Below are 72,089 nucleotides of genomic sequence, written 5' to 3' on the forward strand. Positions count from 1 at the left end.
GCCGGACCCCCAGATGGAGCGACAGGTCTCGGGCCCCCAGGCGGAGCGACAGGTCTCGGGCCCTCAGGCGGAGCGGCGGGCGCCGGACCCCCAGATGGAGCGACAGGTCTCGGGCCCTCAGGCGGAGCGGCGGGCGCCGGACCCCCAGGTGGAGCGACAGGTCTCGGGCCCTCAGGCGGAGCGGCGGGCGCCGGACCCCCAGGTGGAGCGACAGGTCTCGGGCCCCCAGGCGGAGCGACAGGTCTCGGGCCCCCAGGCGGAGCGGCGGGCGCCGGACCCCCAGGCGGAGCGACAGGTCTCGGGCCCTCAGGCGGAGTGGCGGGCGCCGGACCCCCAGGTGGAGCGACAGGTCTCGGGCCCCCAGGCGAAGCGGCGGGCACCGAGTCACCAGGCACGACAGTGGGCTCCGAGTCAACTGGCATGACCGCTGGCACTGGGTCAGACATTGGATCGTCTGGCTGGACAGCGGGCATCGGGTCACCAGGCATCAGGTCATTTGGCTCGACAGCGGGCACCGCATCATCTGGCAAGGCAGTGGGCTCCGAGTCAACTGGTATGACCGCGGGCACTGGGTCAGACATTGGATCGTCTGACTGGACAGCGGGCACTGGGTCACCAGGCATCAGGTCATTTGGCTCGCCAGCGGGCACCGCGTCATCTGGCAAGGCAGTGGGCACCGAGTCACCAGGTACGACAGCGGGCTCTGAGTCAATTGGCACGACAGCGGGCACCGGGTCATCAGGTACCGGATTGTCTGGCTCGACCGCGGGTATCGGGTCACCAGGTATGACAGCGGGCACCAGGTCATCAGGTACCGGATTGTCTGGCTCGGCAGCGGGCATCAGGTCACCAGGCCTAATAGGATCGTCAGGCTGGATCAGTTCATCCGGCTGAATGCAGGCATCCGGCTGAGTAGAGGCCTCAGGCTGAGTAGAGGCCTCAGGCTGAGTAAAGGCTTCAGGCTGAGTAAAGGCTTCAGGCTGAGTAGAGGCTTCAGGCTGAGTAGAGGCTTCAGGCTGAGTAGGGGCTTCAGGCTGAGTACAGGCATCAGGCCGAGTAGAGGCTTCAGGCCGAGTAGAGGCTTCAGGCCGAGTAGAGGCTTCAGGCCGAGTAGAGGCATCAGGCCGAGTAGAGGCATCAGGCTGAGTAGAGGCTTCAGGCTGAACCACGGAAGGCAGGTTCACCGGTTTGGATACTGGCAGGATGGTACTGGTTGGAAAGAATTTTCGCTTTTTTCTGGTTTTAACTACTGGAGCACTGCAAGTAAACGCAGGTCTGCAAATGAATGGAGCAGCTGGAGACAGAGAAGAGCTGGAGGATGGAACAGAGGAAGGAACAGTCGCTACAGAGGGCTTTATTACAGGGTTAAAGGCAGGATAGGTGCAGCGAGTGGGAACAGGGTACTGACATGCGGTAGATAGCAGGGCAGGAGGAGCTGTTGGGAATACAGGAGTAGAGCTTTGAGGAAATAGATTAGAAGCAGGACTGGGTCTTTGTAAGCTGACTGAGGCTGGGTGCAACAAGTCTGTCCATGTCTGCAGTATGGGTAGAACAAAGCTGAGCTTACACAAAGCCTGTCTGACCAAAGACTGCACTGCGTTTATACAATCTCTTAGTGTCTGTGGTGAACATGTGGAATAACGCTCCAGAAAGTAACCCACATCATCCTCTAATAACCACACCAGGGACTCTACCTGGTCTGCACTAAATGGTGGCAAAAATTCATCCCTGCATTCGGGGGAACCAGATGAAACCAACTCAGCACAAACCTCAATCAAAGGCTGCACCTCAGAGAACTCTGTGCCCTGATCTACTAGAACATGAGCGAGCCGTATACATTCTAGCAGTTCATCCCGGGGATACTCCTTCAGAGTTTGATAAGCATACTCCCTGTCATCAAACACTAGCAGATATAAATACGCAACCTCATCAAGATCCATCCTTCCCATCAACAAACCAAGATGGCTTCCCTGTGCAGCCACTTCTGGTCAGGATTGGCCTTGGTGTAATGTCAGGGCTCCCAGGTGTGACCAGAGGTGTGTGACTGACGCAGGGAAACGCAGACTTCAGATATGTTATAAACAATATAATTTATTAACACTAACAATACAAACATAAACGCAGTGCAATACTAAACATAATACAGTGCAAACAAACCAAACCAACCACCCACAGATAACAGTACATACAAGCAAGCGTCGTCAGGCAGGCCGGGTCAATATCAATTGGGCAGGTAGGTACAGGGGGGGCAAGCGGAGATTGGTCGGGGTCACAGGCCAGGTTCAGCAGGTAGCAAGCAGCGTAGTACAGAGGGTCAGGCAGAGGGATGGTCAGGGTCACAAGCCAGGGATCAGAACAGGTAGCAAGCAGCGTAGTACAGAGGGTCAGGCAGAGGGATGGTCAGGGTCACAAGCCAGGGATCAGAACAGGTAGCAAGCAGCGTAGTACAGAGGGTCAGGCAGAGGGATGGTCAGACAAGCCAGGGATCAGAGCAGGGTCAGCAGAGAATCAGACAGGAACAGAGAGCAGGAACAGGATACAGGGCCCAAGAGAAACACAACACCAAGGCAGAGTCTGCAAGTCTGGCCATCCCTTAAATACCCCAGCATAATCAGTTCCAGGTGTTAGCTGGCTGCAAAGTTAAGTCTCTGATTGCTGGGAGCACCCGCTGGCCAGCCCTGGTACTGCAGATCAAAAGGCAGGTGAGTCCCACCATTGCTGGCTAGTCCATTCCTGACAGTATGACTTGTTTGTTGTTTTTAAAAAAAAGCTGAACTTTTAGCATCACTTTAACCACCTCCCGCCCGCCATATAGTAATATGACGGACGCAAGGTGGTTCTCTCGTTCTGGGAGGACGTCATATGACATCCTCGCATTCTCACCGATCCCTCAGACACAGCGGATCACCGATCACGGAAAGAGGCGAAGATGTCGGCTCGGTCATGTGATCAGCTATGTCCAATCACAGCTGATCACATGTAAACAGGGAAATGCCGGTTATCGGCATTTCTCTCCTCTGGAGCTGTCATGCTAACAGCTCGAGAGGAGAGGAGAGCCGGTAATCGGCTTTCCGCGGAGGGGACATCTACACTGATCATCAGGGCACTGATGATCAGTGTGCCCTGATGATCAGTGTAGCCCCAGCAGTGCCACCTGTGTCAGTGCTCATCAGTGCCTCGTGCCAGTGCCCATCAGTGCCAGATCAATGTCACATATCAGTGCCTACCTGTGCACATCAATGCCACATATCAGTGCCTACCTGTGCACATAAATGCCACATATCAGTGCCCATCTGAGCTGCCTTTCAGTGTCACCCATCAGTGCCAGTCAGTGCCACCTATCAATGACAATCAGTGCCACCTATCAGTGCTTCCAATCAGTGCCACCTATCAGTGCCAGTCAGTGCTGCATATCAGTGCCGCCTATCAGTGCCTGTCAGTGCCGCCTAGCAGTGCCAGTCAGTGCCGCCTATCAGTGCCGCCTATCAGTGCTATGTATCAGTGCTGCCTTTCAGTACCTGTCAATGCCCATCAGTGCCACCTACCAATGCCTCCTCATCAGTGCCCATCAGTGCCACCTATCAGTGCAGCCTATCAGTGCCCATCACTGCAGCCTCATTAGCACATATCAGTGAAGGAGAAAAATCACTTATTTACAAATTTTATAACAAAAACTAAGAAAAAACTTTTTTTTTTCAAAATTTTCAGTGGTTTTTGGTTTGTTTAAGAAAAAATAAAAAACCCCAGAGGTGATTAAATACCACCAAAATAAAGCTCTGTCTGTCACAAAAAAAATTATAAAAATTTCATATGGGTACAGTGTTGCATGACCGCGCAATTGTCATTCAAAGTGTGACAGCGCTGAAAGCTGGAAATTGGCCTGGGCAGGAAGGGGGTATAAGTGCCCTGTAGGCAAGAGGTTAAGGCTTTTACCTTAATGCATTCTCTGCATTAAGGTAAAAACCTTTAGTAATGAGGATCCCCCCTAGCACCTCCCTTCCCCTATACTTACCTTGATCTAGCGTTGTGCATGTTTGTTTGTTATTTTAAATAAATAATAAAATCACGTTAAAGCTGCATGTGAAGTTACAGAAAAGTACTATGTAGTCCTTTAAATGTGGCATTTAAAAAATAAAGAAAAAAAGGCATGAAGTTTCTCTTTAAATTCAAGCATACATCTATCTTCCTATGCCAAACCAGGCCAGATGTCCTTACACATTAAGATGGTACCTTGCAAGAGGGGGTAGCAAAGCCACCGCTCCTTGCAAGGTACGTTGCCCAAATGTTGAGTGTCAAGAGCCTCTTCCCCACATTCTGTTCTCCGGAAGAGAGCCCCCAGAAATCTTCCTCCCCCCAAGAGGAATGAGTTGTACATTAACACTCACAATTTTACAGAAAAAGTCAAATATAAATAAATACACACACCATGACAACAAAATATAAATGTAAAAAAAACAATGTCCTCTAATGTAAATCCATCATCAACCACAACAAACTTCCACCTAATGATTCCCCATCGTCACAATAACCTGCCACCCGTGTTTGTACCCTTTCAGGGTTTGCACTGAACTCTGCATATTCGCTACCTAAATGGCCAGAATTGGCCTGTTTTCACATGTGAACCTATGGCTACTTATCTTATCCCTTGCTCCGCCAACAATTGTCATTTTCCACTTTCCTGCTCGCAGGCCCCTATAGGAAACACAATCATATACGCTTTTTTTTTTGCAAAAATATGTGCATTTTAACATTTTTTTCTTAAAGTGAAAGTGATGAGATGGCTCACTGGCCAACAATCACTATCACAGAGTGGGTGGTGCGGTTATCACCCTCACCCCTGCTGGCGGGCCCCCCTCATGGTTCCCATGCTCTCTCGCTCTTACAGGGAGCCTAGGACCACAACCGCTGGCTTCAGGATAGAGAGTGGTGACAGTCCCAGGCAAATCCATGACTTGATCTTACCTGTAAGCAAAGAACCTGGAAACGATTTTGTCACTTCCAGTTTCAAATCCACCATTTCCTGGCCGGTACACCCAGGGGACACATCTAACCGAGCAAATCTGTGCTCAATTAGATGTTGTGAAGGGCAGGGGAGACATTGGGGTCTATGAGACCCCTAATGTCTCCATAAAGAGTACCTGTCACCTGCCCAATGCTTTGCTTTACTAACCCTTTGTGACAGCAAGCATGTAAAAATAAATAAAAGAAAAACGTATTTAAAACATTATGGTAAAATGTATTTAAAAAATTGCTGTAACTCCCTTTGCCCGCAAGTATCCACAAAAGCAAACATAGTTCCAGGGTATGCATGCATATGTAAACCACGGTCGCACCACATGTGTGATGAAAATTGTCAGAGTGAGAGCAATAATTCTAGCACAAGAGCTCCTGGGTAACTCTAAAATGATGGCCTGTAAAGGCTTTAACCTCCCTGGTGGTATTCCCGAGTGTAGCTTGGGGTTAACTTTCAGTACCAGAAGCGGTAACCCCGAGCTACACTCGGAATTACCGTGCAGCGTTGCTCAGGGATTCCCTCCAGCACTTACCTTGTCCTGCGTTCCCGCGATGTCCCCCCTGCAGCGTTCCCAGCCATGTCCTCCAGCCGATGCTGGCATCTGTCTTCTGGGTTCCGTTCCCTGTGAGCGTTGGAACGTACGGGGGACGGAACCAGCGGGAAATTCAAAAATTTAAAAATGTGACATTCACTCAATACACTAAAATCACATAGTATAACATTACTGTATCAAACCATTTAACATACATTTTGTCCCTAGTGCTTTGTCCTGTGCCCTGCTTGCATTTTTACTGTTCTTTCTGCCTTGAAACTGAGAAACATCCATGGCATCCAAAAAGTGTCCCTTTCGGTGGAAAGCGCTGGAAAGCGGTTTTAGACCAGCTAGAGAACAGCGATAGTAAATTAGAATCACTTACAGAATTGAGTGATAATGATTTGTGAGGAAATTCGTCATCAGACACTGAAAACGATTTTGCGACTAAGCTCAGTGATGTGCGAACTTGGCGCTCTATTTCAAATTTCAGTGTTTTTGGTTTGATTACATTATTGAATTAACTTTATTATTGTTATATTATTTTTTTTTATGATTATTTATTATATTATAATTTATGATTTCGTGTTTCAAATTTTATCATACCCGGGATGTTTACTAGACTCTTGTTTGGACAGATTTCAATAAGTTATTCCTAAGAATTACAGGCCTACAATAAAAAACAACATATTTCCATGCAAAAAGAAGTACCGCTTTGAGCACAGAAATACTAACATAATCAGACCGCTAGAAAGGTAAAGCATTACCTGTGGGGATTTTTGGGTACTGTTGTTTTTTTTGCAATAACAGAGGGGACGCGATTTTAAGACTTGGCATGTTTGGTATCCATTTAATCAACACAACCTCATATTTTATATTTTACCAAAAATGGGCATCATAGTGTGTGTGTGTGTGTGCATTAAAATGCATTTTATTATATTTTTTCCTGAAAATTTGTGTTTAATAAACAGTTATGCAAATGTCATGTAACATAAAAAACTGCAACTATCATCTTTTTATTCTACAGGTCCTCTGCTTTCAGAATACATATAGTGCTCTGGGGTTTTAAGTAATTTCATTGCCAAAAGTGAAGATTTGTACATGTGTGCACAAAAAAAAAACCTGCTCTAGAGCTAAACTAGTTAAACTAGAAATGCAGAAACTCATTTGAAGAAGAGACATGATCCTGCAGCAACCGACATGTTAAGCAGAGTGCAGTTGCATGACATCCTGGTTACTCTCTTTCACGTCTCCTCTATCCCTTTCCACCCCAGTCCCTCCTTCACTGAAGGAATGAGAAGAAAACACAGCAGTTAGATCTAAAAGGATTTAGCATTTCAGCTTTAAGTTTCAACCCAACTCTATTACAATGGCAGACTTTACACAATTTCACAAAGAGCTCACAAAAGCATTCGAAGCTTCTAAAAATATCCCAAAGGATGAGTTGATGTTTACATATGAGGGAGTGTTGTATCCAACTGCAACATGCAACATTGACACATTTAAAGCTTTGGAAACATTTGAGACCCGTGAGGATGATATTATGATGGCAGCTTATCCCAAGTGTGGTAAGTGATTATGTAATAGTATTAGTTTGAATTAAACGTTTGAGGCATTAACTATTAAATAACAACAAATTTAGCATATGCATATTTTCACCAGAAGGCAACAGAATGGGTTGAATATCAATGTATATATTCACTTTTATAAATTAGAATTTATTAAATAAAATCAACTCCTTTTAAAGTGAACCTAAAAGGGAAAATAACAGGCAGGCTATTTTTCATATATTCAGTGTCTTTACTGCAATAAAATGAACATACCTGCCTCTCTGTAATTCTCTTTACAATGTACACTGAACTGTGCATGTGCAGCGTAGGGTGCATTCTTGGTACTGTGCCTGTATTCACCCTGGCCAATCAAGTCGATGGAAGACCAGGCACCTGGAAGAAGCTGGGGAGAAGATGCTGGCCAAAGACCTTGCAAACATCAGAGGGGAGATTGAGCATTGTGGACTTTAATTAAGCTTTAAAGTATAACTAAAGGGGATTTTGTTTTTTCACTTTACAGTGGAGAAGGATTAGAACACTTAGGTTTTTATTACGGTCTGTGCCCCTCTCTGTTTGCTATGTTTAAAATTATTACAGAGAGTGAAAGAAAAACAAAATCCCAGCACAGGAATAAAGGGGACATCTTCCATTGAGGACACTAATTCTGGTGAAAGCCAGGGATTCCCTCACTTAGGAGGGATTTCCTTTTACTTCTTGTTTTGGATATGGACAATAAGTGAAGGAAAATCTCCCCAAAGGGACACAGGTGGCAATAAAAACTTACTCTATCCAAAATTTAAAAAAATTGCCATTAGTTCTAATTTAAGTTTTGCTTTAACCTGTGTTAAGCTCATCTCTAACCACAACTTTTTTTTCATGTTATGAAGCCAGCTGCCCCTATTTGCAGAGATCATCAGCTAGAAACTGCCTGCAGAAGCCTGAATATGCCAGTGAAGTTCTGGCCCTTACATGTTGCATCCACAAGGACTCCTTCTGACTCCTTCTGAGGAAGTCCTCAGGGATGCAACGCATAAGTGGTGGAGCTTCGCTAACATCATCATGCTTATACTGGCACCCTCTGGCTGACGATCTCTGCAAATAGGGGCAGCTGTCTGCATAACACTGGATAGATAAGTATCACATGTAGGTGGATGGATAGATGGAATTAACCTTTTAATTTCTGCTTGTTTCTGCTTTGTCCTATAAGCTTATTACTGTAGCGCTGTGGATGTGATTATCAAATAAAACGGAGAGCAGTATTTTGGTGTGTTTGTTCTATCTGGTACACGTATGGAGGGAGCTAAAGAGGAAGGTTTCTTTTACCCTATGTGGCACTGGTCCACTTTGATGCCTGAATATTGATGCAGAGGAATTTAACCCTAAGCACTGTTAGACTTCCTATAATGTAAGAGGTCTTCATTTAAGGTGAGCTTTTTGGCTGGCACATGGTGGAGCAGGGAAATATCGGTTATGGGAGCACTGCACACATATTATTATTATAAAGGGTTTCTATAGCGCCAACAGTTTGAGCAATCAGAGGTTCCTGCTAGTTAGAGCTTACAATCTAAAAGGGGAGGTTCAAGTGATACAAAAAGTAATAACTGTGGGGGATGAGCTAATGGAGAAAATAAAAGTACAGTTGTTAGGTGGAGGCAGGATGGGCTTCTCTGAAGTGAAAAGTTTTTATGGATTGCCCAAAGGAGGACAGAGTAGGAGATAGTCGGACAGACTGGGTTAGGGAATTCCATAGGATGGGAGGGGCTCAGGAGAAGCCCTGGAGGTCAGCATGAGAGGATGTGACAAGGAAACTAGAGAGCAGGAGGTCTTGGGAGGAACAAAGAAAGCAATTTGGTTGGTATTTTGAGACTAGGTTAGTGATGTAGCTGGGGGGGCAAGTTGTGGATGGCTTTGTAAGTTGTTAGTATTTTGAATTTAATTAATTAGGTGAGTAGCAGCCAATGCAGGGATTGACAGAGAGGGGTGGCAGACACTGAACTTTTGGTAAGGTGGATGAGCCTGGCAACAGCATTTATGAAGGACTGGAGGAATGATAGCCTATGTAAAGGTAACCCAGTGAGGAGGGAGTTGCAGTAGTCAAGGCGAGAGATAACCTGGAAGTAAATTAGGAGCTTTGTGGTGTCATTGGTTGGGAAGGGGCATATTTTGGAGATGTTGCAGAGGTTGAGATGACAAGCTTTAGAAAGTGATTGAATGTGGGGCTGAAAGGAGAGTTCAGAGTCTAGGATTACACTTAGCACCCTGGCATGTGGGCAGGGGCGGACTGACAACTCATGGGGCCCCCGGGCAATAGGGGATCATGGGGCCCCTGTGTCCTTGCCCACACACAAACCACACCCAAAAAAGCCTATGAAAAAGTACCAGGGGCATCTCATGGGGCCCCCTTCTGACTTTGGGCAGTGCCTGAGTTCCCAAATGGTCAGTCCGCCCCTGCATGTGGGGACAGGTTGATGGTTGTGCTATTGATCCTGACAGGGAAGTCAGGGAAAGGGACATGTTGGAGAGGAAATATTGATAGCACAGTTTTGGGTAGATTAAGTTTGAGGAAGTGGTGCGACATCCAGACTGATGTCGGTCAGTAAGTTAGTGATGCATGAGGAGACTGGTGTGAGCTGAGGGGTAGAGAGATAGATTTGGGTGTCGTCAGCGTAGACATTATATTGAAAGCCATGGGAGGCTGACCCGGGGAGGGGGTGTAGATTGAGAATAGGAGAGATCTAATAACAGAACCTTGGGGGACCCTAATGGAGAAAGGAAGAGGAGAGGAGGAAATAGAATTGTAAGTGGCACTGGAGGTGCGGTGGGATAGGTAGGGTGAGAACCAACAAAGAGCAAATTCATGGAAACCAAAGGAGTAAAGTTTTTTGAGGAGGAGGTGTTCACCCATATCAAAGGCAGCTAAAATGTCCAGAAGTAGGAGTACAGAATATTGTATTTTGGTTTTAGCTGTCAGTGAACAGTTTGTGCATTTTAGGAGAGCAGTTTCTGTTGAGTGTTAAAGGCAAAATCTGGACTGAAGGGGATCAAGAAGGTCATTCTTAATCATGGTCACTCAGTTGGTTGTAGACCAGGTATTCAAGGTGTTTGGAGGAAAAGGGGAGCAAGGAGATGAGGCATAGTCTGTTATGATTGGTGGGGTCAAAGGAAGGACTTTTAAGTATGGGGATGATTAGTGTATGTTTTAGACAGTTGAAGAAGATGCCAGAACAGAGGGAGAGATGAGAGGAAGATGTGAGTTAGGGAGTGTAGGATAGAGCCAGAGAGTGACCGCAGTATTTAAGAGGGACAGGTGGTTAGGTGGGCATTAGAAAAAAGTTTAGCAACCTAGTCTACAGTAGCAGGGTTGAATGTTAAGTGGGGGAAAAATCTTAAGAGTGGAGATTTCATCACGAATTGTATCAATCTTATTTTTTAGGTGATTGGCGATCTTCTGGGCAGTGAGTTAGTGGGTAGAGGTGGTGACGATGAAGTAGAGAGTTAAGGGTAGAGAAGAGTTGATGTTGACAGAATGAGAATGTGTTGAGGGTGATAAATAGGACTGCTTGGCAGTGTGGAGGAAAAAATTGTAATTTTGGAGGACAGTATTATATTGGTTGAAGTCTGTGTGAGACATATGCCACAAACACTCAAGAGAGCGGCTCTGTTTTTTGAAACTTTTGGTGTTTGTTTGTTTGCCAGGGTTGTAAGGGTTGGGGCTTGATTCTCTGTTTAGTGAGAGGGAGAGGACTGGCATTTATTGTAGATAGAAGTGAGTAGATTGGGGTTAGGACAGGGGTGAGATTTTGTTATAGAGGTGGTAAGTAGCAGAGAAGGGAAGAGAAGGCCTAAAGTGGGGAATGTCTCTACAGGTAATTGTTAGGTAATCTTAATAATGCTAGCCATATAGATTGCACTATGCAGACTATATTTACTCCTGGGACTGCCACCGTAGACTGATGGATCTTGTATCTTTAATGTTTCAAAATGTAGCATGAGACTCTATTTGCACTCAGGTGGCCGTGCATCGTAGATATACGTGGGTTCATGTGGCTTTAAGGTCATCTTTCTTTTGTGTGGGTGTGTGTGGTTTTTATCTGAGCATGTTTCACATGCTTAAGTGCCTTTTTATACTTTGTATGTTTGTTATGTTATGGACCAGGGGCGGACTGACCATTTGGAAACTCGGGCACTGCCCGAGGGCGCGGGGTCAGTAGGGGGCCCCATGAGATGCCCCTGGTACCTTTTGCATAGGCTTTTTTGAGTTTGGGCAAGGACACAGGGGCCCCATGATCCCTTATTGCCCGGGGGCCCTATGAGTTGTCAGTCCGCCCCTGTTATGGACCAAACAGGCTGGATTGCTGTGAACTGAGTTTGTTTCTAAGATACTTATCAATAGTCCTTTCTTTGGAATATACTGTATGTGCCTTGACTACTTTGAGTAGCATGCTGTCTTTATGGTGATTTACTTACATTGGGTCTGGATTGCTCCCCATTGGGAAGTTGGTCCATCTATTTTAAGAATACAATATATGTACAAGACTATAAGATGTTTACTGGATGTACCTGAATTTTCCACCCTAGAGGCAGTGGTTTCACCTTGGCTTACTCATTTGCACCTCTATGGGCAACATGCACATGCTATGAATTCCAGTCTGCCCTACTGGCTGATAATACTCTATTAAAGATTAGGAGTAGGTTCCAGTGTACTGATTCTGTCACATATGCTCCTGAGTCCTGAAGAAAGATTCCCAAAAAGCCACATATAAACTGTAATCGGAATCTTTGCATGTTGTGAACCCTTATTTGGAGGCAAATTTTTAATGTTCTGTAATAGATTTTTAATGGTACATGATAAAGTTGTTTTATGGTACTCATTTTCCCTGCTGTATGTCCACACAATGTCCATTACTATATATTCTGTTCATAGTTGTGCATTACCACCCTAGACATTTATTAAATCTTAAAAACATATGCTTACTCACAACTTATATAAAAACAAGCTTATCAAACAACCCCAGTCATTTGCGATGTCACCTGGTCATATACCACACAGTTGGAAGGCTAATGCGTTTCAGGTGTCAAGCACTCACCTCAGAGCAGTTGGACTTGTGGGTGATTACACTTAGTACATGATGTGGCCCGTATGCTATCTTCTGGTTCTTTATTTGTGTTTGGCAAGTTTAATTTCAAGATTTATGGTTCAGTAATAAAAAACAGTTCACCAGTTATAGTAGTTATGGGTGGTCTAAAATATTATTTTATGGTCAATACTATGTATTTTGGAAGGGACTGATTTCCCATAATAACTGGGTCTGTGGACGACTATGACTGCTGTATAATGTGGGCTGGTTGGCCTATTTCAGTTGTTAATGCTTACGTAAATCTTACTTTAAAGTTTGCAGGTCAGCAATATAAATCAGCTTATCTACTATTGGAGTGAAATATGTTTAAAGGGGAAAGGGAATGAGAAATATGACTTCTCCATATTCTCTACAAACTTTATGGGGTGGCAGGGGCAGACTGACCATTAGAGCACTCGGGCGCTGCCCGAGGGCCCTGGGTCAGTAGGGGGCCCCATGAGTTGTCAGTCCACCCCTGTGGGGTGGTATTGGGGTCTTTCCTTCTGCAGTTGTGTTAATATTAATTGCTATTTGCTATATGTTTTTACAGATACATTTCTAGCTTACCCACTTAACTATGAGTCTTTTAACCACCCATGGCTTTTCAACATTTTTCTTATATCTTCTTTCATATCCTCAAGATGGACATGCAAATGTTTTTGTGGTAATGACACACACATGGTATACCTTCCAATGTAGCGTTAAACTATTAGCAATTCTGGGTTATGTACTAAAACTGGAGAGTGCAAAATCTCGTGCATAGAAACCTTGTTTCTCATTTTTTGTTTTTTTTTTGCCAAAGGGTAATGAAGTTAGCAGCTCATTGGTTACCATGCATAGCTGCACCAGATTCTGAGTACACCAGTTTAAGAAATCTACCTCTTTATGTCAAGAACATACTTCAGATGTTACTTTGGTTATGCCTCCTTTAAAGTTTCTGTAAACCAAAAAATGTTACTGCCTCTTTAAAGCAATATATTATGTTTTTTAATATTACTATTTTATTTATTCCTGCTTGTTTTGTTTAATACCTGGTTGATCCTGCCTGTGCTCCTCCTGTTGAGAGTAAACTGACTACGCTAGCATGGCTACTAATTCATGCTACATTTTTGTTTGTTTTATAATTCTTTATTTATATTTTAAAAGCAAAGGTGATACATCTAAGTTTATAGAATCAAAAATGTATGCAAACTGCAAGTTATTCAAAATTAGAGGTGTGAACATATTGGGGTTTATTTACTAAAGCTGGAGAGTCCAAAATCAGACTCACTTCTGCATAGAAACCAATCAGCTTCCAGGTTTCATTGCCAAAGCTTCATTGAACAAGCTGAGGTTAGAAGCTGATTGGTTTCTATGCAGAAGGGAGTCTGATTTTGGACTCTCCAGCTTTAGTAAATAAACCCCATTATGTCTATGCACCAAAATTACCCATTTGTAAAAAATCTATGCTAATAAATACAACAGGAGGACCTATACAACCCTATTGCACAACATACTGCCTAAGTCATGGCAAATGTTGTACCCAAACATGTATCCCTTTTTCTTTTTCTTTACTATTAGATATTACAAAGATATATTACAAAAAAATGGAACAAAAAACAACTATAGACAAATATAGCATAAAAGCCTTGTGATATTTTAAAGGATCTGGGAAGCCAATACTACCTTTTGTCTTTGGAAGGGACAAGATAGATCTACGTATCCTCGCTGACTTACCCGCCCATACAAATTTCAGAAGCCTGGCACGCAGGTCTTTTAAGAAGCCTTTTGGTAATTTGATCAGTAGGACCTGCAATAGTTATATTAAGCAGGGCATAACATTCATTTTGATAATGTTGTTGCAATTCCTTATCCCATCTCAGAAGATGTCATTTCAATGTGTGAACCATTGGAGAAAAATTAAGTTCAAAGACCTTGCATACATTTTTCGTAATATTTGTGCCTAGCTAGCAAATGTGGGAATCAGTCCATTTAAAATTAAGTTGCTTACATATATGTTGTTTAGATGTTACATTTATTCTCGCCCCCATTACTTCCAGTTTCAAACAGTTCACTTTGAAATTTGAAAGTGTGCCATACTTATGCAATTGCACCAAAAGTAGAGGCAATGAGGTCCAGACAGAAGTAAAAAAAAAAAATCAAGTTGTCCACATACAGGTGAAACTCGAAAAATTAGAATATTGGGCAAAAGTTCATTTATTTCAGTAATGCAACTTAAAAGGTGAAACTAATATATGAGGTAGACTCATTACATGCAAAGCAAGATAGTTCAAGCCGTGATTTGTCATAATTGTGATGATTATGGCTTATAGCTCATGAAAACCCCAAATCCACAGTCTCAGAAAATTAGAATATTACATGCAATCAATAAAACAAGGATTGTACATAGAACAATATCGGACCTCTGAAAAGTATAAGCATGCATATGTACTCAGTACTTGGTTTGGGCCGCTTTTGCAGCAATTACTGCCTCAATGCAGCGTGGCACTGCTGAGGTGTTATGGAAGACCAGGATGCTTCAATAATGACCTTCAGCTCTTCTGCATTGTTCGGTATCATGTCTCTCTTCTTTCTCTTAGCAATACCCCATGAATTCTCTCTGGGGTTCAGGTCAGGCGAGTTTGCTGGCCAATCAAGCACAGTAATCCCACGGTCATTGAACCAGGTTTTGGTGCTTTTGGCAGTGTGGGCAGGTGCCAAGTCCTGCTGGAAAACGAAGTCAGCATCCCCATAAAGCTCGTCTGCGGAAGGAAGCATGAAGTGCTCCAAAATCTCCTGGTAGATGGCTGCGTTGACCCTGGACTTAATGAAGCACAGTGGACCAACACCAGCAGATGACATGGCTCCCCCCAAATCAACACAGACTGTGGAAACTTCACACTGGACTTCAAGCATCTTGCAGTGTGTGCCTCTCCATTCTTCCTCCATACTCTGGGTCCTTGGTTTCCAAATGAGATGCAAAAGTTGCTCTCATCAGAAAAGAGGACTTTGGACCACTGAGCAACAGACCAGGTCTGTTTTTCTTTAGCCCAGATAAGACACTTCTGATGTTGTTTGTTGTTCAGGAGTGGCTTGACAAGAGGAATACGACATTTGAAGCCCATGTCCAGGATCCGTCTGTGTGTGGTGGCTCTTGATGCATTCACTCCAGCCTCAGTCCACTCCTTGTGAAAGTCCCCAACACTTTTGAATGGCCTTTTTCTGACAATCCTCTCCAGGCTGCGGCCATTCCTGCTGCTTGTGCACCTTTTTCTTCCACACTTTTCCCTTCCACATAACTTTCTATTAATGTGTTTTAATACAGCACTTTGGGAACATCCAACTGCTTTTGCAATTACCTTTTGAGGCTTTCCCTCCTTATGGAGGGTGTCAATGATGGTTTTCTGCACAACTGTCAGGTCAGCAGTCTGTCCCATGATTGTGATTCTTACTGAACCAGACTGAGAGACCATTTAAAGGCTCAGGAATCCTTTGCAGATGTTATGGCTTAATTAGCTGATTCGAGTGGGGCACTTTGAGCCTAGAATATTGCACCTTTTCACAATATTCTAATTTTCTGAGATTGTGGATTTGGGGTTTTCATGAGCTGTAAATCATCACAATTATGACAAATCATGGCTTGAACTATCTTGCTTTGCATGTAATGAGTCTATCTCATATATTAGTTTCACCTTTTAAATTGCATTACTGAAATAAATGAATTTTTGCACGATATTCAAATTTTTCAAGTTTCACCTGTAGGTGGCTAATTTGTATACCATCCCCTTCATCGAGATACCCTTTGTATCAAGCTGGGCCCTAACTGTACATTGAAAGGGTTCCAAAGTAAGTATACAGATAAAAGGGGACAGAGGGCAACCCCGCCGAGTGCTATTCCATATAGGAAACACCTCCAATAAAGCTTCATCAGCCTTCACCCTCGCCAAGAGAGTAGAGTAACAAGCAAAAATACAGCTACGCATTCCCTTGTCGCCAATGCCTATATGTTCTAAAGTGGCTTTTAAAAATGTCCAATCCACCCTGCCAAACACTTTCTCTGCATCAGCAGACAAAAGTACTGAGGGTACATGACAGCTAGTAGAATGGTGGATTGCATTAATCAAACGTTGTATATTGTCCCTTCACTCCCTCCCTGGTGTAAAGCATACCTGATCCAGTTGGATAAGGATCAATATATGCTGTGTCAGCCTAGAAGCAAGAATCTTCGTAAAGATTTTCAAGTTGATATTCAGCAACGATAGAGAGCTGTAGCTAGCACAGACCACTGAGTCTTTCCCCTCTTTAGGTATAACTGCTATGTGAGCCTGCAGGGTATTACTTGGCAGTGACTGACCATCCCTAAGAGAAATATATGCTCTAAACAAACCAAGGGGCCAACTTGCCTGCAAAAGTCTTATAATAGAGCAAAGTATAGCCATCAACTCCCGCAGCCTTCTTTATCATCATCAAGTCTAATGCTCCTCTAAACTCTACCACTGGGACTGGAGCATCTAAATTCTCAATGACTGATTTAGGTGACGTTGGCATCCCCGAGTCCCGAATATATTGTAGCACCGCAAAATATTTATCCTCCTGTGGCAGGGAGGCAATCTGCACCTCAAGGTTGTATAGGGCTGCATAATAAACCCTAAACACATAAGCATTTTTTTTGGCTGATCTAACAAGGGTGTCCTCCATCATTTTAATATGTGAAATATCATTTCTGATCTTATCAGTTCGTAAAGCATTAGCATTAGCTAGCAATCTACCGGACTTACTCACAAATTCATAAAAAGCTCTTCGACATCTGACAAGTTTTGCTTTAGCTTTCTCATTAGGAAGAGAATTTAATTAATCTCTCAATTGTTGCAATTGGTCCCTTACCCTTTGCGCCTGAGGTTTCCTATGAGTCTTTTCAAGTTTTCGAATTTCTGTTAATAAAGACTCCATTTTTAGTAGTAAGAAATTTCTTACGCTGATTTCCTAGCACCTAGCTTAAAGAAGGTGTCCTGAATGAGACATCTATGTGCCTCCCAAAAGCAGAAAGGAGTACACATCAGCTGTGTCATTGATAGCCAACAATAAGTCAATATCCTGGACTGCTTTTTATAAATTGAATTTTTCAAAAACTTTTTGTTTAAACTCCAGTTCCAATCTCATGGCAAATTTTCACCTATTTTAAGTGAGCAAGAAGTCAGAGCATGATCTGGTAAAGTAAATGATTCAATAGAGGCAGTAGAGAGAAAAGGGAGAGCACTTCCCAATATAAAGAGATAATGTATTCTCATATATGCTTTATGGTGGTTGGAGTAGAAGGTGTAATCCCTATAATAATTATGAAGAGTTCTCCAACTATCTACCAAATGGTAGTCATGAAGAAGTGATTGAAATTTGTGTATTTTCGAATATGACATATGAGAAGCTCCCCTCGATGAGTCCAGCAAAGGATCTAGGGTTAAATTACAATCTCCCCACCAAAAGGAAGCCTTCCCTGTATCAATCTACCATAGCTAATGATGTTTCTAAGCAGGGGACATATTCCTCATTCATCAAGTAAAGACCAGCTAGGGTCCCTTTGTGCTCACAAAGGAACCCTTGTACTATAAGAAGGCACCCTTCTTTGTCACTAATAACTCTTGACTCCCCCCAGGGAGTGTGTTTAGAAATTAAAATAGAAACACCTTTTGATTTAGAATTGTTAGTGGCACTGTGGTACACAATCAGAAATCTATGATCACTCAGTTTAGTGATTTATCCTTTAAAAATGTGTGTCTCTTGGATGAAAACAATATGAGTTTTCATTTTCCATAATTCACTCATGAATCTAGTCCTTTTCATAGGGCTGTGAAGGCCTTTCACGCTATATGAAGTCAAAGAGATTTGGGGCATGGCAAGAAGTGGTCGATACCAAACGAGGAAAGGGAAAGAAATAGAGAAAAAAACAACATCAATAAAGAAAAAAAAGAAAAAAAATCAAAAAGAATCCAGACAGTTTCTCTACCCAGAGCACTGCTGGTAAAAAAGAAAGGAACAAAAAAAAAGTGGATCGCCTTTATATGTCCTCCAATTAGGAGAGTTTCTAGTAGGGGAAAGTGGTCAAATTAGACGAGTACCTGAGATGTGTCTTCTGTAAAGGTGGACTCCTAAAACAAACAAACAAAAAATTATATAGATTACATAGTCCCCCTATACCCACTATATCACAACAGCTTTTATCTGGAAGGGGGAGGAAAAGAAGGGGGGCAAACCCCCAACAACCCATCCATTGCCCCCTAATGCCTATAAATAGACTGATGGGCTACTACGAGGTGCCCCCCTCCTCCCCCATGTGTAAAAAACTACACATACCAACAAAGTAACCTCTAATAAAGGGGAACAGTGTGGGCTTCCCAAATACAACCAGAAAATCAAACTCTATGCCAAGGCATTAGCGGTGTACCGTGCAACCCTACGGGGAAAAAAAAACACAACAAAGCTAAAGAATAGGTACCAAACATTTCTGGTAGTTAATCCTTGCAATTATGCTTAACCTAGTTCCAGACATGTTACAAAATCCAGATGAGCATCTTGAGAAACCCTATAGAAATTGTAAACAGAGATCTCTACTTCAACCCCCATGTTCAATAACCAGGCTGAATCAAGCTCCAATAATATACAAAGTACAGCAATTATTGCTCAAGCGAGTCTGAGTCACAATTCTACAAAGAGACCCTGTAACAAAAAAGAAGAGAAAAAAAAGATATTATACAAAACACTCAAATTGGAGTTGTATGAATTAATATGTGTACACTTTCCCAAAACTCCAAATCCACCTCAAAAGTGAACGGGTGTAAACACCCAAAACAATATCTTCTTAGCTGCTACAGTCCCAACACAGCTGAGGTTTGTGCATCAAAAGCATCATGCAGAGCTAGCCAATTAGGCATCTCAATTGTTTCACAGCCCAGAAACTGGAACAGCAGAGGAAGCTGTATTGGGCTCTGTAAAATTAAACTACAATTATTTCAAGCAATAGTCAATGCCAGGGGATAATCCCAGTGGTTGGGTACTCCCAACATTACTGGCGTCTCTGGGCACATCATAGTAGGATCCATAATGGTGTCCATAACCGAGTGGTGAGCACCCCGCGCAGAGAGATAGCGAGTGCTGTATGGGTGCTGAGGATTACTAACAGCTCTGGATGTCTTTTCCTGCCTTAGCATGTGGTGTGACAGGGGGACAGGAGCTGATACAAGCCGCGCTCTCAAGTGGTATCAATTTTGGAGGCACAAAGCTCAGGATAGGTAGGTCTTCATGCTGCCATGATTAAGCCACACACCCCAAAAATGTTCAATAAAAAGATATAGTCTGGAAAATAATACTCACCTATGCTTACCAACCCGTGTAAGAAAGTTGCCTATACTTACTGTACCTATTTTCAAGCTGCTCCTGTCCAGTCACCTTATCCTGCTCCCCTGTGTCAGCCAGTGTGGCTGCAGGGGAGAGCGCCAACAACAGATGGGCCATTGAAGCATATGGCTGATGTCACTAGAGATGTGCACGATGGAAAAATGAGCTTCTTTTCAGATTCGTTCGTTAAGTTAATAATTTTGCTTATTCATATTTGTTATATTAGAATGATTCATTTTAAGAATTAATTTAGTACATTCAGATTGATTGTGCATATTCGTATATATAATATATTATTTTCAAATCGGTTTGAAACTTGAATTTCGGAAAATGGCTATATTTTATTATATTTTTTCTATTCTGATGTGGTCTATTACATTCTGTTCTATTCTTTTTTCTATTATATTCTGTTCTATTCTATTCTATCTATTCTGTTTTATTCTTTTATAATCTATTCTATTCTATTGTATTATATTCTCTAAAGCAGCCTAAGTAGGAATGATCATCTTATTTCACTTTTTTACCTTGCTGTATTTATTGCAATATGGTTCAATTTCGGATTCAATGTAAATCGTTACTATTGTGACTCAGAAATTCAGTGGACAGATCCCCTGCTGATCTAAATGGAGCCCACCCCATGTGAAAGGGGTCTTATACATATAGTGCAAAGCAACACTAAAGTGTTACTAAAAACCCAGGATTCACTCTCTCTGGTCTCCCACAATACACAGAACATGGAAGTGCAATTATTTGAGTAAATATAAACTGCTAAATACCTTTTCTCATCAGCAGATAGAGCAGTCTTGTGACTTCTATCAGTGTCCAACAGAGCACATGCTAAAGCTTGTAGGAGGAGTTTTCTTTCTGCTCTAGGAGGATGCAGAACCCCTGACCTCTGTCTGGACAGTGCTGATTGGCCCTGATCACATGCACTCTCCCAAGAAAAAAAACTCTCTAGCAATACACACCAAACTGAGCATGTGCAGTGTGACTCCACACAATATGTCATATCAGGAGATAAGAGGGGGACACTGGAATAAGGGGAGGATCAGAGAAGTCAGGATCAAACCGTTTTTTTATACAATGTGGAAGAATAACCCTTTAGTTTCCACAGTGATTGTAACAAGCATGCTTTACTGCATATGCCATGGAAACCCATTGCATAAAGCTCTCTATGCACTGTTGTTGTGCTAATCTGAAGGCCACACGAAGTTTGGAGGTATTTAGCTATTGATTCTACAGACAATTGGTGACTTCTGCATACTGTACGCTTCAGCATGCGCTGACCCAGCTCTGTCATTTTACGTGGCCTACCACTTCGTGACTGAGTTATTGTTGTTCCCAGTTGCTTCCACTTTGTTATAATACAACTAACAGTTGACCGTGGAATATTTAGTAGCAAATAAATTTCACAGATGGGCTTATTGCACAGGTGGCAACCTATCACGGTACAATGCTTGAATTCACTGAGCTCCTGAATGTGACCCATTCTTTCACAAATGTTTGTAGAAGCAGTCTGCATGTCTAGGTACTTGATTTTATACACCTGTGGCCATGGAGGGGATTGGAACACCTGAATCCCATGATTACGTTTGGCAATATAGTACGTATATATGGGTTTTTTTTTAATATGGATGTCATCTGAAATGGTTTGCTAGTTTGGAATAAATGCCCATGACCTATTTTCTCCATCTTTAGTATAATGATTTAAGTTTTTTTTCATTGTCACTTTTTCTTTTTCTCAGGTTCGAACTGGTCTATAATGCTGTTACATAGCATGGTCCACACAGTACACAATAAGCAACCGTGTCCTTTGATCCCAATAATAGAATTCAAATCCCCCAATAAATTTGAGGTATGTACCATACAGAGCTGCTCATGCTGTATAAGAACTGGGAGAAAAGCATGAGTAGTGTTCTTTATAATGAGAAATGTCACAAATGTCCGCACTGCGGATTCAGTGTGGTTTTAAAAAGAGACATGTCCGATTTCTGAGAAGTGTGGTCCATTTCAGGTGCAGATTACAGGCCATTGTCTTCTATGGGAACCGTTTCTAAACCACATATGTGTGAACAAGATAACATCCTGAGCTAATCCTGTCCTGAACTGACTTAAACCTGACATGAACCTTTGAACAGCTACTGTATTAATTAGCTGTGAAACCTGAGCTATGATCCACACCACACATGTGAATCAGCTCTAACCCTAGGTTCACACCTAAGCATTTTCAGCAGAGTTTTGCATTTTACAGCAATGCACTACAGTCCATTTAACATGATTTCCTATGGGACATGTTCACCTGGTTTCACCTGGTGCGCTTTTTGGAAAGGGTCAGGGACTTTTTTAAATGCAAAAAGTTTAGTTTTTGGTTCTATAGACTTCAATGGAAACGCTGCAGAAAAGCATATAGGTCCATTTTGGATGTGTTTTTGCTGCAGTTTTGATGCTTTTTGCGTTTTAAATCTGCCTAGCAACAAGAAAAAAAATGCATCAAAAGCGCGCCAAAAACGCATGTGCAAAAAAGCAAAACGCAGAAAAGGATCAAACACAAACTGCATAGGTGTGAACCTAGCCTAAATGTTTAACAATGATGCAGATTTCACTGTGTAGGAAACATAAAATCTTTGTATAAATCCAACCAGTAGGCCAAATTGAGGTTTAGGAAAGTAAGAACTACACAAAAAGTTTCAAGTAACTTTTGCTTAATAATAATAATCCTTCCTGAAGACATATTTAAAGGGATCCTAAAATGGTTTGAATTTAAAATACAATTCTGGTTTTGAGCCCTTTCCCAGACATTTCTTTATATGTACCTTCCTTCCTGATGTCTTTAGTTCAGTCAAGTAACATATGGGGTCCTTTTCCTCCTAATCTATCTGGAATGTTGCAAATATTTGCACTCATGTAATGAGTATTTTCCTGTAAGCCTAGGGTGGCATTTCTTGATGCCATGGGCTCACAGGAAGTGGATTATAAGTAGCTGGAGGTTGTTAATCACAGATGAGGACCAGCTCTGGACTACAGAAGAGGGTGCAAAGGGAAACACTGGAATTGTTATACAGAAGAAAAAGGGGGAGGGGAGTGATGTATGTAAACAATGTAAATGGGGTTACTTGCATTTTAATATTAATAGGTGTCGATTTTCAGAGCACTGTAGGTTTTCTAAAGAAAAAGCAAAGCGTTAGCAAAATCATTTTTGTCTTTGGTTGAAACCCTGGACAGAGCTATATAGAAGGAGAGGGGAAAAGGCATAAATCACTGCTCTGACTTATTTACAAACGTATGCAAATTTTAGCTTGAGCTACTGAACTATGGAAACAGGGAAAAGGTAAATATGTGCAGTGGAACTGAAAGCATCACCTGCTGGCTTGATACGAAAAGTATCAAACACTAATATACAATATTTCATATTTACTTGACAAAAATAAATAAATACACAACAACAATCGGAACTAACAGGCTGTGCAGGCCTAATATCTGTTAGCTTAATTACACATCTCTGTAATTTTTACAAATTATTTACACAAGCTTCTCTGAACAGCAATCTGCAAAAAAAAAAATCAGTTTTCAGAGGGCAGTGGGAAGGGGTTATTTCGCTTTCTCACCACCTGTTTCAGTGTGCACCGCACATCATTGCAGGCCAGGTCATTCAGCTGAATGGGTTGCGTTCAGCAAGTGGTATTGCCTATGGATGGTAGAAGATCATTTTTGCCATGACATGGTGCAAAGCAGTGCAGCTGCAGCTTGTGTACACCCTGTCAACTGCCTTTGCAGCTTAAGGAGGAGGCATGAAAACACAACCCAACTGCATGTTTTTACCACCTCCCCTCCCTCACAGGCACACACACACTCACGCACACCGCAAATATAAACATAGCTAACAGTCTTGATCTGTCTGCTTCACAAGCTTCAGAGCACTAGCTATTTGTCTCACTTGATGCTTTACTGGCTGTCAGGAAGAGAGTTATAGCTGGGGTGGTCCTAGGAAGGGGTCTTGGAAGGTGGAGAGAACTCTAGGTGACTTACAAACCCAGCTATACAACCTCCTGCTACTATAACTAACTAAATAAATACACACTCACATATATATATATATATACAGTTGTGACCAAAATTATTCAACCCCCAATGCTGTAAAGGGGTTTAGGGACTATAGTGTACATTTGGAATTGTATTCAGAATCAAATCCTACAAGGACGTTGTAACTACCCAAATGCAACTAAAATGACATCAATTGTTTATGTAATACAGTAGTAAATGGTTCTTATGTGGTTTCTTCATTGCCACAATTATTCAACCCCTTAAAGACTACCACTCTGAAGAACAGAGGTTCATACAGGTGCTTTCCATCAGGTATTGAAAACACCTGTGGATGTCACCGAGCAGCAATCAAGCATAATAAGCACCAATTAGGCAGCTTTAAAATGACTGTGATACTCAGCTCCTTCTAGACATTTACTGGTGTGGTTACAAACATGGTGAAGGCAAGAGAATGGTCCAGGAAGACAAGAGAAGAGGTGATTTCTCTTCACAGGAAGGGCAATGGCTATAAGAAGATTGCAAAGATGTTAAACATACCAAGAGACACCTTAGGAAGCATCATTCGCAAATTCAAGGCAAAGGGCACTGTTGAAACGCTACCTGGTCGTGGCAGAAAGAAGATGCTGACTTCGACTGCTGTGCGCTACCTGAAGCGTAGAGTGGAGAGAAGTCCCCGTGTGACTGCTGAGGAACTGAGAAAAGATTTGTCAGATGTGGGTACAGAAGTTTCAGCCCAGACAATAAGACGCACACTGCGTAATGAAGGCCTCCGTGCCAGAACTCCCAGGCGTACCCCCTTGCTGTCTCCAAAGAATAAGAAGAGTCGACTGCAGTATGCCAAAAGCCATGTGGACAAACCACAAAAGTTGTGGGATAGTGTTCTGTGGACTGATGAAACAAAATTAGAACTGTTTGGGCCCATGGATCAACGCTATGTTTGGAGGAGGAAGAACAAGGCCTATGATGAAAAGAACACCTTGCCTACTGTGAAGCATGGTGGAGGGTCAATCATGCTTTGGGGCTGTTTTGCTTCTGCAGGTACAGGGAAGCTTCAGCGTGTGCAAGGTACCATGAATTCTCTTCAGTACCAGGAGATATTGGATGGAAACGTGATGCAGTCCGTCACACACCTGAGGCTTGGGAGACGTTGGACCTTTCAACAGGACAATGATCCCAAGCATACCTCCAAGTCCACTAGAGCATGGTTGCAGAGGAAAGGCTGGAACATTTTGGAGTGGCCATCGCAGTCACCAGACTTAAATCCGATTGAGAACCTCTGGTGGGACTTAAAGAAAGCAGTTGCAGTGCGCAAGCCTAAGAATGTGACTGAACTGGAGGCCTTTGCCCATGAAGAATGGGCGAAGATACCCGTAGATCGCTGCAAGACACTTGTGTCAAGCTATGCTTCACGTTTAAAAGCTGTTATAACTGTAAAAGGATGCTGTACTAAGTACTAAGATTGAATGTCACTTGGGGGTTGAATAAAACTGATAATGCTGTGAGCACAGAAAAGACATTTGTGGTTATTTCATTATAACTGTTATGTTATATTTGTCTGACCTACAAGTGCCTCTTTAATGTAAATGTAAGCAAGATGACTGAATGATCAAAAGCAATGTCAAACTGGCCAAAACACTCAATTTCAGTGGGGGTTGAATAATTTTGGTCACAACTGTATATATATATATATATGTGTGTGTATATATATTATTATTACAGTATTATTATACAGTATTTATATAGCGCCAAAAGGTTTGCTCAGCGCTGTACATTATATATATATATATATATATATATATATATATATATACACACAGTATATACAGTTGTGTTCAAAATAATAGCAGTCAGACATCACTAACCTGATCAATCACTGTTTTTGGTAGAAATGATATTTCTACATGGCAAATAATTTACTAGCAGGTGTGGTAGAGTAATAGAAATCCAACAGACCCAACAGTCATGACATGCATGCTGCTGATTCTGTGTAATTGAATCACTAATTGAAAGGAGCATGTTCAAAATAATAGCAGTGTGGAGTTCTATTAGTGAGGTCATTCATTCTTTGAAAAACAGGTGGCAATTATTGCCCTTATTTAAGGAAGGAAGGCAGCAAATGTTGTACATGATGGTTACAGTGCATTTCTCAGTACCTTGATTAAAAAGTTGATTGGAGAGGAGAAAACATATAAAAAGTGCAGAAAATGATAGGCTGCTCAGCTAAAATGATCGCAAATGCTTTAAAATGGCAACCAAAACCTGAAAGACGTGGAAGAAAGCAAAAAACTACAATTCGAATGGATAGAAGAATAGCCAAAATAGCAAGGACTCAGCCAACAATCAGCTCCAGGAAGATCAAAGAAGGTCTAAAGTTACCTGTGAGTACTGTTACAATTAGAAGACGCCTGTGTGAAGCCAAGCTATCTGCAAGAAGCCCCCGCAAAGTCCCACTGTTGAAAAAAAGACATGTGCTGAAGAGGTTACAATTTGCCAAAGAGCACATTGACTGGCCTAAAGAGAAATGGCGCAACATTTTGTGGACTGATGAAAGTAATATTGTTCTTTTTGGGCCTAGTGGCCGGAGACAGTTTGTCAGACGACCCCCAAACACTGAATTCAAGCCACAGTACACTGTGAAGACAGTGAAGCATGGTTGCGCAAGCATCATGATATGGGGATGTTTCTCATACTACGGTGTTGGGCCTATTTATCGCATACCAGGGATCATGGATCAGTTTGAATACATCAGAATACTTGAAGAGGTCATGCTGCCTTATGCTGAAGAGGAAATGCCCTTGAAATGGGTGTTCCAACAAGACAACGACCCCAAACACACCAGTAAACATGCAACATCTTGGTTCCAGACCAACAAGATTGACGTTATGGAGTGGCCAGCCCAATGCAGTTTCTGAGGCAAAACCAAGAAATAGAGAACTGTGGAATGTAGTCCAGTCATCCTGGGCTGTAATACCTGTTCACAAGTGCCAGAAGTTGGTTGACTCCATGCAACACAGATGTACAGCAGTTCTCAGAAACAGTGCTTATACAACTAAATATTAATTAAGTGATTCAAAGAAAAGCAAAATCTTCAAACATTTTTCAGTTTATATAGTGAATGTTTGAGTTTGTAAAGAAGAATACAAACACTGCTATTTTTTTGAACAGTCTAATATTTACTTTTCTTAAATTTTTTAGAGGAACAACACAAATTTGATATATTTGTCTTCATGTTTTGATTTGGAATAGAATGTGTAGTGTTCCCAATGCATTTGTGTGCATGGAAATAAAAGCTATTAGAAGGATTTTGAGCTTTATTCACTTTTTTCAACACACTGCTATTATTTTGAACACAACTCTATATATGCTGTGAATTAAATGCCCTTTTCTATTTTCTATACAGATACTTAAAGCTGACTCCTCCCCACGAGTTTTAGCAACACACTTCAATTATGACCAAATCCCAAAATCATTCTTTGAGAAGAAAGTAAAGGTAAGTTATAGAAAGTGTCTTATTTCATATGAATCTAATGTAATGGTGGTGCCTGGCTGCCATTTTTTCTGCATGTGACGGCAGATTACTGTAATGCTGGGAAGCGGGGACACTGTTTGCAATGTGTTAAACGACTTTACATCACTTTCGGCTTCTACTTAATGCAATTATTGATTCCTCTTATATAGTGGTGGTTTTAAGATCTCTCATTGTTCTTGTCCTGCATTATTCACTGTTGTTAAGATTGTGATCACGATTAATTTTTTTCTTTAAATTTTAGAGGGTGTCTATGGTGACATTTTGTATGGGTAGCCCTGCATTGTGTCATCATGTTCTGTCATGTCCTTATTAGTTCTAGGACTTTTAAGTTTGGTATTTTGCGACCATATACCAACATGATACAAGAAAGTGGATCCTGAGGAAGCAGTCTATATGTGAAATGTGTTGATCCACTACCATTTGTAGAATGTTCATTATACATTGAACTTGGTGTTTCTGATGGATTTGGTTTTTAACTGTGTTTTAATGTACATATAAAGCTGTATTTTACTTGTATGTATACTGGTATTGCTGGCACATTAAAAATTGCCACATTCCAGTCTTCCTATAGGTTGATTGGAAAATCTTCTCTTATTTATATTGTTAATTTAATATGAAAACTGTACTCTTTGGTAGTAGCACATGTAGAGATAATATAGACCTTGATAAAATATTGGGCCATACTAGTGCCAGTATCAATGGCAATAATAAGAATATGAAATATGCTTTCACTGTCTAACTCCTGGGTGCCCAACGTGCAGCTCAGAGCCTACATGCAACCCTTTGGCACTTTTTGTGCGGCCCTTGGGGCCCCTGCAGCCACTACGGTGTCTCCATTCTATGGTTCCAGAAGTATATTCCTAGTCTCCAACAACTACTATAGCATGTTTGCACTTCCTGTCTATCCCCTGTAGCATACCTACAGTTTCTCATCATGTCCTGTACCCCACCTGCAGTCTCTGACCATCAATTCGGTTATGGCCAAAGCCTTTGACCAAATCCTGTTGTGCGTCTGCTCTCTCTGACACCGACTATTTATATTATGTGCTGCCCTTTGATGATGCCAGGGGCTGCACTTGAGGCATCCTATATCAAAAAGTTTGACAATTACTGGTCTAATTTCCAATATAAACATAGAATCTAAAATATAGTCTAAGGGCAAAAACACATTTCATGTTATAGTCTTAGGTCCAGTTGTTTGGTTTTGACTGATCTTTTCTCTTGTGCATTTTTAATCAACCAAACTCTTTATTAAGAGAAGACATGTAGTCACATTACAAATCCAAGGAAAACAAACACAAAATGGATAACAAAAGAGTATGCGATACACAGATGATAAATCCTTTGCCACAGGCAAGGAAAGGGAGGCTAACATAATAACATCTAGTATAATAGTCATACAGGAAATGATTATTCCTCCTCCTCCTCATCACAGGTGATCGTGGAGTCAATCCATTTATCCCAAACTTTATGGTATTTAGCATGGCATCCTCTATGTACTGTATATATATAACTTTCTTTTATGGTAAGGTGCTGTTTATTGCAGCAACCCACTGTGAAAACATTGGCGGCAACACCTGCAGCCACGTGCGAGGGATCAATAATCTAGCCACAAAGTTTCTTGCAGAAAAAGAGTTTGAAACTTGTCAGTTTCCGAACTAAGGAGAAGACCAAGTAAACACTGCTTGGGGAAGAGGGTGAGGGGAGAACCCATTTTATCATGGAGAAATCGGACCACCTGAGACCAGTAGCTCTGAATTAGAGGACAAGACCATATTAAATGAAAAAAAGTACTATTAGGGTCCCCACACTTAGGACAAAGCGGATTGTGCTGTGGTCTATATTTAGACAACCGAATGGGTGTTAAATAAGTTCTATATATTATATATAGCTGAGTGAGGTTGTCTGACAATTTCAGGGAGACCATCTTGGTTGAGGACATCACCTCCTCCCACATTTCATCATCCAGCTCCCCCACGTCCACCTCCCAGTGAGTTTTAAGTCGATAAGCCAATGTTGATGCAGTAGGTAAAAGTAGGGCATTATAAAATGTAGATGTAAATTTTTTGGACTCCGTACCCAAAATCACCTTCATGAGACAGGTAGAGTCAAGCTGCAAATTGGAGTCACCAAATTGGGCACGCAGTGCATGGCGGAACTGGAGATAATGAAAAAACATAAAATTGGGGAGGCTATATTCCATTTTGAGGTCCTGAAAGGATTTGGCACCAGTGAACACCTGAGAAACATACAAAATTCCCCTATTGATCCATAAGCGGAAGTCAAGAAGTGTTACTAATTCAGGGAGGTCCGGGTTGTCCCACAGGGGGGTATGAGAGTAGATGTGTGGAATTTGTAACTTACTAGAGGCCAGCGACCAAATCTAACGATGATACGGTAATCCTCTTCGGCCACCCATAATTGAGGGATCACGCACACCCTGTAGCCTCCCTAGTGGTCTGATTATGTCAGTATTTCTGTGCTCAATGCGGTACATTTTTTTGCATGGAAATATGTTGTTTTTTTTATAGTAGGCCTGTAATTTTTAGGAATAACTCACTGAAATCTGTCTGAACAAGAGTCTAGTAAACATCCCCAGTATGATAAAATTTGAAACACGAAATCATAAATTATAATTTAATAAATAATCACAAAAAATAATAATATAATAATAATAAATTTAATTCAATAATGTAATCAAACCAAAAACACTGAAATTTGAAATAGAGCGCAGAGTTCGTATATCACTGAGCAAAGTTGCAAAATCATTTTCAGTGTCTGATGACGAATTTCGCTACGAATCATTATCACTCAATTCTGCAAGTAGTTCTGATTTACTATAGCTGTTCTCTAGCCGGTCTAATACCACTTTTGGACGCCATGGACGTTTCTCAGTTTCCAGGCAGAAAGAACAGTAAAAATGCAGGCAGGGCACAGGACAAAGCAAAGCACTACAAAATGTATGTGAAAACAGTAATGTTTTACTATGTGATTTTAGTGAATGTCACTTTTTGACATTTTCATAATTCCCGGCGGTTACGTCCCCCGTACGTCCCAACGTCGCAGCGAACGGAACCCAGAAGACAGATGCCGGCATCGGCCGGAGGAGATGGCAGGGGACACTGCAAGGGGGACATCACGGGAGCGCAGGACAAGGTAAGTGAAGAAGGGATCCCGGAGCAACGCTGCAAGGTATTCCCGAGTGTAGCTCGGGGTTACCGCTTGTGGTGCTGAAACTTTACCCCGAGCTACACTCGGGAATACCGCCAGGGAGGTTAATAACAATTGAAAGGGGTGAGAGGTCTAAGAAAAGGCTGGAGCACACACCAATGCAAGATACCTATCTCTATCCCCTTATCTAGATAGAAAAAATTAGACAATTGGGCCGCCAAATAGTTTTGACTGATCTTTTACCTTTTATCTTAGTCTATATTTCATCTAGATATGCCATGTGGCAACTGCTTGCCTGCTCAATTTCATGCTGTTTTGAGATAACATTGTTGTAATTGTTTCCATGTATTTCAATTAAAGCAATAACAAGCAAGAACACTGGAATGTGTTTAGAGTAGCATATACTGTTCCATTTTCTGCCATTATTGACAGGTAGGCAGATGTCATACTTAAAAAATGATACTATGGTTATGTTTTCTGGCAGATTTTGGTGATATTTCGCAATCCAAAGGATACAGCTGTATCAATGTTTCACTTCTACAATAATAATCCAGAGATCCCCAACTACAACAGCTTTGATGATTTTTTCCCAGATTTCATGAGTGGAAAAGGTAAGAGGTGTGCTAAGAATTCAGAACATACTGCATTCTGTTTTACTATACAACAGGAATAATTTGCCATGAGAACATTTAAGAAAGAATAATAATCTATTTTTTTTTAAATGAACACAGAATACCCATTCTTGCATCATCCCATAAGTACTATTTACTGCTTTTCTGGTAATTCATCTAGAAATAACATACTCCTGTGCTTTTCTTAACCACTTAAATAATACTGACTCAGGGCTAGCTCACACTAGATGCAGTCCAATGCATTTTTTTTGTGTATCAAAAATGCACGCACAGTCTTTTCCATGTATTCCAATGGCCCCAGTTCACACCAATGCAGTCAGTTCCCGATGCAGAAAAAAAAAGTAGAACATGCTGCATTTTTTCTGCACAGAACTATACTGGAACATAGCAAACTGTATCAAAACTGCACCTGAATGGAGTGTGGTGTGAACTGCAAGCAAAACTGTACCCGGAATGTATTCGGAGTGCGTTTTTGTGGCATGAACTGGACCTTAAACAGTTTAAAATATTATGTTGCTAAAATTTAGTAAATGTACATGAGCACATTAAGTGCTTAGTTGCCCAATTAAAAATACATTACATTTAGTAAGCATTATGCCTTTAAGAAATAATACAAATTGAAAGCAACATTTTGTTTGAGTCTGTTTGAGCCTCTCTTTTTTTTTTTTTTTTCTTCATCTCTTCTAACATTCTGCTGAAACTTTGTGATTTGTACAGTACTGCTTGGACTTTGAAGAAGGGGACATACCTCCAAAGCTTGTCCTCAAAATTGTATGTTAGTGCAAATAAAAAAAGTATCACGGACAGTACTCAATTGTTTGAGTCTGTAAAAACATATCTGTTATATCTGATTACAATCCAATCTCACCATCTTCCACCTCCCACTACCCAGACCCTCTTCCACTATTACTCTGGAAACTGGTCTCACTGCCTTCATCCCCCTACCTCCCAACCCCTTCAACTCACTGCTTCCTCTCTCCACAATTTTTTTTTTTCAATAAAGATTTATTGAGAATCGAAAAACATAAACATAAACAAAAACATGTGTTGTATCGATACAACAGTTTGCTAGAAGAATCTAGCCTTATAACGAGAGTAAGTCAGACAAAAAGAAAAAAAGAAAACTTGGCATGGAAGTTGAACACAGAAGAATGAGGGGGCAGACCCCAAACAACAACTTAAAGAACTAAGAAGAGGATGTGAATCTAGAAGGACAAAAATTAAAGAGGTTTTGAGTAACTATGGTCATAAGAACCTATTGTCAATATTGTGCATAGTTTCATGATAGACCAGAACATGGAATCATTGACATTAGAGAACATTTTTGAGAACGGTGGATGTGGAGAAATTACACTGAGGTACGTTGATTGATAATGTGATTCAAGGTTAGGTATGAAAATGTTAAGTTTAGCATGCCGGAAGCACCATTCCTGCAAAAGAAAAGGAAAAGAGAGAGAAAGAAAGAAAAGAAAGAAAAAAAAGAAGGGGGGGGCGGGAGAGAGAGAGGAGGGAAGGGTAGGGAAGGAGGGAAGAGTAGGGAAGGCAGGAGGGGGGGGGGGAGATAAGTGCTAAGAAACATAACTTAAGTTATCGAGGAAGGATGACAGAGGGGGGTAGCATGTGTCTCTCGCCCTCTCCACCGGATGCCAAAGCATCACACCCCCCCCTCCCCCTCCACACCATAGAAGGCCGTAAGGCGAAGGGGAAGGAGCGCAACCAGATAGGATCCCAACGTTCAATCCATTCCTCAGAGAAGAGTAGCCTGGAGAGAATCCACTCCTTAACTATTTATTAATACAGATACTTATATAGCACCATCAATTTACACAGCGTTTTACATAAAGGTGAAACTCACAAAATTAGAATATCGTGCAAAAGTTCATTTATTTCAGTAATGCAACTTAAAAGGTGAAACGAATATATGAGATAGACTCATTACATGCAAAGCAAGATAGTTCAAGCCGTGATTTGTCATAATTGTGATGATTATGGCTTACAGCTCATGAAAACCCCAAATCCACAATCTCAGAAAATTTTAATATTACATGCAATCAATAAAACAAGGATTGTACATAGAACAATATCGGACCTCTGAAAAGTATAAGCATGCATATGTACTCAGTACTTGGTTTGGGCCCCTTTTGCAGCAATTACTGCCTCAATGCGGCGTGGCATGGAAGCTATCAGCCTGTGGCACTGCTGGAAGACCAGGATGCTTTAATAGCGGCCTTCAGCTCTTCTGCATTGTTCGGTCTCATGTCTCTCATCTTTCTCTTGGCAATGCCCCATAGATTCTCTATGGGGTTCAAGTCAGGCGAGTTTTCTGGCCAATCAAGCACAGTAATCCCACGATCATTGAACCAGGTTTTGGTGCTTTTGGCAGTGTGGGCAGGTGCCAAGTCCTGCTGGAAAATGAAGTCAGCCTCCCCATAAAGCTTGTCTGCGGAAGGAAGCATGAAGTGCTCCAAAATCTCCTGGTAGACGGCTGCGTTGACCCTGGACTTAATGAAGCACAGTGGACCAACACCAGCAGATGACATGGCTCCCCAAATCAACACGGATTGTGGAAACTTCACACTGGACTTCAAGCATCTTGCAGTGTGTGCCTCTCCATTCTTCCTCCATACTGGGTCCTTGATTTTTAAATGAGATGCAAAAGTTGATCTCATCAGAAAAGAGGACTTTGGACCACTGAGCAACAGACCAGGTCTGTTTTTCTTTAGCCCAGGTAAGACGCTTCTGACGTTGTTTGTTGTTCAGGAGCGGCTTGACAAGAGGAATACAACATTTGAAGCCCATGTCCAGGATCCAACTGTGTGTGGTAGCTCTTGATACACTGACTCCAGCCTCAGTCCACTCCTTGTGAAAGTCCCCAACACTTTTGAATGGCCTTTTCCTGACAATCCTCTCCAGGCTGCGGTCATCCCTGCTGCTTGTGCACCTTTTTCTTCCACACTTTTCCCTTCCACATAACTTTCTATTAATGTGCTTTGATGCAGCACTTTGGGAACATCCAACTTCTTTTGCAATTACCTTTTGAGGCTTTCCCTCCTTATGGAGGGTGTCAATGATGGTTTTCTGCACAACTGTCAGGTCAGCAGTCTTTCCCATGATTGTGATTCCTACTGAACCAGACTGAGAGACCATTTAAAGGCTCAGGAACCCTTTGCAGGTGTTATGGCTTAATTAGCTGATTAGAGTGGGACACTTTGAGCCTAGAATATTGCACCTTTTCACAATATTCTAATTTTCTGAGATTGTGGATTTGGGGTTTTCATGAGCTGTAAGCCATAATCATCACAATTATGACAAATCACGGCTTGAACTATCTTGCTTTGCATGTATTGAGTCTATCTCATATATTAATTTTACCTTTTAAGTTGCATTGCTGAAATAAATTAACTTTTACACGATATTCTAATTTTTTGAGTTTCACTTGTATGGGCACTGATGAGGCACAACTGATGGGGCAGCATTGATGAGGCTACACTGATAGGCGACACTGATGGGCACCCATAGGCTGCCCTGATGGGCACTGACAGGCTGCACTGATGGGCACTCTTAGCTTGAACTGACAGATGCTGACAGGCTGCACTGATAGGCACTGATGAGGCTGCACTGATCATCAGGGCACTGATGATCAGTGCCCTGATTATCAGTGTAAATGTCCCCTGTGTGAATTGCCGGTTATTGGTTCTCCTCTCCTCACTCAGTGACAGCGTGTGAAGAAAGGACTGACGAGACTGGCAAGTATGTTTACAATGTGATCCGCTGTGATTTGACACAGCGGATCACATGGTAATGGGCCACTGTGATTGGCCCTTTACTGCGATCTGTGATCAGCTATGTCCAAAAGACACGGAGGGCACAGAGCATGCCCAATGCATGTCCCTTCAATAGACGCTCTCCCAAAACTAGCTGACCGCACTGTAGCCATCTTTCAGGTATATTGCAGTTGGCATGTGGTTAAACTGACTAAAGTGACTTTTCTCTCTCTCTTCTCCACAGTCTCCAGTCTTATTGCATCTCTTCTCCACCTCCTGTTGACTGTTTCCCCTCCTTCACAATTCAGTCCTGCTGCCTCTTCCCCCCCCTTCCAATTTAAGTTTCCTGTCTGCCTTCTTTTCCATTACCACTCTCCCTGCCCCTTCTACGCCACACCATACAGTTTTACTTTCTGATTTTTGCAACCCCCCCGCAACACTCCACCCCATGTGCCCTCATATGCACACACCACTATCCAGCCTCACTGCCTCCAATGTCTTCCTCTTAGCTGCAACTTTTTTTCAGGCAGAGGTATCCAATCAAAGCCTTTGTCTTTGCAGATTTGCTCCAATGTCATGAACAACAGAAGAGCTGGAAGTCAAATACTGAACACTAAGAATTTCAGGGATCCTATGCTTGGACAGAGATATAATGGCAGCCTCAAGGACGACCAGTGGGCCTGATGTCCATTTTAGAAATTACAGAAAATCCTTCTTTGTCTCTTTTCTGTGCAGGGTGCTCCCCTAAGGCCTGGTTCACAATGTGTTTTTCAGTGGGACACGTTCACATCTATGCTTTTTTGAGCTGCTGCATTTTTGGAAAGGGCAGGGACTTTTTAAAATGTGAATAGCAGTGTTTTTTCTACAATAGCATTTTAGAGGCATATTTTACTTTGGAGAGTCTAACACTTTTTACCATGGCATAACTGACAAATGTGGGAAATGTGTTATACTCATTTCTACAAAAATGCTGAATCATAAGGATTCTTTTAGATGATGACATACTATTTTATTTGAGTGAGTCCATGTTATTTTAATTGCAGCAGTTACAGTATCTTGTGCTTGTATATTACTACAATTTATCCTTTACCCTTTTCAGTTCGAAAATAAACCACACCCTTGAAGACCATAGCAACCTTTGACCAAGATCATCAATCATTCAAATGGCACAACACATTTTGTGTGGTACCTTCTTTAGCTCACAGTCCTCACTGTCCAGACCATGAAAGGTTGTGTTGCCTATGTTTTTCTTTCCAGGCCAAAAAGTTCCTGGTTCTCTCTTGCATCAACAATTATCCTGTAGAATGTTTTAACCTGTCTCAGCCCAAACTATCTCTACTGTGGGTGAAAAAATACACCATAACAACCAAGGATACTGTGCAGTCCAGCCACCTGCTTCCTAACAACCAAACTCATTAACCGAGCATCTATTTCAATACAGATTCATTAGAGAGGCTAATACATGTATTTAGACATGATTGTACTGTATGTGCATGTTTTGGCGGTGCTGTGCGCCACTCAGTGTAAAAAGGGTTTCCAATCACCCAGGATTCTCATTCAGGAAGGTTTAGAGGTTTTCAGGTTGCTTGCGTCCTTCAGAGACATGGTTTTTTCAGTTTTCTGAGTGGTTAGTAAGGACCAGTTTGGGACCTGGAGTCTGAGGATTTGTCGTGACTTGGGTGGGATGAAATCCCCTGGGTTCTGGTTTTAGGAATCACCAAAACACCAAATTGGCAGATTTGTGCTGGGCTTTTAGAAGAATCATAACTATGGTTCTGGGCTTCACCCTGGCAGACAGAGGAGGTCTATTCCCAGGAGTCAGGAGGAGTCCACCTAGGAGAAAGGTGGAAGCTAGAGCAGCAAGAAGCTGCTAGTCATATGGACCAAGCTTGTTGTTAGAGCAGGAGACAGACAAGGGCTGAAGGGTAAGGCCAGAGCAGCAGTACTGCATGTGTAAGCCAGGAAGCTGAATTGGTATATCTTTGGATGGAAGAAAAATGCTGGAAAACCCCTGTTAGGAAACCCATGCATTGATTTTGTTTTGTTGAGCTTTTAATAAAATTGGGCAAGAACCTTAAAAAGAAAATTAAGCAAGTGGCTATGTCCTCTGCCATTTGAAGCCAGTTCTCACACTATATAATTTTTAATGTTCATCTAGCACTACCCCCTCTGGAGTTGCAAGAGCATTGGGTCCCCCTATAGTCCTGCACAGCCAGGCATCACACATTTTCTGTTCATACTTGCATCAGGAGACCCAAAACCAGTCCTTGAGATTTGTTTTGAAGTTTTATTAGAGATGTAGAACTTGGATGGGGTAAGAGGTGTATGGGATGCCCAGGGAACTGGCAACTGAGGACAAACTTCCTGAACTATATTACAAGTTAGAACTTTTCTTCTAGGAGAGCTCTCCAGCCTCTCCTGGTGTACTATCCCAGACCCCAGATAAATCCTCTTCTTTACCCAGCTGTCTGGAGTAATCCCTGAGCAAGGGAGTCCAAAGCTACTACTTAAAATGTAACAGTCCCAGGTGTAGAGCTAGTCATGTTTCCTGCCCAAAATGCTCTTTCCCCTTTCTAGCCCAGCAGTTGTAAGAGTCCTTCTCCTGTGCTGCTGTTGGATAGGTGGCTGCTACCAGGCCTATCAGCTGGGATGCTCCTTCCCTGCTGCAAGGTGATCCTCTCTCAGGGGGCCAGTGGAGTCCACAGCTTTCTTCCTTTTAAAGTCCCTCTGCCTGGAGATGAGCCCCTTCCAGCTTGGGCACCCTCCCTGGCTCCTGCATCTCAGCCATACTTCTCCATCTTCCTCTCCTCCAACCCAACTCCCTCCTGCAACTGAGCATGCTTTACCACTTTTAAGGGTTTCCCAGCCCCCTTGCCAAGCCTTCTGTTGGGGATTGGCTGGGGTCCCTCAACAGTGAAGCCAGCCACTCCTCAGATCCACCCATTGCCTCTAGAGCCTTCCTCCAATGCTCCAGAGCAGGGGGAAATTCCAGAGGGGCTGGCCTGCTGAGCCTCTCAGCCCTGACCACAATTTGACCCCACTCTGGCTATTACACTTGGGCTGCTGCTCAGCCCCTCTCTAACCATTGGAGTCTAGCTCCCCCTAGCTACCTAGGAGGGCACTACATTCATAATAGTTCTTCTTTGCTGTTCTCATGGCAAGGGACATGTTACATTTGGGCCTAAAAAGTTGTATTGAAGGAGTCAAAAATGATTGCTTGCTTTTATTCATTTTAGTGGCCTGGGGTTCTTACTTTGACCATGCTATTGTTTGGAATAAACATCTCAATAAAGACTCAGTTTTGTTGATGACTTTTGAAGATATGAAAGAGGTAGGTGAACATCTTGTAATAGCTTAGCCGTTACAGAGACTTTAAATGAAATGATCAGCACTGCTTTAAAATGTACCTATAGCAAAAAAAATTATCTCTAGAGGGCAACCAATAATATAAAAATTGAATGGCAGATTACACTGTTTTTATTCAGCTAGAAGTTTGTTTTTGACTGCAATTTTTTTATAGTAAGTTAATTGCCAAAGATTAATATGGGATGTGCAGCGACCCCCCTCCCCATTCGGTCTGAATTCCTGTAAGAGGACAATACTAAGTTCAACTCATGTACTTATACTGCTTGCGTTTTAAAAATGCATTTATTAATGTACTAATAAATGCAAAGATTATTATGGAATGTATCTAAATAATAAACATCAGGCTACTATAGCCTACTGTATACCCACTGGCAGTTTATCAGGTTTTATGATAGACAGCTCTGGTGTCTAACAGGGAAGTAGACGCCATTAATACATTCCATCCATAAGTGATTATTTACTAGAAATACTTTATGTTTCAAGGAATACCTAAACCAATATTTATTGTGTTTATTCTAAGGATCCAATTATTTTTGTTTTGTGCCAAAACTTTAATTTATATAAAAACTGTGCGATTGATGGGTTTCTTGTCTTTTGGAATCCTGTAGTTTGTGTGTTTCATGCAACATCTGTGTTGTGTGGTAACCAAATGGGTCTTTGAGTTCTCAAGCAACAGAGATAATCACGTTTATTCACAATAGGAGTTGGGAGTCTTTACTCAAATTTTGTGAATATGCCCTTCGTTTTTCCAATCATATGAAAGATGAAATAAGTAAAAGAGAATTAGCTTTACACATGAGTAGATAACGTACATCAATATTCACACAACTTATTAAGTGGACATTCCTAAGTCCTTTAGTAAATCAGCCCAATTTCCTTAAAATAGAACTCTGTGACTCATATTTGTAACCTATATTTGTAAAATTATATTATTGGCATTACCATATATCTTCACTATTGCTATTCATGCTTCATTCATTCATGCTATTCATACAGGATCTGGAGGGATCAATTAAGAAGATTTCAGAATTTTTTTCTTTACCCCTCACTGAAGAGCAAGTTAAAATCATTGCTGATAAAGGAACATTTAAGTCTATGAAGGAAAACTCCAAAAACACACACGGTGAAATGGGCAAAGTTATATTCAGAAAAGGTAAGAAAATGGTATACAATGTATCATATTTTATACCAAGTGTAATTTTATATTTAAATGACAATAGTTATAAGTACAAATAGAGTGGTAGTTCTTCCCATTGAGGACACAGACAGCAATAAATCCTTGATAGCGAGTGTAACCCTAGACTTTAAAAACTACTGTACTGCCTGTGCTTTCTGCCTGGCACATGTTAGCTTATCACCTTTGCATTTAAAAACATCTGCATTGCCTAACCAAATTCTTTCATATAATGCATTATAATTTTCTACACATAAACCACTGACAATGAAATCTGCAGGGATGAAAAAAAAAATCTGCTCTTGCTGGGGGAAAAAGCAAACCTCCTCCAGGTATGCAATGTACGTTGCAAAAGTTTTAGTGGACTTCATTGTAGAGTGTTACCTACTGCTTTTCTGCTGAAAATGACCAAGGTATTCTTGCCATTTTCTTCCATGTCAGGTTCTGAGTTCTTTGAGTGCTACATGAGAGGGTACCTAGTGTAATCACATGAACAATACTGAGTTGTAGAGGTCCAGACAGACCTAAAAGGGCAGAATGATTTTGAACATCTAAACCAGCGGTCTCCAAACTGCGACCCAGGGGCCAGATGTGGCCCTTTGTTTGCTCTTATCCGGCCCTTGGGGCACCATTCTTACCACTGACACAAGGCACTCTTCCTCCCACGGAGACCAACACTAGGGGAATATTTCTGTCCCTGAAACAAACAATGGGGCGTTATTCCTACCACTGACCCCAACAATGGGGCACTATTCCTCCCACTGACACCAATGATGAGGCACTATTCATCACACTGACACCAATAGCAGGGTGCTATTTTTACCATGGACATCAATGATATCTCAAGATTCCTTCCCCTGATACTAACAATGGGGCAATATTCCTCCCACTAATACCAATGATGGTAAATTGTTTACTCCCATTGACGCCAGGGCATTGTCTACCCACACTGGGCACAGGCAGCCCCCTCAAATTCTGAAGGACAGTAAACTGGCCCTTTGTTTAGAAAGTTTGGAGACCCCTGACCTAAACCAAACACATTAAACATCATAAATAATACACTAGGACACAAATTACAACTGTATTTCCGTTGGAGTGTTATAGTAACAGCTTATATTAAAGCAGATCGTTACCCATAAATCGAAAGTGCCTCCTGTCCACCCCTCCTCCACTCTGCTACCTGTATAGCATCTTTTTTTTTTTTTTTCAGAAAAGGGGTTTGGTCCTGCCTCCAACACACATTATTCGCTTAAGCTAATGACATGAACTGTGCCCACTGTGCCTCCTGAAATATGTACATCACATATCCCAGGAAGCCTTACTGTTTCATTCACAGAAGAAGAGAGGGCAGGTCAAGTGGCGTATTATTGGCAGGCCTGTCTGCTGAACCCAGAAGAGCTGGTAGGCCTCTCGATGATGTCAGAAAAAACACGGTGGTGAGGGACAGAATGGCGACAGGGTATAAGAGGATTTCAGTAGTACAAAGCTGGATGCGCTGGATGGCTCAGTATCTGAAACAAGTAGATCTCATGTTCCAGTAAGTGGGGGTAAAAGAAAAAAAGACAGGGGGTTTAAATAACAAGATAATAACAATAACATAGTTTAGCCACTTGCCCTCCAGAGGATTTACCCCCCTTCCTGACAAGGCCATTTTTTGCTTTACTGCATTGCGTTATTTTAACTGACGCAGTCATGTAACGCTGCACCCAAATTAAATTTACGTCCTTTTTTCCCCACGAATAGAGCTTTCTATTGGTGGTATTTGATCGCCTGTGCATTTATTTTTTGCGCTATAAAAAAAAAGGTTTGAACATTTTGAGAGAAAAAAATATTTTTGACTTTTTGCTATTAAACATGTCCAGTAAAAAATTTTTAAAAATCAAATTTCATCATAAGTTTAGGCCAAAATGTATTTTGCTACATGGCTTTGCTAAGAAAAAAACCCCAATACGTGTAAATTAATTGGTTTACATAAAATTTATAGCGTTTACAAACGGCAGTATATATACTGGGATTTTTTTTTTATTTGTATTTTTACTAGTAATGGCAGCGATCAGCAACTTATAGCGGGACTGCAGCGGGCAGTCTGACACTGGGGGGAAATGACTTAGTGTCACTGACATCCCCAGTGACACCAATACAGTGAGCAGTGCTAATAAAAAGCACTGATACTGTACTAATGGCACTGGACAGGAAAGGGTTAACATATGGGGTGATCAAAGGGCTAACTGTGTGCTGTTTTACACTGTGTCCTGTGTTAGTGCTTCACTGTAAGCACACTGATGTGCATGGCTATGCAATGCACAGCCATGCAAGCAGTGTGCAGGAGCTGACAGGGGAGAGAACTGCAATGTTTACAAACAGTTCTCCCTCCTGTTTGAGATGCTCAGCAATCACCGAGCGCTGGCAAGTAATCACCAGCTGGAACCCGGTGATTGACAGCCGAGGCCGCGAATGGCGGCACGGTCAGGGCACGCGCACACCTCGCGTGCGCCCCCTACCCGGAAATGCAAAATCACGTGTATATATACATGATTTTGCGCACTCGTGCTGCCCTGTAGCAGTACTTCTGCTATTGGGCGGACTTGAAGTGGTTAGCCACTAATTCTTCAAAACATACATGAATTTTAATATAAACATTAAAGCCAGGTCCTTGATAGTGCCACCAATGTCATGCTCTGTTGTAAACCTGTACTGGTCACCAGGGATTTGAAACCAGCTTGGTGGGTACATATTAGTCATTTTACACCATTGCTCACCTGGAATATTTGTGAATATTAGAGTTAAACCACTCGTCGAAACATTACCAATGAACTTAGCTTTTTAGAACCATAAAGGACCTGCCAATGCTGTGACATTACTACAACATGCCCTAAAAGTTCCCCATCCTCTTCCCATATGTCATTTAGACATGTGCGATTCGTTAAATTACAAATAGAAATTCAGATGAAAATTTTTGTTATTTTCAGATTTGGATGTATCTGAATTTCATATCACAATAGTAACAAATTTCAACTAATCCGAAATAAATTATAATAAAAAATTGAGGAAGGAAGGTAGGGGTGGGTGAAAGGAAGGGAGCGGTGTAAGCAAGGAAGGGAGGGTTGGGTGGAAGGTAGGTTGGACTCACATGACCCATTCAGATGCATCAGAGCTGTCGGCTGCTGTGTTCAGTTTCCGCCCACACATCCTCTGAAGCTGCATGGACTGGAGTGTGGGCAGGCACAGGGGGAGGCAGAGCAGATCCAGCCTCTTTTTCCTCTTCTCCTATTGGTGCGGAGGATGGATGGAGGGGCTGGGCATTGAGAAGAACACTGCGGTGGTGGGAGGGAGAGGGGGCAGGGGGTAGAAAGAAAACTGAGCAGTCAGGTATGTTCTTTGCAGACGTGGAGGCAGTGACAAGCAGCGATCTCCTGTATAGCTTTCAATAAAGCAGCTGAAAGCCGCATCTCCTCCTCTCCCTCCCGTGGCTTCCAGCTGCTTTATTGAAAGCCATACAGGAGATCGTTGCTTGCCACTGCCTTCACCACCACCCCTCCTACACACCCTAGTCCTGGCACTGCTCGCCGCCCCCACCTTATTTCCACTCGCGGGTGAGTGGAGATTTCAAGGGCTGCAGGGATGGTTGGCAACTCTCCTCTGGGGGGGTTCAGACCCCCCTGAGTTCCCCCTTATCTATGCCCCTGCTGCAAGGGGCAGGGAGCACACTATGATGTCATGTTGCCGTGATGACCGCCCTGCTCAGCAGTGAATCTGTCATTGCGGGCTGGCAGTCTGGAAGGGAGCGCTGCTGGGGCCGTTCTTGGACCATGGTCCACCATTTAGGAACCGCTGCCCTAAGATGTCTCCACCTCATTGCTCCCTACATCATATCATTAACCTGGTTGTAAACCTCTGACATAAAATATGAACAAAGCATATCCCTCTATAGTGTGTAATCGTCTCAGTCCTACTGTCTTTTTCCTCTCCTATCTGCATAAGTCACTACTCACAAGTTTTCTTGACACCAAAAGGTGACAGAAGAGGGAGCTCCAGCACACAGCCTGTGATTGACAGCCTCAGCTCTGTTCTTGTGTGATGGGGAGTTTTCCCCATCCCTCTGATCAGCTCGCACTGAGCTCTGCAGAGTGTAACTTCAGGTCCCTGCCCTTGCTTTTCAGAGCTGGCAATCCCTGTGTAAATTCTGGACTATTGAACAGATGTACATGACAAATGGCTGCAGATAAACAAGTACAATTTATGTAGGTGGATTTGTTTAATCTCTGTATACCACCTGAGGCCAGTCACTTCATTGGGTATATGTACGAATTTACAGCCACTTTAAGCTATTCCACACCCATTCATAATCCTTTTTTCCTGCCTTCCAGATCACCCTGTCATGTGCTCTTTCTCCTATGTGCTCAGGGCAGCCCTAAAATAAAAACCATTGGGGAGAGCAGTACGCTAGTGATGTTGACAGATTTCTAGGGCATCTTTTAAATTTTACAGAACTTAAACTATTTATCATACCTCTTTTTAGTTGCAGAGGTGCTCCTGTATCCCTCAAGGGTCCCTTGAATGAAGATATGCAGCATATATGCTCACATACAATCAAATGTATTTATTTTATTTATTTATTTCAGGTACTTGTATAGCGCTGTCAATTTACGCAGCGCTTTACATATATATATATATATATATATATATATATATATATATATACATATATATATATTGTACATTCACATCAGTCCCTAACCCTCAAGGGGCATACAATTTAAGGTCCCTAACTTGTATTCATACATACATATACTAGAGCCAATTTAGACAGGAGCCAATTAACCTACCAGCATGTCTTTGGAGCGTGGGAGGAAACCGGAGTACCTAGAGGAAACTCACACAGGCACAGGGAGAACATGCAAACTCCAAGCAGGTGGTGCCATGGCTGGGATTCGAACTAATGACCCTAGTACTGCCACGTGGAATTTAGTACACCTTTTATCGGTTGCTGAGGCATGACATTGCATTGTGGCATTTGGGGGATATTATTAACAGAAGTCTAACTACACTGTAGTTTTTCTATGTGGTAGACCGAAGCTTTAGGAAGAACCACAGAAAATTCATAAGCAGTATTATAATAAATAATTTACTGTACATGTAGCAACCTTGTGGTTCTTGCTATTAGCCATATATCTTGCTCATATAATTTTAGGATCGTAACAGGTTCTCTTTAAAACCGGCAAACAACTTCTGTTTAAATGATTAGAGATTTTTTATGGTGTATAAAAAAATCAGTAGGATAATAAATACCTAAATATACTGTACTTATTTAATGCATTATTATAGATACAGTATTCTTTTCATGTAATGTATATGCTCAATTAAACTTTACATAAACAAAATGAATTTTTTTTTTACTATATGACAGTTACAACTCAATAACTTGCTGCATTACTGCTGACATAATGTAAAGATATGTACAGTATTATTATTATTATTATTATTATTATACAGGATTTATATAGCACCAACAGTTTGCGCAGCACTTTACAATATAAGGGAGACAGTACAATTACAATACATTTCAGTACACAAGGAATGTGAGGGCCCTGCTCATGGAGCTTACAACCTAAAGGATGTGAATTATCTTTATTAATTTATATGTAAGCTGTAAAAATCAACATCTTTTATTTACTCCTTTTTGGTAAGTGAAAAGTGCCATTGAAAGCATTGTTATTAATGTCCGAAATGTGCAAATAAATATATGTTGATCCTGCCTACAGTGTACTCTTGTTTTATTTGCAATTGAAAGCCCTACCTTTCTGCTCAGGTTACCTCTTTAAACAAAAGAACACTTCCACCTTATGTTATGGGGGTGAGCGGCAGGTGTTCATTGGTTCTACAACACTCCTTGTCCTAGGGTAACAATGCTGCTCCTCCATAGATACAATACAGCAGGAGAGGGTTGTAACCCTAAGAGAGGATGTGTGGCGGGATCACTAGGTGAAAATAAAGGACAAAAAGACAGAAAAAATAAAACGAAATACAGCCACCAAATCCAAAGACTGGTCAGCTGAAGTGTATTCGATTTTTGTACATTATTGGGGCCTTGTAAGATGTATAGATCACGTTTTTCAACTCATACCTTTTTTTCCCTTATAATTAACAGGCATTCCAATACAGGATCTATTACTAAATTATAAAAAAAATTCACCCATGCCAATGTAGTGTAGTGTTATATTTCATTTTTTTTTCCAGGGGATGTTGGAGACTGGAAAAACTACTTTTCAGAAGCTCAAAGTCAAGACATGGATGCGAAATTTGAAGAGTGCCTTGCAGGAACAAAGCTTGGAGAAGTCTTGAAGTACAATATTTATTGTAAATGGTGAAAAGGCATAACTATGTTATATTATTTGTTTTATAGATATACTGTATAATCTGTATGTGCACAAAATCAATAAAGGTGATGTAATTTTTAAACTGGGCAGGAAATGGTATTCTTCCAGTAACAAACATAACTAAACATGAATAAAGCAATACACACAAAAAATAATTCACTATTGACTCGAAAGTTGTAATCACCTTAACATTCCTTTTCATGTCAAAGCTTCCTTGGTTACTAGCCAACCAACGAGTTGCACTGACTGTGGGCTCTTTTGAGCAAGAGGTGGATTTATATAGGAACCTTAACACTTTGAGTTTCCTCAACAGATGGATGGGCTTTCCCTTCAATGGTTGCATACTCTTTTCACCTCTATGGAAAAATAAAGCTGTTATTCAGATAACTGAGCACGGGAATAGACATTTGCATTTTCACCAGAAATTAGAGCACAGTCTGGATAATTGTAGTCGGTATCAATGTGTGATTATTAAGACTATCATTTTCTGATTATTAGCAATTTTTCAGTAATAATATAGCACCACCATATCACATAGCCCTTCCTCACAGAATTATTATATACCTATCCCAAAATAAGTGATGCTCTAAAGTCTTCATCCCACTCATATGATCACATGCACACTTGGACCAATTTGAAAAGACCCCTGTTAGCCTACCTGTATATTTTTGGTTTGTGGGCAGAACATACTTGAGAGACCTGGAAGAGCCAGGTGTCCTTCAGCAATGAGGAAGAGGAAGTACACTAATCTAAAGGAAAGAGCGGTAATCAGCAATCTTGTTTATTATAATCTCAGCTAAAAGTGGCCATTGACTTCCAAAAATAATCAAAAGTATGTACACAATCTGAGCAATCTCAGGAAATTTTTCAGTGTGGCGCCATCATAAACATTACTTTGACTTAGTCAATTGTTTGTATTTAAATGAATGGAGGAAGGGGGTGGGCTTGTTAGCAGAACTGAAGGTGTGTAGAATGTTTGCAGGGCCAGCTGGATAAGTGTGAACTACATGTCCAGCATGCAAAGGAGTTAATCCAATGACCAGGGGTTGTTTTGTTTTTAGAAACTACAAAAAAGTTCAGGTGAGCCATGGCCAAACTGTCCATCAGTTGTCTTCATTCTGGCCTGCTTCATTAAGAAATTACTCATGACAATTTGCAAGCGGCACCCATGTCTACTATTGGATTGGGGTGTTGCCACTTCTGAAAGCTCTAGTCATAGAACGAAGATGCACTGGAAGCTGAAAAGGTTTATCCTTGCAACTGGAAGGTCAATTTATCTGAATATAGTCTCATAATGTTTTAATGTGGATTTACTCTGGAAGCCTCCAACATTTCCTGCATTTTGTGTTGTAGTACATGACTAGGGTACAACAGATGACACCAATCTCTCACGAACAATACCCCTTATTCCTTTAATACCCCTCTTATCTTATACACCTAAATCAATCAGCCCAACACCAAACTGTGGTGAAAAATGACCATAACGGCCCTTTATTAACAAATAACCAAAGTAACCTTCCTTTAAACAGAAACATATTGACAATAAGGATAAATAACCATGGCTGCCGATCTTAGAAGGCACCTAATGACTAAACTTTGTTTTTTTTCTGTGGAACCACTTAAAGGTCCCTAGCCCTAAGACACCGGCTCAGGGACAACCCAACTCTATGCCGATACTTCCATGGCCAAACCTTTAAGTTAACCCTCTGTTAACTTGAACTTCTCCAGAGCCCTAGTATGTGATAGACTGTTATTTAGACAGCCTTCAAAGATCCCAACAGCCTTGCCACAACAACATCCAAGCATCACCGCACCAAAGCTCAGGGAGGAAGAGAGGGAAGCAAATGTGTTTTCTTCCAACTGTGTGAGCTTTTCTCCAGCTCACCTAAATCCCCCTAAAATTCTTTCCCACCAGTCACGGTGAGTAGCATCATTTGACCTGTCTCCAGCAGCCCCCCACTATTCCAGATGTTAACTCTCTATATTCCTTGCCTCCCCTGTTAACCCAGTCATGGTCACTGGGGACAGACTGACCTTGTTTGATATAACTTCCACAATATGGCCACACCCACCGTTTGCTTATTACCCTTCTACTTGGTATGCTCAAAAGTGCCCCAAGTCTTTTTTCAAGCAATGGGGCCAAATTTATGATCTTGCACACAGGCCCACTGATTTCATAAAATGCCCCTGCACCATATACTTTCCTACCATCTGCACTCCTCTCCCTGCACTAACTACCCACCGCCATACACTCCTTACTCTTCTCCCTGCACATACTACCCACTGCCATACACTCCATACCCCTCTCCCTGCACATGCTACCCTCTGCCATACACTCCGTACCCCTCTCCAACCACATACTACCCACCACCATATATTCCATACCTGCACATAGTACCTACCGCTATACACTCCACGCTCCTTTCCCTGGATGTATTACCCACCGCCATATACTCTGAATTCCTCTCCCTGCACATACTAACCACCACCATACACTCTGTACTCCTCTCCCTGCACATACCACTCACCACCATACACTCTATACCCTTCTCCCTGCACATATTACCCACCGCCATACACTTTACACTCCTGTCCCTGCACATACTGCCCCCGCCATACACTCTGTACCCCTTTCCCTGCATATACCACCCACCGCCATACACTTTACACGCCTGTCCCTGCACATACTGCCCCGTCATACACTCTGTACCCCTCTCCATGCACATACCACCCACCGCCATACACTCTATACCACTCTCCCTGCACATACTACCCACCGCCATACACTTTACACTCCTCTCCTGCGCATACTACCCACCACCGTACACTCCACACTGTACATTCCTTATTTAACATTACCACATTCTGCATGTAAGTTGCCAAGAATGGATTCTGCCTGCATGGACTTTACCAGCATGGACTTTAATCTCTATAAGGTATGCCTAGGCTATCAATCAGTGTAGCAAGGGTAAGGGACATGGACCTGTTCTTACTGATCTGTACTGCTAATACCCTTCAGTAAAAGTTATGCTGTTTTGAGCTTGGTCTGAAGTTATTATCAGGGTACATGTTGGTTCTGGCGTATCCAAAAGAATCTGGGTCTGTAAAGGACTAGAGGGGTATAGAGTAACACTATGCAAACAAGGTTAACTCAGCAAGACAAGAAAATGTAATGTAATTGCTAAGAGTAACCAAGTGCAAGTTCAAAACACAAGGCAACCAGTCATAAGTGTGGTACCTGGATGAGGTGGGGTGTCTCCAGTAGCGAGGGGGTCTCTGCTTGGGCTCCCACCCTAGTGGTCCATCTCCCATAGCAACTGGGAGCAGCCCAGCATTACTGAGGTCCTCAGCCTAGCCACACAGTAAGGATGAGGACGAGTTAACACAGGACACACATTGGGAACCACGCTATGTGTCCAGCAGGATCACATTCTGTTACTGGGAGTGAGTTAACAGAGGTACACTGGCTGGTGGAGGTAGCGTGACTTGGCCAGACATTCCAAATGCAACAAGAAGAAGTCACAGCATGTAGACCTATAGGACATCATTAAACAGAGGAACACCACTTTATTACTACACACAGTGAAAGCTCATCAGTCTGGGAACTGCCTTAATGTTGGATTTTCATATGACTGCAGTCCCCGCCTGGTTCCAGAAATTGTTGAGCACACTCTGCGCATAACGGTACCCCATGTGCATTGGCGAAGGTAGGCTCCACCCACATACTTGCCCCCAGGGGAGTATCTACCATGAAGCCAACAAGGTGTTTGCCTTGGGCTGCACTTTTCAAGGGGGCGGCGCTGCTCCCAGGCAAAAGGGACCAATGGTGCTTGGGTAGGAAGACGGTCATGGCAGTGCTCGGGCAGGGGGCTGGTTTCAGCAGTGCTTGGGTGGGAGGATAGGCTTGGCAGTGCTCGAGCGAGAGGGTGGGCTCGGCAGGGCTCTGCAGTGTTCAGGCAGGAAAGTGGGCTCTTCAGTGCTCATGGGGGGGGGGCTCGGCAGGGCTCGGCTGACTATCTCTGACCTTATCCTGTCCATAGGTTCTGACCGTCTTCTGTATCCTGTCCGCAATCTCTGACCGTATCCTGTCTGCAGTCTCTGACTGTATCCTGTCCACAGGCTCTAACCGTATCCTGTGTGAAGTCTCTGACCGTATCCTGTCTGCAGTCTCTGACCGTATCCTGTCCATAGGTTCTGACCGTCTCCTGTATTCTGTCCGCAGTCTCTGACCGTATCCTGTCTGCAGTCTCTGACTGTATCCTGTCCACAGGCTCTAACCGTATCCTGTGCGAAGTCTCTGACAGTATCCTGTGAGCAGTCTCTGACCGTATCCCATCTACAGTCTCGGACCGTATCCTGTCCGCAGGCTCTGACCATATTCTGTCCACGGTCTCTGACTGTATCCTGCCCACAGGCTCTAACGATATCCTGTCCATAGGTTCTGACCGTCTCCTGTATCCTGTCTGCAGTCTTTGACCATATCCTGTCTGCAGTCTCTGACTGTATCCTGTCCACAGGCTCTAACTGTATCCTGTGCGCAGCCTCTGACCGTATCCTGTCTGCAGTCTCTGACCGTATCCTGTCCATAGGTTCAGGCCATCTCCTGTATCCTGTCCACAGTCTCTAATCGTATCCTACCCGCAGTCTCTGACTGTATCCGGTCCTCAGGTTCTAACTGTATCCTGACTGCAGTCTCTGACCGTATCCTGTCTGCAGTCTCAGACCATATCCTGTCCACAGTCTCTGACTGTATCCTGTCTGCAGTCTCTGACCATCTCCTGTATCCTGACCGTATCCTGTCCACAGTCTCTGACTGTATCCTGTCTGCAGTCTCTGACCGTATCCTGTCCACAGACTCTGACCGTCTCCTGTATCCTGTCCTCAGTCTCTGACTTTCTCCTGTATCTTGTCCACAGTCTCTGACCGTATCCTGTCCACAGTCTCTGACCATCTCCTGTATCCTGACCGTATCCTGTCCACAGTCTTTGACTGCCTCCTGTATCCTGTCTACAGTCTCCTGTTTCTTATCTGCAGTCTCTGACTGTATCCTGTCCACAGTCTCTGACTGTCTCTTGTCTGCAGTCTCTGACCGTATCCTGTTCGCAGACTCTGACCATCTCCTGTATCCTGTCCGCAGTCTCTGACCGTCTCCTGTATTCTGTCCGCAGTCTCTGACCTTATCTTGTATTCTGTTCGCAGTCTGTGACCGTATCCTGTCTGCAGTCTTTGACTGTCTCCTGTATCTTATCCACAGTCTTCCGTATCCTGTCCCCAGTCTCTGACCATCTCCTGTATCCTGTTCACAGTCTCCTGTATCCTGTCTGCAGTCTCTGTACTATGTCTGTAGTCTCTGACCTTCTTCTGTATCCTGTTCGCAGTCTCTGGCCTTCTCCTATATCCTATCCGCAGTCTCTGACTGTCTGCTGTATCCTGTCAGCAGTCTCTGATCTTCTCCTGTATCCTGTCTGCAGTCTCCTGTATCCTGTCTGCAGTCTTTGACCAAATCCTGTCCGCAGTCTCTGACCTTCCCCTGCAGTGTGTCCGCAGTATCTGCCCTTTTCCTGTGGTATGTCCGCAGTCTCTGACCATCTCCTGTACTATGTCTGTAGTCTCTGATCTTCTTCTGTATCCTGTTTGCAGTATCTGGCCTTTTCCTATAGCCTATCCACAGTCTCTGACTGTCTGTCGTATCCTGTCAGCAGTCTCTGAAGTTCTCCTGTATCCTGTCTGCAGTCTCTGACCATCTCTTGTAGTATGCCTGCAGTTTCTGACCAACTCCTGAGATGGAGCTCTACAAGGAAGAGGTGGAGCCTAAAGAAGAAGGGGTGGAGTTTACAGATGAAAGGGTGGATCTTAAACAGGGGGTGGGACAAATTTAGAGGAGGGTGCCTGATTTTTGTCTTGTCTAGCGCAGCACAAAACCAAAATACACCACTGCTTGCCCCCTTTATTTGTACTCCTCATTGTTTTACTCATTTTCCATCCTAGCAACAAAATGTTAGGAAACTAGGGCAAATAACCACAAAAGGGTCAGAAAAGCAGTATAAACAGAGGTTCAATCCATTCTGCACTCTATCAAGAGGGAAAACAAATTGGCTGAAGTTGTGATTTTGAGTCGTGATGCAGAGTTAGAACAAGTAGAGGAGGTTTGCAGGCATTGAGGAAGCAAAACTGCCACACCCTGATGTCTGGTTTTTTTACCTACCAAAGAGGGATTTTGTGTTGCAGGTCCGAGATGAAGGAAGTATTAACTGGCTGCCGTCCAGCCACAGTGTTTATACTGCGGCAGGGCGGCACCGCTGCGCAGAATCACGTTTTAAATTGCATTCTGCAAAACAGGTAGGGGGCGCGCGCGAGGCCGATCAAGGTCGCGGGTGTCAATCACCGGGTCCCAGTGATTACCGGCAATCACTGACAGGGAGCATGGCTGCGGTGTTTACACTGCAGCTCTGCTCCCTGTCAGTTCCGAGCACGCTGATCCTGAGAGAAGGATGTTTATCTCTTCGGATCAGTGTGTTCCTGTGAAGCACACACCCCCGCCCCCTAGTAAAACACTCCCCTCACACAGTTAACCCTTTAATTGCCTAAATAAAGTTAACCCCTTCCTCCCCAGTGCCATTAGTACAGTGTCAGTGTTTTCTTTTGTATTGGTGTCACTGGGGATGTCAGTGACCCCAAGTCAGTTCCCCCCAGTGTCAGAATATCCACCGCAGTCCCACCATAAGTCGCTGATCGGCGCCGTTATTAGTATAAAAAAGAATTAAAAATCCAGTATCTATACCGCCATTTATAAACGCTATAACTTTCACGTAAACCAATAAATTTACACGTATTGGGATTTTTTTTAGCAAGGACATGTCGCAGAATACATTTTGGCCGAAATTTATGATGAAATTTGATTTTTAAATTTCTTTACTGGACATGTTTTATAGCAAAAAGTCCAAAATATTGTTTTTTTCTCAAAATTGTCAGCCTTTTTTTATAGCACAAAAAATAAAAACCGCACAGGCAATCAAATACCACTGAAAGAAAGCTCAATTTGTGGGAAAAAAAGGACGTAAATTTAATTTGGGTGCAGTGTTGCATAACTGCGCAATTGTCAAAGTAACGCAGCGACGTAACACAAACCGCTTCTGTTACCGCTTCCTGACTGTCCTATAGCAGAAATACTGCTACAGGACGGCATGGTGCACAAAATCACATATGTATATACATGATTTGCGCTCCCGTGGTTTTCACGTCCCTCCCAGATAGCGTCAGATTGCCCGTCAGTACACCAGTCATCACATTTAACCCCTTGATTGCCAGGAACACGCTCATGCACAATAAACCTCCATTGCTAGTATAGTGTCTGAACGGATCAATATCTTTGATCAGATCAGCACTATACCAGCGTACACATTAGTATAATGTCCCCACAAATGCAGCGTTAGCGGGATGAGCCCCGGCACCTGCCAGCACCTGCGTTTAGCGCCTATGCTTACCCCCCCTTCTCCCCCAGCAAGTGCAGTGTCAGTAGGTCACTGTCACTTGATATATTACACACAAAACCGCAGTGTTTGCAAAATCAGGCTTGATCTCTGTTAGCACTTGTCAGTAAATTTTGATGACTCTCATATGCAGCAGAGTGCCAGTACTAGTGCCGCGCTACCTTTTGGTGAACTGGCGAGTACTAGTGGCCTAGTACATCCTGGTCTTTCACATATCTCTTAGATTGTAAGCTCCCAGGATCAGGCCCTCCTAACCCTCTTGTATTGAACTGTATTGTTCTGTATTGTCTCCCGTTATATTGTAGCACTGAGCAAACTGTTGGCGCCATAAATCCTGTATAATAATAATAATAATACCAGCACTGCTGTATGACTTGGTGACGTGGCGAGTCCCATAAGTCCAGTACAAGCCGGTGCGGTGATAAGCACAAGTATTGTTCCGCAACCACAAAGAATTTGTACACAGGCCCGATGAGCTCCTAGTATCCTTCCGGATGTGCTTGCAAATCCCAATTGACAGCCCACAAATTCTGCAGCATCCGTACTTCCCCCATTCACTGCCCAACCCAAAATTCAGGTGGAAATTTAACAACTAGCCTTGATTTTTGGAACTGTTCTTCATGGAATATCTATATGCGTTGATTGTGGATCAAAGCAATTTATATGCACAACAATTTATCGCCGCCAACCCAAATTCAAACCTTGCCAGACCAGTCGCATGGAAACTTATTACGGTTTTCGAATTTAAATTTTTTTTGGGTCTAACCCTCAACATGGGAATTACTAAAAAAATGAATTGCGGTTGTATTGGCCCGCAGACCCGAGTCATCATATGCCGTGTTCTCTGCTGCCATGGCCAGGCATAGATATGAGAGTATAATGTGTTTTATGCATTTCAATGATAATACACTGTCATCCTTGGGTTGACCCTGAATGTGACCGGCTCCACAAATTTCAGTCTCTCGCAAATCAACTTAACCAAAATTTTGCAGATGTCTATACTCCCCAGCAAAACATCTGCGTTGATGAGTCCCTCATTAATTTTTCTGGCCGCCTCTCAGTCAAACAATTTCTCCCCTGCAAGCGTGCCAGATATGGGGTCAAGATGTAGAAGACCTGTGAGAGGGCAACAGGCTATACTTATAAGTTTCGGATTTACGAGGGAAAAGATAGTCACGAGGAGCCCCCCGGATGCCCAGACAACTAGGGGAGCAGTGGCAAGATAGTTTTGGACTTGGTGTCATCCTTTTTTCATATGGGGTACCAATTATATGTGGACAATTTTTATTCAAGCATGACACTATTTAAACATTTGTTTAATCTTGGAACTGGCGCATGTGGCAAAGTGTGACCAAATGTGTGCCCACCATTAGAAGTGGGTAAATGCAGGACGGTATATTCTAATGGTGGGTATACCACACACTTTTTCTGGCAGAGATTTCTTCTCATTTTTTCATTCAGTCCACAGGCTGCATACAAAAAAAAAAAAAAGAACATAGCATATATAACCAACAAGGACCAGCGACGTACTGGTACATCACTGGATTTGAATGGTTATACCAGGATGATGCCTACAGCTGCAGGCATCATCCTGGTATCATTTTTTTCAGCCGGCGGTCGGCTTTCATGTAAAAGCAATCCTAGTGGCTAATTAGCTGCAGGATTGCTTTTACAAGCAGTGGGAGATGACGACCCCCATCCCCCGCTGCCTTCCACTGCCTTCTCAGGCACTCCCGGGGGAACCTGAGAATGCAGCCGATGTATCTGCCAGCTGACCATAGAGCTGATTGGAGACCAGAGTGGTGCCAATCATCTCTATAGTCTAAGAATTCGGAAGCTACAAGCATTTCATCACTTCAGTTTCGCAGGATATACAGTAAACAGCGCCATTTGTAAATTGGGAAAGCATCTGATCACACCGATTTTGGTTTGATTAGTTAATGTAAGGGCAGAGGAGATATCCAGAGTCTGATAGACCCCAGATTTCTCAAAAAAGAATATATGACAATGCTCATTGAAGTTATAGGGGATATTCGCATTCCCTGTGATAGCATTAAAAGTGATAAAAAAAAAAAATCACCCCTTCCATGCGCGCACACCTGTGTGCACAAGCCTTGGCCCTGTGACGGTATGTAAACATGCAACTGCATGTGAGGTATTGCCGTGAATATCAGATCGAGGGCAGTAATTCTAACATTAGACCTCCTCTGTAAATCTAAAATGGTAGCTTTTAAGGGCTATTAAAGCGTTGCCTATGGATATTAAAAATGTTTGCAGTTTGTCGCCATTGCACGGGGCATGCGCAATTTTAAAGCATGTCATGTTTGATACCTATTTACTCGGCATATCATTATCTTTTATATTTTACCAAATAATTGACCCATATATTGTGTTTTTGAGCATTAAAAGTAAAAAAGTGTATTTTTTTTTAAATTTGCATTTGAAAAATCGCTGCGCGAGTACTATGCGCCATAAAAAATTGTAGTACCCACCATTTTATTCACTAGCGTGTCTGCTTTAAAAAAATATATAATGTTTGGGGGTTTAAATTAATTTCCTAGCAAAAAATACAGATGTTTTTCATGTGAACAAAAAGTGTCAGAAAAGGCTTGGTCTTCAGGTGGTTAGAAGAGTGAATGATGTGTGGCATAAACTTCTAATGCTGGGCATAGAATGCCCCCACCCCCCAAAACGACCCCTTTTTGAAAGTAGACACCCCAAACTATTTGCTGAGAGGCATGTTGAATCAATAAAAGAATTTCTTGCTAACCACTAAGCCACTGCAACAAAGTTTGAGCTGGAATGTACAATAGTAACATGATTAAAGAGAATGAAGATATAGAATTAGATTGGGAAATTAGAACTAGACATTCAAATTATTTGAGATATAAGTTTGAAAATGTTTGATATTCGTAAATAGGATGTATGACTTAGTAAGATTCATTAGGAAATGCATTAGTTGGCCGATCATTTTTGGAGAAAAAAAGGCAAGAAACACCTGCGAGTTTAATCAACTGGCATACAAATAAACGCAAATGGGACAAAGCCTGTGCTTGTTCGCCACCTAAGGATCATATCCGGCATTGCTCCTACAATTGCATCTACTCTGGTCAGGTATTTATCAAGAGAATTCAGTCTGCCCATAGACGCTTTTCAGTCTGCCTTTTTGACCACTGAAAGGTCTTAAATGATTTAATTGTTTTTGTAGGGGGGCTGTATTTATATTTATTCATATTTATTTTTATATAAATATAATCAATAACACAGCACAAAAATTATATAATAAATACAAAAATTTTGTGATAAAGTCCACTGTCCCAAAAACTGTAATTAAGTGCTCCAATCAAAAGAATCTATGCCAAAACTAAATGTGTTCCTAAAATGATATCACCACACAGTGCTCCGTGATCACTTTCCAATATAATCCACACTCGCCAGATTTAATGGACTCTTAGTTTATAGGGCTTAAGAATCAACAAGGATTTAGCTGGTGAGATGTGTTCCCAGTTAAATTCAGGATTCGGAATGGAATAAGGGTAAACTTCCTCAATAGTTTCAACAATCCTCATGCAGGCAGAAGAAAAGCAGAAGAGGGGACACTGATAGTGTAATACTGTAACACTCCTTTATTAAAACCAAAGTACATACTGCACTCACAACAGGGGCGGACTGACAACTCATGGGGCCCCCGGGCAATAGGAGATCATGGGGCCCCTGTGTCCTTGCCCAAACTCAAAAAAAGCCTATGACAAAAGGTACCAGGGGCATCTCATGGGGCCCTCTACTGACCCCGAACCCTCGGGCAGTGCCCGAGTTTCCAAATGGTCAGTCCGCCCCTGATCCACATGTTCTAAACAGTAAATCAACTTTAAAATAGTATATGCTCTGTGGCCCACATCAGTACAATGCTGAACATCAAAAATGGCTCCAGAGTGCCACTGATAGCGTGCACTCCACTCACCAGACGTGACGTCACAAAGACCTTGCCAGAACCGGAAATTACGTTGACACGTTTCACCCCTCCTCCAGGGCATCCTCAAAAACAGCAATCTCCCATCCCTGCCTGAAAGATATACCCTGCCCACACTCCTCCCACCCTCATGACTCACTTCCTATTAAGTGTACCGGCTACGAGTCCATAATTGAAGATACCACTTCCTAATGTTATCGGTGCGGCTAATAAAATGTAAAATAAAATCAAAGAAAATAAAAACCTCCTACTAATAGGAAACATATTACTTGAAATCTCTAAAATCAAACAATAAAAATGTGTATATCAAATATATAAAAAGCACATATAATATTATTATTATATAGAATTTATATAGTGCCAACAGTTTGCTCAGCGCTTTACAATATAATGGGAGACAATACAGCAACAATAGAGTTCAATAAAGAGGGTTAGGAGGGCCCTGCTCCTTGAAGCTTACAATCTAATAATAAAACTCAAAAAATATATGTGTGTATTAGTGAGGAGTAACTGGAATACTGTGAAGAAAACATGGGCAGTGATGATAAATCCCAGGATTACATACAAAAACTATTTTCACTATATTCAAGAATTCTTTTGATTGGAGTACTTAATCACCATTTTTGGGACAGTGGACTTTATCACAAAAAATGTTTTTGTTCTTATTATATCTCTTGTAGTTTAGATGACCATCTTGCTGACCCTCTGGCTTCAATACTTGATATCACTGCCCTAAGGTAAATATGACCTAGAGCAATTTTTCCGCGGACTTTCCTCATTAGCATATTTCAAGGGTAAAAAATTAAAATTCAAGAACGTCCAGTCTCTAAAATTTTCCTCCAGCCGAGGTCCAAATCTCTCTTTTCAAGTAAAAGAAAATAGAACCACCTTAGATAAGGTGTCCCCATCAGAGTATCTCTTAATTCAGTTGCTTCCATCAGTGTACCCCCTTATATCAGATGTCCCTATCAGAGTACCCCATTAAATCAGGTGTCTCCATCAGAGTGTTTCCATACATCAGTTGTCACCATACATGAGGTTCCCCCCATCAGTGTGCCCTCATATCAATTGTCCCCATCAAGGTGCCCCCTTACATCAGGTGTCCCCCTCAGGGTGCCCCCATATATCAGATTCCCCCATTATAGTGCTCAAAGTTATCAGCTGCTAAAATCACAGTGCCCTCATACATCGGGTTTCCCCCACCAGAATGCCCCCATACATCAGATTTCCCCATCAGAGTCTCACTATAGATCAGTAGAGTCCATTAGAGCCAGCTGGGATGAGAAGCGTGCTGCAGGGGGCTGGGCACACGTGACAATATTGGTTGATATGATGTTGTCAATCCTAACAACCAATGACTGCAGCTTACTGTGGAACCAGCGCAGCAGAATGATGGGCTGATGGTCCAGACTGGGCTGTCAGTAGGTCCGGATCACGGTCTGCCATTTAGTGAAGGCGGTCATATTTATCCAGGCCAGAAATTAATAGAGACAGCATTACAGCCAGATTAAATTATAACTAGAGAGATAATTGTATAATAACCATGTAAGCAGGTGCTTCTAAAGGGTTAAGAGTTTTTCTTTTGTTCTGACTCATGCTCTGAGGTTATTCAGGGCAACTCTGATTAAAATATATGAAACAAATCCACTACTGCACTTGGGGTTAATGATCAAAAGCAGCTGGCACACATTTGTGATAGCAAATGAACAACATAGATATACAGAATACTGTGCAGCACTAAGCTAAAAAAAACACTAACAAAATATAAATGCATACGGAAAGTATAAATTGAACAAAAGAAATAAAAATAAAGATGAGAATAATAGTGAGTTCAATTAACAAATGAAAGAAAAATAAATCTAAGAATAATAGTGAGTCCAATGAACTATCAATTGAATGTCCCACAATATAAAGTGTAAGTCCTCTTCCTAAATACTCCAGTGTACAAGTGACACTTGAAAAATTAGAATATCGTGCAAAAGTTCATTTATTTCAGTAATGCAACTTAAAAGGTGAAACTAATATATGAGATAGACTCAATACATGCAAAGCAAGATAGTTCAAGCCGTGATTTGTCATAATTGTGATGATTATGGCTTACAGCTCATGAAAACCCCAAATCCACAGTCTCAGAAATTAGAATATTACATGCAATCAATAAAACAAGGATTGTACATAGAACAATATCGGACCTCTGAAAAGTATAAGCATGCATATATACTCAGTACTTGGTTTGGGCCCCTTTTGCAGCAATTACTGCCTCAATGCGGCGTGGCATGGAAGCTATCAACCTGTGGCACACAGAAGATGTAAATGGCGCAAGAGAGGTGGTGGTGGGTATAAAGTTCACACAGAAAGTCTTAGGCGATATAAAAATAGTTCAGTTTTAAAAAACGAAATAAAACAGGAGGTGGGGCATATGATTATATATAGTTTATCGGGAGTACAGGGTGGATTTTGCAGCTTGAGTAGTAAGGGGAGGGGGGAGGGGGGAAGAAGACTTGTAGTGTAGACAGTACTGGGTTGGAATAGATGGTATATATATATATATATATATATATATATATACAAAACTGCAATGTAGACACTGTCGTGAGGCTTGCACTCTCTAGAGTAAACCGGACTCTGTAGTAGAGGAGTAGAGGAAAGAGAGAGGTGCGCCAGACTAAGTGCAGTAAAATCATAACAGTTTATTGCACACAAGATATTAAAAACTCACAGGACGTGGGTAAATATCAGGCATCAGGTATAAGACGGACGACGTCATCTGATCCGCACATCACGGGTGGATGGCTGCAGTGCCCGGGTATTCACAATGGCTGGCGCTCTAGGCGGGTCCCACAGGAAGGAGCGAGGATGGCAGGCACAGTTACTGCTGCTGGTCTCTCACATCAGCGTGGAGGCTCCACCCCGGCAGACAAGAGAGAGGGTGCATTTTTGGTCTAGGGGTTGATGCCTTGAAACGCGTCACCGCCCCCTTGGACGACTCCCAGCGATGTCTTGACGTCACTTCCGCTCGGTGGCCATCTTGGATGCACCTCAAGCTGGCCCCACGCTGATGTGAGAGACCAGCAGCGCCCGCCGTGAGCACGGTTCTTCCCGGCACCGCGACTCCCGGTAACTGTGCCTGTCGTCCTCGCTCCTTCCTGTGGGACCCACCTAGAGCGCCAGCCATTGTGAATACCCTGGCACTGCAGCCATCCGCCCGTGAAGTGCAGCTCAGATGACGTCCTCCTCCTTATACCTGATATTTACCCACGTCCTGTGAGTTTTTAATATGTTGTGTGCAATAAACTGTTATGATTTTACTGCACTTAGTCTGGCGCACCTCTCTCTTTCCTCTACAGCCTGTGGCACTGCTGAGGTGTTATGGAAGATCTGGATGCTTCAATAGCGGTCTTCAGCTCTTCTGCATTGTTTGGTCTCATGTCTCTTGGCAATGCCCCATAGATTCTCTATGGGGTTCAGGTCAGGTGAGTTTGCTGGCCAATCAAGCACAGAAATCCCACAGTCATTGAACCAGGTTTTGGTGTTTTTGGCAGTGTGGGCAGGTGCCAAGTCCTGCTGGAAAATGAAGTCAGCATCCCCATAAAGCTTGTCTGCGGAAGGAAGCATGAAGTGCTCCAAAATCTCCTGGTAGATGGCTGTGTTGACCCTGGAGTTAATGAAGCACAGTGGACCAACACCAGAAGTTGACATGGCTCCCCAAATCAACACAGACTGTGAAAACTTCACTCTGGACTTCAAGCATCTTGCAGTGTGTGCCTCTCCATTCTTCCTCTTCTTCCTCCATACTCTGGGTCCTTGGTTTCCAAATGAGATGAAAAAGTTGCTCTCATCAGAAAAGAGGACTTTGGACCACTGAGCAACAGACCAGGTCTGTTTTTCTTTAGCCCAGGTAAGACGCTTCTGACGTTGTTTGTTGTTCAGGAGCGGCTTGACAAGAGGAATACGACATTTGAAGCCAATGTCCAGGATCCGTCTGTGTGTGGTGGCTCTTGATGCACTGACTCCAGCCTCAGTCCACTCCTTGTGAAAGTCCCCAACACTTTTGAATGGCCTTTTCCTGACAATCCTCTCCAGGCTGCGGTCATCCCTGCTGCTTGTGCACCTTTTTCTTCCACACTTTTCCCTTCCACATAACTTTCTATTAATGTGCTTTGATACAGCACTTTGGGAACATCCAACTTCTTTTGCAATTACCTTTTGAGGCTTTCCCTCCTTATGGAGGGTGTCAATGATGGTTTTCTGCACAACTATCAGGTCGGCAGTCTTTCCCATGATTGTGATTCCTACCGAACCAGACAGAGAGACCATTTAAAGGCTCAGGAACCCTTTGCAGGTGTTATGGCCTAATTAGCTGATTAGAGTGGCACACTTTGAGCCTAGAATATTGCACCTTTTCACAATATTCTCATTTTCTGAGATTGTGATGATTATGGCTTACAGCTCATGAAAACCCCAAATCCACAATTATGACAAATCACGGCTTGAACTATCTTGCTTTGCTGTAATGAGTCTATCGCATATATTAGTTTCACCTTTTAAGTTGCATTACTGAAATTAATGAACTTTTGCACGATATTCTAATTTTTTGAGTTTCACCTGTACTGCAAAAACAAATTGTGCTCCCCACACCGCTGTGATTAAGCAGCTTACCAAGTATGTATGACCAAAGATTATAATGGTCACTGTTAGAAGCTTTCCTTAACCTAATACCTAATATCTTCTTATTAACAGTACTAACATAAGTATGAATGAGTTGGATCTTAATAGAATAATTGAGTTATTATATTTATATTTGTTCTAGATTGGGAAAAGTGAGTAATTAGACTTCAGAGTCTGTGAACATATATCTTGGGTTTTTCCTTTACATTCAAGCCACATATGAGAGTAATTAGCTATACCTTCCCCCATCCTCCCCCATCTATGTAAGAGATAAAGTTACACTCAGACTTTGAGAGAAGCAATTATCTTAGTAGAACTACAAGAGAATACCAACCCACTTTTAGGTTGGTGGGGGCTGGATTGCACTCTGGATTCTGGATTGCAGAACAAAGGTTTGAGTCTCTCTCACATTGCTGGAAGCCTTGAGAGACACACACACATACACACATATACATATATACAATCTTATTATCAAGAACTTAACTATACTTTTTGGACATTATTTAAACATTCTGTATGCCAATATTTTATTTCTAATTTTATGCAACGTTATTATTAAATCATCTTTTTTGAGTTTTATACAAGCAGTGGAAGGACTTTCTATCTAAACATTTCTCATCAATACAAGTTAATAAAATATCGAGACAATACGATATTTTACAGTCACAGAAGCATGTTTCCCCACTATGAGATAATGGCTCCAACAGCAAGATAGATCAGCCAGGATGTCACTCGACTCCACACCAAAGTCAGCAGCCAGGATCCCACACCATAATCAAAGTGACATGGAAGAAACAAGTTCCATAGTGTAAAATCATTACAGCATAAATTTATTAAGGACTAGTTTACACCTATGCAGTTTCTAAAGTTATTTTTATGGTGCGTTTTACATTTTTGCACACACTCTTTTATGCGTTTTGCTTCTATTTAATGCTTTTTTTTGCCAATTTGTTGTTGAGCAGATTAAAAAATGCAAAACGTGTCAAAAACGCTTCACAAACGCACTACATGAGTCTCTATTGAAGTCTATTGAACCAAAAATGCACCGGTTTGCATTTTAAAAAGTTCCTGCCCTATTCCAAAAACACAGCGGCTGAAAAAAGCATAGATGTGAACATGTCCCATAGACAACCATGGTAAATAGATTGTATTATGTTTCTGCAAAAAGCACCAAAAAAACGCATATGAGTGAACCAGGCCTAAAACCAAAGTGCAAACTCACATAAAAACCCCTCTTTGACAAGGATCTCAAGTGCTCCTGTGTCATAAACACCACTCAGTCTCATCATCGATCGTATGTGCGATAACATCATGTTCTGTGGTCCTGCCTAACAGATTTTGCTGGAGACAGTATCATCAAGGGGACTCGCGCAGCTGATTTATATAGGGAAGACTACAGCAACAATCCCTGAATGGCATACATATGGAAATCAATTATAGGAGGTCCCTCTAGTGTTCATCCAAAGGAAATACAGATAACAATACACAGTTCACTCAGAACTCGCTGTGGTGTTCACCAAAAATAACTACACAGAATGTAAAAAAAGAAAGACTCACACAGCACAGGAGCATTTGTTTACAAAAGGCTGACATATATAAAATTATCGGCATACATAAAAATACAATATAAAATACATTAAATAAAATCATAAATACATAATTCTCTAAACCTTTAATAAAATAAACCAATACCACTTACAATATCTCTAAGAATCAGCCAAATATGAATAATCACTATCAATACAGACCTCAAAAATAAAACTAAATGGGGAAAAAAAAAGTAAAAAAAAAACAATCAACTCCATTTACACACTGAGAATCAACCATTATTAACCAATTCAATACCGGGCAATTTTACACCTTCCTGCCCAGGCCAGTTTTTAGGTTTCAGCGTTCTCACGCTTTGAATGACAATTGCGCGGTCATACAACATTGTACCCAAACTAAAATGTTATCATTTTCTTCACACAACTAGAGCTTTCTTTTAGTGGTATTTAATCACCGCTGGGGTTTTATTTTTTGCTAAATTAACAAAAAAAGACCAAACATTTTGAAAAAAACACACATTTTTCTTTGTTTCTGTTATAAAAGTTTGCAAATAAATAATTGTTCTTCATAAATTTAGGCAAAGATGTATTCTGCTACATGTCTTTGGTGAAAATAACCCATATTAGGATGTGTTTTTTAGTTTGTAGGAAAGTTATAGAGTTCACAAACTATGGTATAGATCTGAATATTGATCAATCCTGAAGTACTGACAGCCAATCTAATTTCTTGAGGTCCAAGAATGTCAGAACAGTACAGATATCCCCCAAATGACCCCTTTTTGCAAAGTAGACAGTCCGACGTACTTCATAAGAGGCATGGTGAGTTTTTTGAAGTTGTACTTTTTTTGTCATAATTTTTCGGAAAATGAAAAAATTAAAAAAATTAGTTTCACTATTTTTTTTTTACATATTGTCACCAGTGCAGTACAGTGTCATCATATAACTGGCATGGCGGTGATCAGGGACACTGACTGGTGACAGTATGAAAAAAAAAAAATATATATTTTTTTTTTTTATTAAATTTTTTTTCTTATTTTTTTAAAGATTTTTTTCTCATATTTCACTATGACCAAAGTAGTACAATGTTACCATAGTAACATTGTACTACTTTGGGGAAGTGATCAGTATTTTTTTTTTTTTACACAATTTGCTTATAGCAAAGAATTACTTTGCTATAAGCAAGCATTTACCTGAATGACATCGATTCATTCAGGGTTTTTTTTTTTTTTTTGTGCTTAGCTGTGATTTGGCCACAGCTAATCACATAACATGTGCATGTGATTAGCTGTGACCATTCACAGCTAGACACTAGTATACAATGGATGGCATGAATGAAGCCATCCATTGTATACAACTGTCATGTGACCTGCTGTGATTGGTCACAGCAGGTCACATGGTACCGGCAACGGGGGCCGATACTCAGATCTGTCATCGGCTGTGTCCGAGGTACATGGCTGGTGACAGATCGCGCCGCTGCGTGGCTCTGCAGGAGCGCAATCTGCGCATGTGCGGGAGGACGCCATATGGCATTCACCCGGAACGCTGATGACATTGCCGGCCGACATTCAGCCATAGGGTGGGCGGCAAATGGTTAAAAAAAAACAGGTAATATCTAAGTCTACATTCAGGCCATGAGGGCTATAGGTTTTCAACTGATAAATCTATCTTGTCTCTCTTCTAGATATCTCTCTCCATATATGACACCTCCTCCAGTGGGGTGTAAGCTTAGCTATAGCAAAAAAATTATGTAACTGTATTGTGGCATCAAGAGTAATGTTTTGGCAAATAGTAACCCTTGAAACCTCTCTTATAATTTGCAAAATGTTCCTGGAGACGTACATGTAACATGCGTACTGTACGTCCCACATATTGCTTGCCACAAGGACACTGAATCATATAGACTACATTTTTAGTTGTACAAAGTACAATATTGTAACTTTTTCCCCTGTGTTGCGATTGAAAGGAAGTAACCTACCTTCCTAATGTTCCATTAATGCTGCATACGGAACATCTACGACAAGGATAGTATCCTACCATTGAACCAAAAAAATAAAGGCAATTAGGGGGGTTAATTACATTAAGAGCAATTTTATGTCTAAAGGAAGGCACAGCATAATATATTACTGTGGGACAATCGGTTAAGAGGGGACACAAAATTTGATCATTCTTCAAAATAGGCCAATGTTTGTGGATCATCTTTTTAACTGCATAATGTTGAGCTGAAAATGTTGTGATCAGAGACCAACCAAACCTACCATTATCATCTTATCTCACAGGCCTAGTTTACTTTTCCAACATACTTTCCCTATTAATCTGTCCAACCTCAAAAATGGAACTTTCTATCTCGGGTTGATCATAACCCTTTTCAATAAATTTTTTAAAACTTTCACCCTGCATCAGATAGTCATCCATATTTGTGCAATTTTTTCTCAATCTTTGGAATTGACTTCTAGGCACTGAGCATAGCCACTAAGCATGGTGGCAACTACTCAAGGGGATAAACAAATTTCTGTCTCTTTAAAAAAGTACTTGCAATTAAACGTCCACCTAATACCTTAATGTTCAAATCTAAAAAATGTATCTGTTCAAAGCTAGCTTCATATTCAAGGCAGAAACCCCTATTATTGTCATTTTTTTCAGCAAAAAAGTTCTTTAGCAAATGCATGTCACCGTCCCATAGGAGGAGGATGTCATCAATGTATCTGCACCAGAATATTAATTCTGGGATCAAACTGCCATAAAGGACATCTTCCTCTCATTCAGTCATGAACAAATTAGTCATACTGAGTGCAAATTTTGCTCCCATGGCCTCTCCCCTGTGAATTAATGGTGTATAAAGAAGCCACATCAGTTGTGACTAAAATCTAACTCTCTTTCCCCACCACCCCCTTAGGTAGATTAATAATGTAGGTGGTATCTTCCACTAATGGTTGCAAAAATTCATCCACATATTTACCAATCTCATTCATATTTACCAATTCTAGCAGTTACCAAATCTATTTCACTTACGACAGGGCGACTTGGATTTTATGAACTTTCGGGAGATAATATGTAACAGGTACACAAGCTGCCACTGGAATCAAGAATGCCTTCTCCTTTTTAGTAAGAATATGATATTTGTAGCTTCTATCATTAATTTGTTGTAATGATTTCTTATATTCATTAGTGGGATTGACAGCTACAGGTATATACAGTAGGTTTCCTATGAAAATAACCTGTACATCTCATTCATATGATCTACTTTGTCTAGCATAACCACACCCCCACCTTTATCTGTGCGATGGATAATGATATCCTCCCATTCACATAATCATCCCAGCCCATTTTGTGTTTGTTTAATTTTAAGTGTATCCAAATCTTTAAGCATTAAATCTCTAAACACTGAATGTTGGTATAGCCATTGCTATTGTACAACGCTGCACAATATATATCTATGCTGTTCATTTGCTATCACAAATGTGTGAAATTAGATGATTATAATAGGTTTGGTTGGTCTCTGATCACAAAATTTTCAACTCAACATTATGCTGTTAAAAAGATGATCCTCAAACATTGGTTTATTGTGACGAATGACCACATTTTGGAACCCCTCCTACCCGATTGTTCTACAGTGATACACTATATTGCCAAAAGTATTGGGATGCCTGCCTTTACATGAACATGAACCTTAATGGCATCCCAGTCTTGGTCTGTAAGGTTCAATATTGAGTTGGCCCACCCTTTGCAGCTATAACATCTTCAACTCTTCTGGGAAGGCTGTTCACAATGTTTAGGAATGTGTCTATGGGAATGTTTGACCATTCTTCCAGAAGCGTATTTGTGAGGTCAGGCACTGATGTTGGATGAGAAGGCCTGACTCACAGTCTCTGCTCTAATTCATCCCAAAGGTGTTCTATCAGGTTGAGGTCAGGACTCTGTGCAGGCCAGTCAAGTTCCTCCACCCGAAACTCGCTCATCCATGTTTTTATGGGCCTTGCTTTGTGCACTGTCAACAGTTATGTTGAAAGAGGAAGGGGCCATTCCCAAACTGTTCCCTCAAAGTTGAGAGCATGAAATTGTCCAAAGTGTCTTGGCATGCTGATGCCTTAAGAATTCCCTTCACTAGAACTAAGGGGCCAAGCTCAACACCTGAAAAACAACCCAACACCATAATTCCCCATCAACCAAACTATACACGTGGTACAATGCAATCAGGCAAGTACTGTTCTCCTGGCAACAGTCAAACCCAGATACTGTACGTCCATCAGATTGCCAGACAGAGAAGTGTGATTCGTCACTCCAGAGAACATGTCTCCACTGCTCTAGAGTCCAGTGGTGGCGTGCTTTACACCACTGCATCCAACTTGGTGATGTAAGGCCCATTCCATGAAGCTCTCTATGCACTGTTGTGCTAATCTGAAGGCCGCATGAAGTTTGGAGGTCTTTAGCTATTGACTCTGCAGACAGTTGGCATCTTCTGCACACTGTGCGCTTCAGCATGTGCTGACCCCGCTCTGTCATTTTACATGGCCTACCACTTCATGGCTGAGTAGCTGTTGTTCCCAGTTGCTTCCACTTTGTAATGCCCCTAACATAATAATACCACTAACAGTTGACCATGGAATATTTAGTAGCAAGGAAATTTCACAAATGGATTCATTGCACAGGTGGCAACCTATCACGGTACCACGCTTGAATTCACTGAGCTACTGAGAGTTCACAAATGTTTGTAGAAGCCATCTGCATACCTAGGTGCTTTATTTTATACACCTGTGGCCATGGAGGTCATTGGAACACCTGAATCCAATGATTTGGAGGGCTGTCCCAATACTTTTGGAAATACAGTGTATATTGTGGTGTGCCTTTCCCTTAGATATAAAATTTCTCCTAATGTAGTGAACCTCCCTAGATTGTCTTCATTTTTTGGACCAATGGTAGGATTCTATCCTTGTCTTAGATGTTCTGTATGCAGCATTAACGGAACAGTAGGAGGAAAAGTTACTTCCTTCCAATCTCAACAAACAGGAAAAAGTTACAATATTGATACTTTTATTACTTGTAAAATTAAGAATGTAGTCTATATGATCCAGTGCCCCTGTGGCAAACAATATGTAGGACATATAGTGCGCATTTTATATGTGCATCTCCAGGAACATATTGCAAATATTAAGAGAGGTTTCAAAGGTCACTATTTGCAAAACATTTATTCTCGATGCCACAACACAGATCCATCAGGTACAAAATGTTTTGCTGTAGATAAGCTTACACTCCACTGGAAGGGGTGTCATATCCAGAGAAAGATATCTAGAAGAGAGACCAGATGGATTTATCAGTTGAAAACATACAGCCCTCATGGTCTGAATGTAGACTTGGCTATTACCTGTTTTTTGAATAATGATTGATTCTCAGTTTGTAAATGGTTTTTCCTTTGTTCCCATTTGGTTTTATATTTAGAATTTATATTGATAGTGATTATTCATATTTGGCTGATTCTTAGAGATATGATATGTGCTATTGGTTTATTTTATTAAATATTTACAGGATTATTTATGATTTTAATTTATATGTTATATATTGTTTTTATGTATGGCTCTAATTTTATATGTGTCAGCCTTTTGTAAACAAGAGCTCCTGTATTGTGTCAGATTTTTTTTTTATGTGCAGTTATTTTTAGTGAACACCACAGGGAGCTCTATGTGAACCATGTATTTTTATCTTTATTTCCTGATAAACACTAGAGGGAGCTCCTATAATTGGCATATGCATGCCAGTCAGGGATTGTTGCTGTAGTCTTCCCTATATAAGTCAGCCATGCACTGTGACACGTCCAGCGAGTCCCCTTGATGGTGCCATCTCCAGCAAAAGCGGTCGGGCATGACCACGGGACATGACGTTATTGCACATATGATGATTAGACCGAATTGTGTTTATGACACAGGAGCCCTATATGTTGTCATACAGGAGTTTTTGTGTGAGTTTGCACTTTGATTTTTATAAATTCATGCTGTAACAGTTTTACACTATGGAGTTTTCCTTCTTGTCACATTATGGTGTGAGATCCTGTCTGCTGACAATGTGGAGATGGAGTGGCATCCTGGCTGATCTATCTTGCTGGTAGAGCCATTAACCCATAGTGGGGAAACATGTTTCTGTGACCATTATAATCTTTGGTCAGTTACTTGATCGCAGCAATGTGGGGAGCACAATTACTTTCTTAAGTACACTGGAGTATTTATGAAGAGGTGTTGCACTTTATTTGTGGGACATTGGACTATTTTTATATTTATTTTTATTTAATTCGTTCAATACATAGTATCAGTATGCATTTAAATGTTGTTAGTATTTTTTAGATTAGCGCTGCACAATATATATTGAGGTCAACTGTGTTATTTGTATAAGCTAATTGTTACAATATGTGCTGTGTCGGTTGATCTACTGGCTTGCTGAATCTGAGAAGGAAGGGTTATTGCTGCTTACCAGGTTTGCCACTCTTTTCAGAAGTTTACCGCCCCTTACAAGTAGGGGTTCTTCTGTGCCCTAAGAGGTTTGGGTTAGGGAAAGGCTATCAAGATTACTCTGTCAGTCTGAGCCCCCTTCTAGGGAGCCCAATCAGGGTTCCCTGTGGGGTCTAGAACCTGGATATGGACATATATAGCTTCCAGTTATGGACTTGCTACCTTTTGTGGATTACTGCCAAATCGTGGACTCCAAGAGATTTACTGCCGAATAGGATTTTCCCCTTGAAAAAATTGCTTTATAAACATTGCTCTTAACTAAGATATGACTACTTCATGGGAATTTAGAGAACTCTGTACAGGAAAGTGTGTGGAAGTTGTTTTTGAGAACTGTCTGTTGCCTTTAACTACTTAATAAAAGATCTTAGTTGTTCATCTATAATGCCTGGTCTGAAGTCTCTCTAAAGTGGTACATGCATGGCATACCTAAAAGAATCAGAGGACTGACAGTACAGTGTTTGAGCAGAATGCTGTTAATAAGGACAACGGTATTTGTGTCACTCACTAAAGCAGCCAACCAGCCAGGAGACGTGTGGCATGGCAAAGGTGACAGTTACTCTGGTAGTGAAGAGGTGTCATGCTTGGCCCCTTTACTAGTGGATGGCTCCTTGCATTCTGGGATCCAATCCTTGACACACAGTACCTAGGAACCCATCCTGGGGATCATGGGAAAGAGAGAGATGTAGAGGGCCCTTCGAAGGAGAACATACATGGAGTTATGGAGAAGTGTGTTTCTTGTATCCAGTAGAAACAGTTGGACCAAGCACAGGGAGTGACGTGACAAGGATTGCTGAGTTGGTGGAGACCAGTACATGATCCATGGTCTGTTGAACACCTGGGGAAGTGTTTTTTTCTAACAGAAGTGTGTCCGAAGTGCTTAGTGTTAACAGTAAGAGAAGTTTGGCCATAAAAAGAGTTAACTGTGCACGTTGCTGCTTGCTTTTGAGTCTGGAGTTCTACCTTAATGCTGATTACGCATGACCCCAAGCACCTGCCTAAGGTTTAGGCATTAGTAAATGCAGTTCCACAATGTCCACACTAGGGCACCTTAAGCCCTGCTCTCAATCAGACAGATTATACTGAGGTTTTTACACAGGCTATTCCTGAAAGGAAGATCTTGTGTAAAAAACACAAGTTATGTTCCATAAAACCTTGTGTATACAGGAGTCACCGGTTGGCAATAGGACAGCAGACCACTCAATCACACTTATGGAGACCCAAGAGGACCTGTCCTCCACTGCAGGGTGGTTGCAACAGTGCCACTGTTGTAGGGATGTCAACCTACACCTGCCTACAGACAGCTGTGTTCATTGTCTTAGAGACAACAATGCACCTACGTTCAGCTCTATAGAAAAAAAAAAGACTCTACACTGCTACAATTTTTCACCTATGTGCAAGACGCCTAGGGAGGAATAGGAGATGGTAGATAGGAAGATTAGAATGAATATGAATTAATCTGTATTCTGTAACAAGGAGACCATTTGGCAGTCTGATTCTGGATAATGTGACTCAATGCAAGAGACTTGCAAAGTGAAGTGTACAACCACAATGCAGAGTTGCTGGAGGCATTGTGAGACCAAATGTGAAATCCACAAGATCTACATGCTTAGAGAAATTGGTTAATTACCCAATCCACACTAAACAGCATGGAAGGAGGAATCTACATTGATGGCTATTGTATAGACAGGCACAACAACTTGTGGTTGCATAAATCCCTGAACAGCGACTGTACCCAACACATGAATGGAAGCTTAAAAGTTAATTTACAAATTAAACCACACCTATTTCCACTATGCCACCTATCTTCCCTTTTCCAAGATAACCCTCAACCTTAAGTTACAAAATTGGGAGCTATGCCTATGTGGAGGGGCAGCAATAAATAGCAGCAGTAAAAGTCTGGTAGTGATTTTAAGCAGGCATATTATCAACCATGGGTACAAGAGGAAAAAATTATTTATTTTTTTTGTTTCTGACAGAATTGCTAATATTTGAATGTTTTCTATTTCAAAGGAAAGCTGTGCTTTCATATATGTATAGGGCAAAACAATAGGTTAGCTTTAACCACTTCAATACAAGACACTTTCATGCCCTTCATGTCAGGGTCAATTTTTCAGATTTCAGTGCTGCCACATTTTAAGTGTCAATTACTCAGTCAAGCAACACTATACCCAAATGAAAATGTTATCATTTTTTTTAGACAGACAGCTTTCTTTTTGGAGTATTTAATCATCACTGGGGTTTTTGTTTTGCTATATAAATGAAAAAAATACCAAAAATTAAAAAAA

At 41.8% G+C, this 72,089-nt stretch overlaps 1 protein-coding gene across 1 annotated transcript; it reads left to right on the plus strand.

Moving 5' to 3' along the window:
* The first annotated feature begins 6,735 nt into the window (after nucleotides 1–6,735).
* Nucleotides 6,736–45,717, plus strand: LOC149448782 (sulfotransferase 6B1-like). The gene is made up of 7 exons (XM_089694273.1): nucleotides 6,736–7,114; nucleotides 21,327–21,436; nucleotides 27,023–27,112; nucleotides 30,807–30,933; nucleotides 37,955–38,049; nucleotides 39,081–39,237; nucleotides 45,496–45,717. The coding sequence occupies exons 1-7, from the start codon at nucleotides 6,916–6,918 to the stop codon at nucleotides 45,624–45,626; spliced, it is 909 nt and encodes a 302-aa protein (XP_089550399.1). The 5' UTR covers nucleotides 6,736–6,915; the 3' UTR covers nucleotides 45,627–45,717.
* The last annotated feature ends 26,372 nt before the right edge of the window (nucleotides 45,718–72,089 follow it).

Source organism: Staurois parvus, unplaced genomic scaffold (genome assembly GCF_062004578.1).
Source record: "Staurois parvus isolate SC_StPar_1 unplaced genomic scaffold, SC_StPar_1.0 ptg000657l, whole genome shotgun sequence".
In the NCBI taxonomy this organism is placed as follows: Eukaryota; Metazoa; Chordata; class Amphibia; order Anura; family Ranidae; genus Staurois; species Staurois parvus.

Bases quoted from the DNA above. Each gene is read 5' to 3' on its own strand.
- LOC149448782 (XM_089694273.1), top strand. From the start codon at position 6,916: ATGGCAGACTTTACACAATTTCACAAAGAGCTCACAAAAGCATTCGAA. The intron at 27,113-30,806 runs GTAAGTTATAGA...GTTTTCTGGCAG, and splicing joins TCTTTGAGAAGAAAGTAAAG to ATTTTGGTGATATTTCGCAA. The intron at 30,934-37,954 runs GTAAGAGGTGTG...TATTCATTTTAG, and splicing joins AGATTTCATGAGTGGAAAAG to TGGCCTGGGGTTCTTACTTT.